Below are 72089 nucleotides of genomic sequence, written 5' to 3' on the forward strand. Positions count from 1 at the left end.
CTACTATAATCTAGACCTTGTCATATAAAGTTGAGTTTTAAAGGCCCACAAAAATATTTATAGAAAATTAATGCTATTTATATCAGTAAAAAGTCATAATTTCTTTTCAGGTCAAATTATCTGTCAAAAACCTGTATCAAATAGAAAACAATTCATAAACAAAATATATTTCTTGTCAAGTCAATTAAAGTGTGTACCAGGTTGGGCATGGTGGCTCATGCCTGTGATCTCAGCACTGTGTGAGGCCAAGGCAGGAGGATCACTTGAGCTCAGGAGTTCAAGACTAGCCTAGCCAATAAAGTGAGGCCCCATCTCTACAACTAATAATAATAAAAAAAATAGTTGGGCATGGTGGTGTATACCCATAGTCCCAGATCATTGAGAGATGGAGGTAGGAGAATCACTTAAGCCTGGGAGGAGGAGGCTACAGTGAGCTGTGATTCAGCCACTGTAGTCCAGCCTGGACAACCCAGAGCAAGACTCTGTCAATAAATAAATAAATAAATATTTCAGTTTACCTCTTCATTTCTTTCCTTCCTTCCTTCCTTCCTCCTTCCTTCCTTCTTCCTTCCTTCCTTCCTCCCTTCTCCCTTCTTCCTTCCTTCCTTCCTCCCTTCTCCCTTCTTCCTTCCTCCCTTCTCCCTTCCTTCCATCCTTCCTTCCTCCTTCCTTCCTTCCTTCTTCCTTCCTTCCTCCCTTCTCCCTTCTTCCTTCCTTCCTTCCTCCCTTCTCCCTTCTTCCTTCCTCCCTTCTCCCTTCCTTCTCTCTCTTTCTTTTCTCTCTTTCTTTCTGTTTCTTTCTTTCTTCTTTGTTTCTTTCTTTCTTCTTCCTTTCTTTCTTTCATTTCCAAAGTGGTCTCACTCTGTCACCCACACTGGAGTGCAGTGGTGCGATCATGGCACACTGCAGCTTCAATCTCCCCTGGGCTCGGGTGATCTTCCTATCTCACCTCAGATCCTTGAGTAGCTGAGACTACACGCACTCACCACCACACCCGGCTAATTTTTATATTTTTTGTAGAGACACCATGTTGCCCAGGCTGGTCTTAAACTCAAATTCCTGGGCTCAAGTGATCTCTGTTAGTTTTCTTAATCATATTGATTTGTTTGTTGAGAACTTAATTTCCCTTGTCTTCCTGAATTCTTATTTTGCACTTTTGTGTGGGTGATCTTGACATAATCCTTTTCTCTCTCTGCTTGGTTAGCTTATATTAAAACAGAATTAGTGCTATGAGCACTGAAACAACAGGGCAGCTGTGACCAGCAGTTCTTTATTTTGTTTCTGGCAAACAGACATGTTTCTTCAGGTGCAACTGTTATAGGGGTAGCTACTGAGAGCATATTTTGCAAGGAAATAGAGAAAAGTTTAAGGAATAAGAATTAAAACTCTGAATTACTTTATCAATTCAAAGCGTATCATTTGTTTACTTGACTTGGGAATTCCATTTTCATTTAAGTCTGTATCTTAAACGCTGCAAGTTCAATGTGAGTGAACGCACCAACTATTGCATTAGCAGGTCAGTTTTACAACCAACTGGATGCTATCAATTTAAAGAAGCTTTAAATATTTTAGAATAAAATGTCAATGAAGTTTCTAACAGAAAAACCGAACCTTAGCCTTTAGATGTAGCAAGCTTGCCATCTACTGATCAGTAGGATTTTTTTAATGTAAAAGAAAGTTTTGAATATGAATGTGGCTACATCTAAAATAGTGATATTAATATTTTAAAGCAAAACTGCTTAATAAGTAGCTTCCTGGTGTAAAGCCCTAGGCTGAGCCTTGGGGAAGATACAACAGGCATATGAAGCTGTAGTGGGCTTCAAAATAATTAGTTTGTTAGGGCATGTGAGATACATGCACAAGTTCGCTGAGGAAAAATACAAGGTGTCTGGGGCAAACAGACCTGTGACGTATTCTTCACCATCTCCGGGGCCTTCGGCAGCAGCTTCCCACACCCGCAGCCTTTGCATTCTGTCTCTCCTGCCAAATCTACATAGCCTCCCCAAAGCCCTCTTTCTAGAAGCACTTGTCTTCAGGCGATATTTAAGTAACTAAATGTTTATTATTAGTATTTTGGAAGAAGAGCAAACAAGGTACTAAGAAAGGACAATTCTCACACCTAAAAAGAGGTGCAAGCAAAACACTAAGGTGAGTCACAGCATAACAGAACTCATTGGGTCCATGATCAATTCCAGCTGCATTAACCTGCAAACCAAGAGTGGAGCCCGGGGGGGTCCCTCCTGCAGGTGGACCCTGCAAATTGCTGATGTAAATGAATGAACATGACCTAGATGTGACTCCAACCCCTACAGTCTAAAAGGTAAAAGTTTAGATTAATGAAAATAGTATGGCTACTATCAAACTCTAATGTATTACATATTGAAAACAAATATGGCATTGTTGATTCATTTAATAACTCTTCTCCAGATACCAAAATAAAGATCATCATAGCTAACTGCCAGACATCAGGACAGATATGATTGGCCCATCTTCTAAGTGCAAAAATTGAATCTGTAAAAATTAAAGTGAATGACCAAGGTCAGGAGAAGCCATAACTCTCCTCATGTCTTCCAATCAAGCCAAGGCTTTTGCAACAGCTTTTTGCATGGTGGCATGCAGTTCCATATGCCATAGACAAACATGGTGTATCAGGTGTGTAATAATAGTCTGTGGACAGTGGCATCCATTTAAAAACTTTGAAAAACTAAAGGGAAAATGTATACGGAATTCATCATGGGTTAAGTGATTATTTGAAAATTAATTCAACAAGTTTGTTTTCCAAGAGTAAAATCTCAAGCTCTTTCATGTATGCAGAAACTATAGGAATCCCAATCCCTTAGGGAAATAGAAAGCATTTTATTTTAGAATAAAGTTCTAAATTAGCAAGTACCAGTTTAAGGAAAAAAAGGTGTTTTTTTTTCTTTGTGAGTAATTACATTTAATGTGCAAGTCTTACTTATGATGATTCTAAAACTATTTTATCTCAATCTAAGAGTATTTCTAAGAAGAAAGCATAGGATTAGAAAAAAAATTAGATCTAACATGTAGAAGACTATCTGTATAAAATGTCTATTGTTGATGTCTTTCATTGATTTTGTCTCCATTTTTTCTTCTCTTGTCCATTGAACTTGTTTTATTTTTGTTTTTATTTTATTTATTTCTTTTTTGAGACAAAGTTTCACCCTGTCATCCAGGCTGGAGTGCAGTGGTATGATCACAGCTCAGTGCAACCTCAACCTCCCAGGCTCAAGAGATCCTCCTGTCTCAGCTTCCAAGTAGCTGGAACTACAGGCACTTGCCACTACACTTGGCTAATTTTTTAAAAATTGTTTTGTGGCAATGAAATGCCTCATCTCAATCTGTAGCAAGCTGGTCTTGAAGTCCTGAACTCAAGTGACCCTCCTGCCCCCACAAAGTGCCTGCATTATAGACATATGCCACTGTGCCTGGTCCACTGAACTGTTTTTTAAAATATTAAACAGTTTTTTAAACCTTTACTCTCAATTATTAGGCTAAAAGAAGAGCTATAGAAAGCGCTCAATCATTCCTGCAAAGGGGTTTGAGGGAATAAACACACACTGGGAATAAAAAGTGTGTGTCTATGTGGGCAAAGTGTGCTGTTGATGCCTTGGTTGTGAGTGTAGCCATGGGATATTTTATGTAGTCAGCCTTATTTTCTGATAAAGTATCAGGTTTCACTTTTTTAGTTTATGTGTACCAGTTTCTGGAGTCAGAACGCCTTGTTTAGAGGCTGAGGTGGGAAAATCACCAGAGCCCAGGTGGTCAAGGCTGCAGTGAGCTGAGACCGCACCACTGCACTCCAGCCTGGGCGACGGAGTGAGACCTTGTCTCAAACAAGAAACAAACAAACAACAACCACAAAAACCCTTGCTGTACCGTAAACTAAATATGTGTCCTTAAACAGTGTATAAACTCTGTGTGCCTTGATGGTCTCACCTGTGAAATGAGAATAACACGTGCACCTGCCCCACATGGTTGGTGAAAGGGTTGGTTGTAAACACAGGAAGGCACCAAGAACGAGTTCAAGACACAAATTAAGGGACTTATTATTACTCTGTTCATTATGATTATTATTACTTTGGTGGTTCAATTTTCTTCTCTTTTTAACTCTTAATTTCATAGGATTAAAATAATTTGATTATCTATCCTTATCATTAATTTTTTGATGACCTGTTAAAATCCCAAACACTATGAAATATATTTCACATGATATGAGATATAGGAATCACTCAAGTAAATAAAAATCAGAAGAGGATAGAAGCGATCAGGCTGAGGCTTCACCGTGTTACTGGCAGGACTTTTTTCTAGGCCGTTCAGGCTGTTATCGCAGAATACCAGGCTATAGGGGACTTATAAACAGCAGGCATTCATTTCTCACAGTTCTGGAATCTGGAAATCCAAGACCAAGGCACCCAGAGAGTAAATGTCAGGTGAGGACTGGCTTCCTGGTCCATGATGGAGGCTTCCTTTTTTATAACTGCCCTAATCCCCATTCACGAGGCCTTCACTCTGTTGACCTGAACACCCACCAAAGCTCCTCCTTTTAATACTATCATATTAAGGGTTTATAATTTCAAAATATGAATCTGGGGGCAGGGAGGCCATGGAGGTGTCCAGTGCAAAGGAATCTTCCCTGTATCTCAGCTGCCATCAAAGACTCTCCTCACTGCCTTGGCACCCCACCTCCAATTAGTCTTCACAAAATTTCCTTTGATCTCACTGAGTCTTTTGTTGCAGGACCCAAGTCTGACATCAGGGTCGTTCTCCTGTGATCCCATCAAAGCTTTAGCTCCTCCTCAGCTCTGAATTATTTTCTTTGGATTTCTACACTTCCTAGTGTGTAGACGCTGCAGTATTTGGTGACCTTTTCTTTTTCTTTCTTTTTTTTTTATTTTATCATAAGAACGCTTAACATGAGATCCACCCTCTTTGCAAATGTTTAAGTACACAATACAGTACCATTGACTATGGGCCAATGCTGAACAGTGACCTTTAGAACTTGCTTGACGAAAACTTTGTAATTTGTAACTCCCCCTTTCTCCTCCCTCCAGAAACTAGCTTCCACCCTGATTCTTTGAGTTTCACTCTTTAAGATCTCTTCACATAAGGGGAATAATGCAGTCTTTGTGACTGGCTTATTTCACTTAATATAATGTCCTCAAGGTTCATCCATGTTGTCTCATGTTGCAGAGTTTTCTTAGTTCTTAAGGCTCAAAAGCATTCCATTGTATGTGTATGCCACAATTTAAAAAATATATTCATCTGTACCCAACATTTAGAATGTTTTTGTGTCTTGGCTATTATGGATAACACTGCCATAAACGTGGGGGGTGCTGATATCTCTTTAAGATCCTGATATCCTTTTGGTTAGACAAATACTCAGAAGCAGGATTGGTGGATCTTATGTTAGTTCTGTTTTTATTTTTTAGAGGTATCTCCATAGTGTTTTTCATACTAGCTGTACCATTTTTCAATCCCAGGTGAAGACAATTGAATCACAGTGGTGGTTTCCCTCATGCTGTTCTTGTGGTAGTAAGTCTCCTGAGATCTGACGATTTTATAAAAGTGAGTTCCCTTGCACAAGTGCTCTTCCCTGCTTCCATGCAAGACTTGACATTGCTCCTTATTCACCTTCAGCCATGATTGTGAGGCCTCCCCAGACATGTGGAACTGTGAGTCCATTAAACCTCTTTCTTTCACAAATTACCCAGTCTTGGGTATGCCTTTATCAGCAGCATGAGTACAGACTAATACAAATGTGAGAAATGTCTATTGAAATCTTTGGCCCATTTTTAATTGGGTTATTAGTGTTTGTGCTATTGAGTTGTAGGAATTCCATATGTATTTTGGAAATTAATGCCTTATCTTAGTTATGGCTTACGAATATCTTCTCCCATTCCGTACGTTCTGTGAGTTGCCTTTTCACTCTGTTGTGGTTTCCTTTGCTGTGCAGAAGCTGTTCAGTTTGATCTAGACCTATTGTTTATTTCTGCTTTTGTTGCTCGTGCTTTTATTACCTATCATATCTAAGAAATCATCGACATGACCAATGTCATGAAGCTTTTTCTTAATGCTTTCTTTTAGTAGTTTTATTGTTTCAGGTCTTACACCTAAGTGTTTAAATGATTTTAAGTTAATTTTTGTATATGGTGCAAAATCAGAGCCCAATGTCATTCTTCTGCAGGTGAATATACAGTTATTTTCCCAGCACTGTTTTTGAAGAGATGTCTTTTCCCCATTGGGTATTCTCGGCCTCCTTGAGGAAGGACAGTTGATCCTGTATGTGTGCGTTTACTTCTTGGCTCTCTATTCTGCGAGGAACATGAGAAATGCAATTAGGATGACACTGTATTTCAGAATTTCACAAATCTCAATAACAAATTTCATTTTTTTAACAAAAATATATTGAACTATTTCTATGGGGAGGCATTTGAATATTGATACATAAAAGTAGAAGAGATAGTTCTGGCTTCAAGGAGTTATAAATCATAAAAGAAAAGCAAATGTCTGATCCAATCTTCTCCTTATCATAGTTAACCCCAAAGAGAAACATGGCAACAGTTTACGCACAAAGTAAAGCCAAGGTCAGCATCCTCTTAAGTGTGAACATCAGCAAAGATCAAGCCTGAATAATGGCATATCTCTCCTTATTTAAGTTTATACACAAATACTTCATTTTGGGGAAAAAAAGGTAAAAATAGCTAATCAGTTTAATTATTAATTTATTTCCCCAGGGAAAACAAACTCACATTGAATAAAATAAAAACACAAAATAAAACCACAGGAAGGTTCATGGAAAATGGGAACTAAAAATACTTTTTAGCATTTTCCTTCACATCAAGCTCTTTAAGATTTTGAAAGCCTGCAAATGTATTAATACATAATAATATGATTTAACTTTATGTAGCATTATCTATTTGCCAAATTTTCTCTTGTTTTACGTATGTCAACATATTTAATCATCACAGCACCATTTTGAGTTGATTACTACTAATATGCACATTTTATAGAAGAGGAAACTAAGACCCAGTAGGTTAATGACTTTTCTCGAGACCCCAAAGCTGGCAGGTAGCAGAGTCAGAGATACCCCTAGGAAGCTGGCCTTCAAACAGTGCACTCTGCTTTTTGATAGCAGCCATGCAGCACTACTATTTTCTCCCTGGATTTCAGTAGACAGAAAATAAAAGGTAATTGCATTGCCAAATACATTCATTCAGCATTTACCAGGCATCTCCTGTGTGTCATACATTCTCCTGGAGTCAGAGCACAGAACGAATGAATCCTATATGGTCTATGATAGGATTCACACATAGTTATTAAGGAAACAGCACAAATCTTTATCTTTCTAAAATGCAATGCATTCCTTTAGTTCACTACCTCTGGGCGTCTAAACAGTATAAGAAATGCTCCACACTGATAGAATCCTGTAAGATTTTAAATGCAAAATTATATTGGAAGAAAAAATGGAAAGCTATTTACATAAAGTAAAATCTAACTTGGCAGCTAGCACTATTTAGTTAGAAAGAGAAAATTAATATGCATAAGCATCAGATGTGTCCATGGTTCAGACGCTTCTCAACCATAACTGCATGTAACAAAGGTTCAGATTGGAACAGGTTCAGATTGCAAAACATTCTCCAAATAGAAAATTGTAAGAGAGACAGACAATTCACAGGATTACACTTCAAGTGAAGCAAAAGAGTGGGAATGTGTATTCGCCCATTCTTACACTGCTATTAAGAAATACGTGAAACTGGATAATTTACAAAGGAAAGATATTTAATCGACTCACAGTTCCGCATGGCTGGGGAGCCCTCAGGAAAGTTAAATCATTTGGCGGATGACAAAGGAGAAGCAGGCATCTTCTTTATAGGGCAGCAGGATGGGCTGAGTGTAAGCAGAGGAAATGCCAGAGGCTTGTAAAACCATCGGGTCTCGTGAGACTCAGTATCATGAGAACAGCATGGGGGAGACTACCCCCATGACCCAATCACTTCCTCTTGGTTCCACCTTTGACATGTGGGGATTATGGGGATTACAATTCAAGATGAGATTTTGTGTGGAGGCACAGAGCCTAACCAAATGAGAAAGGATGTTTGTACTGAGTGGATTAAAATAGATCAGCTGATACAAGGAAGGAGGAGAGTTTCATCTCACAGCAAAGTGATTCAAAGGCACTGATCCCCAGCAAATTCTCAGGAACTCAGCAATACAAGACTATGGGCAGCAGACAAGGGCCTGGTCATCATGGAGGTGTTGGTGAGATCACGTCCTTCGCAGGGATGTGATAGAGTGGGAGGCCATTATCCTTAGCAAACTAATGCAAGAACTGAAAATCAAATACCAAATGTTCTCACTTATAAGTGGGAGCTAAATAATGAAAACACATGGACACACAGAAGGGAACAACACAACTGGGGCCTTTTGGAGGGTGGAAAGTGGGAGGAGGGAGGGGATTAGGAAAAATATTAAACAACTAATGGGTATTAGACTTAATACGAGGGTGATGAAATAATCTGTACAGCAAACCCCCATGAAACACTTCTATCTACATAACAAACCTACACTTGTTCCCCTGAACTTAAAACAAAAGTTAAAAAAATTCAAAATAAAAGGTATTATAAATCAGTGTTTTTCAAATGGTGTACCATTACCCATAAATGAGTTTTGAAATCACTATAGTGATTCAAAACCATCATTTCTTTTTGTGACAGAATAAAATAGATCAAAGTACAGAGTGCTTTAAATAATATAGCTTGTGGTGGTTTGGTTAAAATTTTTCAATTATATAAGCCCTTTTGTGTTTATGTACATGTTTATGTGATTATGTGCTTATAATTTACATATTTATATGCATATATATAAGTACTTGAGATCACAATGAAAAATACATTTTATGCTGAGGATCAAGATTAATTAAAGTATAAAACATTACTTTAGATTTTTTTTTAATTTTTTGTTTTTTGAGACAGAGTCTTGCTCTGTCACCCAGGCTGGAGTGCACTGGCACGATCTCGGCTCACTGCAGCCTCTGCTTCTCAGGTACAAGTGATTCTCATGTTTCAGCCTCCTAAGTAGCTGGGTCTACAGGCATGCCCCATGACATCCAGCTAATTTCTGTATTTTTAGTAAAGACGGGGTTTCACCATGTTAGCCAGGCTGGTCTTGAACTCCTGACCTCAAGTGATCCATCCCCTACCAAAGTGCTGGGATTACAGGCCTAAGCCACTGAGTCTGGCCTGCTTTAGAGGTTTTTTTTTTCTTTTTTTTTTCCTTCATAGTCTAAAGATACAGAGTATGGTGAGCGCATTCTAGGTACTGCAAGTAAAATTCAATGCATTTCAGAAAGAATACTATGTAAATGATTATCTGGATTACTGCTCTATGATAAAATAAACACACCATCGATACACATTGACAAAGATCATATCCAAATCTTATGCTGAGTAATAGAAGTTAGGCATGAAGTAAAACATACTGGATGATTCTGTTTGTATGGAAATCCTAGAAAAGACAAACAGCTAAAGTACAGTACCAGAAAACTTATCAGTAGTTGCTCAGGAGCTGGGAGAAGGGGCATAGATACATTATGGAGTTATGGAACTGTTTTATTTCTTGACTGACATGGTGGTTATATGGATAGGAATATACATTAAAAAGTTATCTCACACTACATTTAGTATAGGTGCATTTAATTATAAAATATGACTCTATGAAGCTAAACAAATGGTTATTACAAAAAGTTCTGGAGCTGAAATAAACCTATTGACGAATTGGAAGTTCCTTTTTTTCTTTTCTTTTTTTTTTTTTTAAAAGCAACTCCTTAACTATGCCAAAAAACTGAAACCCTCCTGAATACGGTAAAATGCTTAATGGTAGTTTGAAAGCGTTCAAGGCAATCAGATCCGATACTCTATTTTGGTTGAAAGCTGCCTTTACAAGTCTCATGCTAGTTCTCTCACTGTGAATGATTTCTGTCTACAGAGTCATTCCAGGCTCCTTATGTCCCATCCTGCAGGCCACCTACTCACTGAGGCTGAGCCTGGGTGCATCTGCCCAAGGTCAAGACCACTCAGGATGGCCCCTCTGCCCACCATCACTACTGCTTGTTCAACATAGAGAAAATATTTTGGACTCTCCGCTGCAGATTAATGTTTGTCTCATAACCATAGCCACAGGAGCTCTGTTTGCATTTGGTGATATTGTTGTGGCTCATTTAATATATCGATTTCTCCTTTCCCTCTGCTAAATGAGGAAGAAGTCACTGATTCTTATTGATTTAGCTAATCACATGAATAAAGCTCTGATGACAGCCCAAGAAGCCACTGTAAGTCTTCATGCCCTCTCCGAGCACTGGCATCGGCTGCCAGGGTGCCCCTTCCTGTCCTTTTCTGCACATGCCCAGATTCATTCAGCCAGAGCCACCCCCCTTGTCTTCCTCTTTCCTGCCCCACTGGTGCAGCTGTTCCATGAATGCTGGTGACTTGTGCATGGAATACCTGACAACCCTCTCTCCTCTTCATGCATTTTCATTTCCATCCCAATCCTGACTTTTTCTTTGATCAACTCAAGTGTGGAAACACTTTCTACTTTACATTTTCCTCTTAGTAACTTTTTAAAAATTTTTGAAATTTCCTTTTATTCTTCTGTTTTCCATGTGCCAAGAAAGAGCACAAAGAATGCAAACAAATAATGGGAAAACAGAAACCACCCAATTTTCAGGAACACACATCCTATTTTATGGAATGAAATGTTGACCAATTCCAGAAAAAAAAGAAATCCAGTAATCCCGTAGTCATTCTTAGTTGGATGGCAGCAAGGGCTTATGTGTGTGTATTTATAAATAATCTTCTTGAAATAGCTATATAATGTGATTAAATTTAGCCATGCCTCATGTAAATAAAAGTGTTAATTTTTATTATGGTAGAATTAAATACATAGAATTCTATTGAATTAGATTCAGTAGAATAGATTATATAATTATATAATTATATTGAATTAGATTCAATAGACCCATAGATTATAATGGGTCACAAAGGGGTTATGCCTGAAACTTACTGTGCTCCTTGAAAAGCTTTGAGAGACATTGTTAAAATGAATGGCCCTAAAATAGATAAGAAATCTCAGTCTTATCTCTGACTTCTGACCCTGTTGCTATGGTTGATATTGAGAAATCCTGATGCTGGTCACTGACACAAGGTAGATAATATGTCCCATAACAGTGTTTAAGAGAGAGGAGTGCAAATGGCTCTTCTGTGGAGTCTGTTTAGTTTCTTTAGCAAATACATGCAGCCTCAATAGCACACCCCATTGTTCCATCTGTCAGGCCCTGCTGTAACTGGAGTGGGGCCACACTCAGCCTAATGTGCTTCCCAAGACTAACCGAATGGGCAAGCACCATCATTGCTCCTGTTTTATAGTGGAAGCAGCTGAGGTGCGACCAGACTGAACAGCTTGGCGAAGGGTCCACAGCTGGTGAATGGCTGCACAAGGACCCAGATTCTCCAGGTGAAGTGAACCTCTCAGTGTCTGTCCTCCAGGAGCCTCTGTGGCAGACAGCATCAGATGAACCAGGCCCTTCCCAAACTGTGCCACCTTGAAACATAGGATGAAGTCTGAGATGTCTGTCTTTCTGATTGCAGGGCAGAAAGCAGCTCAGTGATGTACTTGGAAGCTTCCCTTCCATGCTGCTTTGGGACTCACTGACCTCTCCATGGCACATTACATGGCTGTCCTTTTAGCTGGAGGCGTCTTTGTTGAGCCCTGGAGATCGGATGTCCTCCCACTCACATGGGCCAGGTGGCAATCCAGCCTGCACTAGCACCTGCCCTGCCTGCAATGTCTATTTTCAAACAGCACAGGAACAGCATGTAGTAGCGGTGTTATTCTTCAAATTTGTTTTAAAATGATACCAATAGTAAAATTTAAAGTCATTATTGTTTTTTACAGATTATTATTTTTCCAGAAATAAAAAGATGCAGCACAGTGTTCATATATTTTGATGTTCCTTTCTTGCAATGCTTCCCCTGGTCTGTCATTACCCTTGAATAGGCATATTTGTCATGATGTGTTCTTATTACAGAACTTACAGTCATTTTTGCTTATGAGACTAGGAAAAATCTTCTCTCTGGAAACTCCATGGTTCAGCCTGTGTTTTGATGCTTGAAACAGGCACATCTTAGTCACTGGGGGGTGGCACTACTTAAAACAATATGAATTTAATGGTCATATTTTCCATCTATGTAGGGGGAAAGTTGTAGAATCTAATTTGCCTATTTTAATGCACAACTTCAGTGAAAAATGGGAGTAATTTACAGCTCCTGTAGAATTATTCATGTTATTTTCTGCAGAGTTAAAACTCCTTTCATTCTCTTCAAAGTCATACTTTTTAAAGTTTTGAGGCATTCCACCTTGATAGTAAATTATACTTTTGATACATGCATATAAACTTTATAATCTCCATGGTGCAATTTTAGTAATAAGAATCTACTCAGGAAACTCTCTCTGATTCCACTTGAGAATGTACTTTTCTTTAGATTTTTTAAAAAAGTGCATATAATATACACATTCCTAATCTACAACAAATTAATGTGTGAAAGACCAAGAACTGGCATATCAACAGAAAAGCGCTCTGTTACATTTTTTAATGAAAAGAGCTGCTTGAGCCACAGACGTCCCAAGTTCAGTCTTTGGAAGTTGAGAAAGCTGCTGAGACCTATGATCAAGTGCAAGGACGTGGTCTCCCTAGAGCTGCAGTCCGTGTATGACATTGTTGGTGTGGGTGCTGCCATGTATGCTGCCAACTTGCCTGTAGAAAACATTACCAAATTCTTTGGTTAATAATGAACCTCAAATTCTCACATTACAATGTGAAGAAGTAGGAGTGGAAAAGCCAATATTTCCTCCATCCCCTGATCAATTTCTAGACTTTCAATTTTGAACTCTAAACAAACTCAAAGAATAATATTTAAAAACATTACGATGCAGTCTAGGAAATTAAAATGGCATAATTATTCACTGTCTTTCATGAAGTACAAGTTTAAAATATCTTATGTTTTTTTAATTTTCGTTTATAGAGGGGGGGGTTTCTCCATGTGCCCAGGCTGGTCTCAAAATCCTGAACTCAAGTGATCCGCCTGCTTCAGCCTCCCAAATTGCTGGAATTACAGGCATAAGCCACTGTGCAGGGCCTAGTTTAAAATATCTTTGAAAAGAATGAATATGCTGGCAAGTGTTTCTGAATGGAATATTTATGCAAAGTATATCAGCAAAAGGAAGCCGCAGTCTTAGCCACATTGGACCTCATTGTTAATGAAGAGTCATCAGTGTCTTATACAAATGGCAAAAATAACTTAACATTTTTTGAATGTCAAATTAATTGTAACTTATATAAAGCAGATTAATTACAATGTTATGTTACAATATTTTAGGTGATCAAACATTCATCTTTTGTTAAATTACATATGTGTGCCCCTATGCCTGGTGTTAGGCAATATTCACTTCACAGTTACAGTAGATGAAATTACAGAAAACAGGTTCCTAAATAACTCTATATAAACATCAGAGAGACTATGACACCAAACCAATCAATTCGCCAAAAGCATTCTTCCAAATAAGGGAGTATTCAAATCTATAGGGCCATACAAAGTAGTCACAAACAGTGATTCAGATAACGATGATAAAAAGGTATTTTTCCCACTCAAAATCTGTAGACCCTGTATATCAAAAGCAAATCAAAAATTTAATAAAGGTAGACTGTAACACACTCACTTTATATGAACTATTAGACATTGTAAACATCACTTTAAATTTTCTACATTTGAAGTAGGATTGTGGCTGGGCACGGTGGCTCACAACTGTAATCCTAGCACTTTGGAAAACCGAGGCAGGTAGGTCACCTGAGGTCAGGAGTTCCAGACCAGCCTGGTTAACATGGAGAAACCTGCTCTCTATTAAAAATACAAAAAATTAGCCAGATGTGGTGGCACTTGCCTGTAATCCCAGCTACTCAAGAGCTGAGGCAGGAGAATCGCTTGAACCTGAGGAGTGGGGAGGTTGTAGTGAGCAGAGATCTTGCCATTGCACTCCAGTCTGAGTAACAAGAGTAAAATTCTGTCTCAAAATAATAATAGTAAGAAATAAAATAGGAATGTGAAACATAACTATTCGTTATTGAATATGAATACTTTGATACTAGTTGATTGACTTCTGACCATTTATTTATTCAAAACAATTTTATCCTGTGCTAATAAGAGCCAGAAAGTGAGCTAGCCATAAAAATAAGTAAACCAAAAAGCTTCTTAATTTTGCTATTTGTGTGCATTTGAATTATCACTGAAAATATGAATCTACATTGATCTTCCTACCAAAAAGTCCATGCAGTGCACTGATTCACCTCACAGCCAGCATTGCCCATGTCTCCTCCCTGGGAATTCAGATCTCTTCCCTCACGTGGAAGACTCTTAATTGCAGCATCTCCTCCCAGCATCATCCTTCAGACCCCCAGGCTGACCTCGTCGTGAACACAGAGGCATCTTGGAGCCACAGCTCAGCTCCCTTTTCCTCTTACTCTGTACCCTGAGTCCTTATGATGAGAGTTTTTCAGCATTTATAGTCTGAATATATACAAACTTTGGAACTGCCTATTCTCCAAAAAGGAAGAATTTTATAACCAACAGGAGTTGGATATAATCAAAGTCATTTTTTAAAGAGCCATATAGTCAATAATTTGGTTTTGTTGTCTGCGTATTAACTCTCACATTAAATAAATAGATAGGGCCGGGCGCGGTGGCTCACACCTGTAATCACAGCACTTTGGGAGGCCAAGGCAAGCAGATGACGAGGTCAAGAGATCAAGGCCATCCTGGCCAACATGGCAAAACCCTGTCTCTACTAAAAATACAAAAAAAAAAAAAAAATTGGCCGTGTGTGGTGGCTGAGGTAGGAGAATTGCTCGAAACCAGAAAACAGAAGTTGCGGTGAGCCGGGACCACACCACTGCACTCCAGCCTGGCTATAGAGCAAGACTTCATCTCAAAAAATAAAAAATAAAACAACAACAAAAAATGAAAGAATTAAAAAATAATAATAAACAAAATAAATAAATAGATTGGACTTAACAATGTTAAAAAATTATTAGCCCAAGGACTGTACAACAACAGCCTACAGATGGGACCATCCTTGTGGGACATACTATGCCAGACCCTATCTAAATCCACATTTAAAAATGTACATGAAGCCATAAAAGTTCAAAGATATAGGTAATGTTAGACTTCTCGCCGAGTTCAATGAGGAAACAGAGACCAGAGTGAGGAAATTAAAAGCCAATTTATTCGGCTCCCGGGCGAGGTTCTATGGTCCGGGAAGGGGCCAGAGAAGTCGCGCTTCTCTTCTTGGGGCGTGGGGTTTTATAGGGAGTAGAAGTGGCTGATTGACTACGGGGGAAACAAAGACAAGGTAGTTCTATTGGGTATTAAAAGACTGGGGATGGGCGAGGTGAACAAAGCGGGGCATTTCCATTGGGTATGAAGGGAGTGAGCACGGACGAGGGGCTGGCCGAGGATGTACGGAGGAGCTACCATAGGGCAGGTTCTTGGCAGGCCTTTTCAAAATTTATGGCGGGTGCAGGGCTGAGACTGGAATGCGGAAATGGGAAAGGGGAGCCTGCGTGGAGAGGGCAAATGCTGAGCAATGTGCTCAGTATGATGACGTAGTTTTTAGGCACGGAGAGAGAAGGGCATGTCCATTCAGCTCCCAAGGAGGCACCGGCCTTACAGGTAATGTCCCCCAGCTGTCTATCAGCAGAACCAAAACCAGACCCATGTCTTCTATCACAGTCCCCACCCACCTTTGGTTCCAATGATAACCACATAAAACAATAGTTCCTTCTTTCCCTGGTTTAAGAATGACTCAGGGGCTGGGCACTGTGGCTCATGCCTGTAATCCCAGCACTTTGGGAGGTCGAGGCTGATGGATCAAAAGGTCAGGAGTTCAAGACCAGCCTGGCCAAGATGGTGAAACCTCATCTCTACTAAAAATACAAAAATTAGCCAGGCATGGTGGTGGGTGCCTGTAATCCCAGCTACTGGGGAGGCTGAGGCAGAGAATTGCTTGAACCCAGGAGGTGCAGGTTGCAGTGAGACGAGGTTGTACAAACATTACTGGCGAGATTGTATCTGCTGATGAAGAAGCTGCTGCCACATTTCCAATAGAGTTGAAGAAGTTGACTCGAAAGAAAGAATACCATCCAAAGCAAGACTTCAACTGTGCTGCAACTGGGGCTCCTCTGGAAGGAGACACCCAATAGGACCTATATTTTTGAAGTGCAAAGGAGCACCAGGGCATCAAACACAGGACACACTCGCCTTGAACCTGGGCAGCAACACTGCGAGGCAGGTGGCGAACTGGATGTAGGAACAGAGCGAAGACCCTATGCTCTCACAAACAAAACCAAGGATTCTCTGCCCATGTTCTGGCAACACACTCAGAAAGTGTGGATGACAGCCACCTTGTTTATGGAATCATCACACCAATGTTGCACCCCAGAAGTAAAAAAAAAAAATACTTGAAAAAGAAAGAGTTGAAATATAAAATCTATTAATAATAGATAATGCACCTGGCCATCCAAATATGTTGCCTATGAAAATAAAAATGTCAAAGTTGCATTTTTACTTTCAAATCCTGCCTCATCACTTCATCCCCTTGACCAAGACATCATGCAGTTTTTCAAGGCCACCTTCACCCACCTGGTCTTTGATCACATGTGACCAGCGATTGATGAAGACCGTAATGTGGATATAATGCAGCACTGAAAGTCATTCACTATTGCTGATTCAGTAACATTCATCAAAGCTGCAATGGATGAATTAAAAACAGAAACTGTAAATGCCTGCTGGAAGAACTTATGCATTGAAATTGTTAATCATTTTAAAGACTTCAAGTGAAGAAGTTAGGAAAATCATTCATGCAGCAAAACAAGTTGATGAAGGATTTGCCAACGTACTTGAAGAAGTGAAAGGACATATTGAAGGCCATGAAGAAGTGCTAATGAATGAGGAATTGGAAGAAATTTTGAGTAATCTACAGAGAAAGAGGAACAGGAAGAAGAAATGGAAGCAGAACCAGCCATGTGGAAATTACCAAAATTTGCCAAAGTGCTTCAAATTGCACACATTAAACGGCAAAATTATGAAATACAATCTTAGGATGAAACACAGTATTAATATCACATGTATGATCAGCAAAATGTTACAACCAGCAAAATAACAGTTTGATGAGTTAAAAAGAAATATACCCCAGAACTTAAAGTATAATTAAAAAGAGAGAAATGACAACTTCTGACCACAATGGTCTTCCAAAAGTTTTCAGGGAACAATCCTTCAACTCTTGAGGACCCTCCAATCATCAACATTGTCTGCTTCTGGCATCTAAAAAATTGACAATATCATGGTTCCGTGGATTCCGGGTCATTGAAGGCAGATTGTATTAGTCAAGGATCCCTAGAAGGACAGAACTAATAGGATACATATATAAAGGAGAGTTCAATTAAGTATTAACTTACATGACCACAAGGTCCCACAATAGGCTATCTGCAAGTTTGAGGAGCAAAGAGAGCCAGTTCAGCTCTCAAAACTGAAAACCTTGGAGTCTGGTGTTTGAGGCAGGAAGCATCCAGCATGAGAGAAAGATGTAGGCTGGAAGACTAGGCCACTCTCTCCTTTTCACATTTTCCTGCCTGCTTTATATTTGCTGGCAGTTGATGAGATGGTGCCCACCAGTTTAAGGGTGGGTCTGCCTTTCCCAGCCCACTGACTCAAATGTTGATCTTCTTTGGCAACACCCTCACAGACACACCAGGATCAATACTTTGCATCCTTCAATCCAATCGAGTTGACACTCAGTGTTAACCATCACACAGATGTTTCATCAGAAGGGCAATGCTAGCTTAACTGGCACATCACAGTGTCTGCATCATTCACCTCAATCCATCTCATCATGTAGGCATCATATGGTCTCACATCAGCACCAGAAGGAGTGTGAGTACAGCACAATAAGATATTTTGAGAGACATCACATTCTGCATAGCTTTTATTACTGCATATTGTTATAATTGTTCCACTGTATTATTAGTCACTGTTGTTAATCTCCTACTGTGCCTAATTTATAAACTTTATCTTAGGTCTGTATGGATAAAAACAAATATAGCATATATCGGGTTTGTTAGTACCTGCAATTTCAGCACCCACTGGGAGTCTTGGACTACATCCTTCATAGATAAATGGGGACTGCTGTAATATTAGCTTTCTTCTTATACAAGTTAGTAATGAAGGAAAAAGGGTGACCATCTGTCCTTCAACTATAGTGTTGTTCAGCGCTTATTTAGCAATACTCATTTATATATTTTACATATATATATTTACATATACATATTATATGTGTATATTTGTGTATGTATATATACACAAACAACACTTATTTATGTAGTTCAAAATGATTTTAAATGCTGTAACACAATCATAAAAGTGGAAGCTCAGACAAGGATTTTAGTGTCACGGGCTTTGCTAAAATGTGCACCTATAGAAATAAAATAAAGCATTTATTGTGTTAACATGATGTTTGGCACGTCTACACTTATTTCAGACCCAGAGACATTTGGTTGGTGACACATTTGTTGTAAAGAATTCAATTCGTTCTTCCTTACACAAGATAGTGATTTAAGTACCTTCTCTGTCAATAAAATTTAGGTAGATAAATTGGAGAAGACAGTACCAAATTTTCAATAGTGTGATCATTTATGATGTTGCCCCATCAATATTTAAAAACAATTCTAAACATAGACACCAAGAGCACTCATTGTAGTATTTGACTATAGTTTTAATCATAAAGAGGCCCAGCGACTGTAAGAACATAGTCCTGATGTTAGTAAGTATAATGTCTAAAGTTTTATCTTTTAATACAGATTTCTTTCTTATTATTCTTTGTCAGCATTTTATATGTATATTTCATATGTATATTCATAAGCATAACCCAATCTGAAGAGGCTCTTCTTATCATGTTAAATAATCATTGCTTTATTTTTTGACAATTCCTTTAAAATATTAATTAAATGCTAGAGAATACTGGTGTTTACTATTGGCATAATGACATTTATTAATAATTCCATTAAAACTTCCATCTTTCATTTTGCCTGAACATTGGATTGATGTGAATGCTGTATTGGTATTTAGCAGTTCCTTTTACTGGAAACTAACTGGCATTAGAAATTTGCCAATGAAATGTTTAAAAATCAAGTTGAAATTTTTAAAATTTTTGAAAATGTAAGTATTTTTAAATATCATAACAGCTCTAGAAGATTTGAGAGCATTTACTATAATATTTCATATCAATGTACTGACGGGAGCCACCAACAACCACTAAACATATATCAGTGCACATACATACATACATGTATTTTGTAAATATATTTTGTTTGAGAATGTCAAGTCAGTTCCAGAGTCAGTAGACTCAGGAACGTCTTAGCTCTATCAGAGTCATAAGCGTGACACCTCTGAAGAGGGCTTAAACCCATCTGATGGGGCAATGGGACATTTCCAAGTTGGTGAGTGGATTCAGCTAAAATATCTGGTATTTGTCAGCATTCTGTAAATGTCACCTCTGTTCTCCTTTCCCAACTCCCATCTCATAACACACATCTGCCCACGTGCCTTCCAGTCACAGCCGGTTGCTCTACCAGGTAAATGCACATTAACATGGAACCTAAGTCATTAGAAAGAGTCCTGGAGAAGCAGCCCCCATCCCAACAGAAGAAATCAGGAAGGAGTTAAGAGGCGTAGAGGAGTTCAAAGCCTGTGCTGTTCTGCTGTGGCTGTGAGAGCAACAAACGAAAGGCCCATCAAACTTCCTAAATAGATTAATTAAAACTGCCACACTGAAGGCCTGGCAAAAGAACAGATGAATCTGTTACAGATGTAAAAACAACTATCCCCTATTTCTACAGGACTAGACAAGATGCTCAGCTTTTTTTTTTAAAAAAAAAAAGAAGAAAATTATGGTTATGCAGCATGCCAAAAGGAAAGTGAAATGGCAGAGCTGTAGACAGAAATCACCAAAATCAGATTCAAATATGACAGACGGTGAAACTCTAAGAAAGAATTTAATGCAATCAAATAGGATTTCAAAGGCTTTAATAAACAAGGTAGACAATATGCAAGATTAGGTGCAGAAGTGTGGCAGTGAGATGGAAACTATCAAAATAACTAAATGGAACCCCAGAAATTAAAAAAAAAAACAAATATGCACTGCAACAGAGATAGAGAATGCTTTGGAGAGCCTCACCAGTAAACGTCACTGTGAGGAAATACATCTCTAAAGTTCTCAGTGCTCCAGTAAAAAGTCTCATCTCCCTGAGAACACTTTCCTTTTTATTTTTCACATACCATGAAAATCTGTAGATATTTCCTTAGTTAATTGCCTGGATCTAACAGCATAATAACCCTTCTTCTATCTCCCCAAGAAGCAAATAGTTACAACTTCAGTTAAGCACCTAGGTTAAGCTCCCAAGGAGGCAGGAAGACCAGTGCACTCTCTCTCTCATCTCTTACACTCAGAATGGACAAAGCCTTGGCCCTTAAAGCCATTTCCAAGTCATAAAGCCAGAGACAGATGGGCTTAGCTGGATCCTGGAGAGACTTGCATACCAACAGGCTGGATAAATGTTTTTCCCATTACACCATGAAGAAAATACTCTCAGAAGAGATTAGAAGAATGGACTCTTTGAGCTTAGTAAGTGGAGAAATCCTATTTTTATCTGTCCCTTTTAGTCTATAAACTGAAACCCACTGATCATGTAAAAATTTCTCCATCTGGTTCTCGTTGTGTAGGTCTCTGTGGGTTTGCTGGGTCTTGCAAAGTAATGATACAATGCTACTTAATAATATAATAATATAATGCTATTAATAATACACTGGTATTAATATACTACTATTAATAATAATAATACAATGCTATTAATCTCCTTGTTTCAATAAAGAACTCTTATCACTGACCCTTGGTTTTTTTTTTTGTTTGTTTGTTTTTGAGACAGAAGTTTCGCTCTTGTTGTCTGGGCTGGGGTGCAATGGCGCGATCTCAGCTCACCACAACCTCTGCGTCCCAGTTCAAGCAATTCTCCTGTCTTAGCCTCCCTAGTAGTTGGGATTACAGGTATGTACCACCATGCCCGGCTAATTTTGTATTTTTAGTAGAGACGGGGTTTCTCATGTTGGTCAGGCTGGTCTCTAACTCTCAGCCTCCCAAAGTGCTGGGCTACAGGCTTGAGCCACCGCTCCCGGCCGAGGCTTGCATTTTTGCAATATCTATCTAGCTATCCATCCATCCATCTATCTTATTACCTATCTGCTTGTCAATCATCTCTCTGTAATCTCTCTACCTATCATCTCTAATACAAAACTATTCCAGTGGGATAACATCTCAGATTTTTCACTATTTTAGACAGTGTGATAATGCAGATAAAGAAAGAACTAGTGAACTTTGTCAACAACTATGAAAGGTCTAATATTGTACATTATTTGGTAGCTAGTAAGTTGCCTGCCACATCATGAATATTTGCAGAAAACATACAGTTCTGGGATCAAAGGCAGTTTCTCACTAGTGGGGCAGCACACAGCACACACCTGTGTCCATGCCAGTTCCCCTGCCCCTCCCCTGCAAGTCCCACAGAGTGAGGCATGACAAACCAATGGGATGCTGCACACGCAGGGCTTAGCCTCACGGTAGGAGTGCCCAGAGTAGCAGACCCAGGGATGTTAAACAGGCTGCAGGGCACCTTTTGAACTTTCCCTGGGAGGAAGACATTGTCTTTATGCTCACAGCAAGCAAACCTGCTCTTGGCTCTGAATGACACTGTGTCCATCCCCCAGAACTGTTCCCTCTAGAAACATCCTTCGAAAGTCATTTCAGAGCAAAAGTCGCTGGCGTAACGGCCACTAAGAGGAGGGAAAATGTGAGAGGCTCTCAGGGGATGTCTCTCAACAAACTCGAAGACAGCTTTAGAAACATTATCCAAACTGGATCACAAACAGTAAAAGAAAATAAAGAAAAAAGAAAGAGAAAGAGAGGGCATCCAAGTGCAGTGAGACAATCTTGGGCTAGGATACGGGTAACTGGAATCTCAAGAAGTGAATGGAAGAGAGTGAAGTATAACGAATTCTTGGAGAATCGACGGCCACGAGTTGTGAGAAAGTTAATATTAGACACAAAAATATAGATCAAAGGAGCTCTGAAAACATCAAAATGGGGAAACACAGATTAATAAATAAAACAAGAATCAAAAAAATTCCACATAGGCCTACTTTATTCAAATTGCTGAAACAAAAGGCAAAGAGAAAATCCTAAAGGTGTGTGGAGGATTAACAGCAACAACAACAAAATTCGTATAAAAAGACAAAGATAAGAATTACAACAGACTCCTCAGAAACCTCTCAAGCCAGAAGAGCATGGAAGATTTCTTTAAAGTTCATACTGTGACCTAAGGAATTTAACTCCATGAAAATAATCCTTCAAAAAGCGAAAGAGAAAAAAATACCTTTAAAGAAAAAAGAAAGAGAGGGAGAATGCATGGCGTAGCAGGCCTACACTGAAGTAGTGTTGGAAGAAAGTGTTTAAGACAGGAGAGAGAGGGTGACAGAAACTTGGATCAGCCCATAGAAATGATGAGAGGTAGAAACAGAATTACAGATGGCAACATAAAATGTAGTGTTTTTTTCATTTTTAATTTATTTAAATGATAACAGTGTCTAAAGCAAATATAGCTATGATTTATAGCAGTGGGAATGTACTTACAAGTTTCTTACTGTAGATGTGAAGTTAAAAGGTAGACTCTGATTATTAAAAGTGTATATTTTAGGCCGGGCATGGTGGCTCATGCCAGTAATCCCAGCACTTTAAGAGGCTGAGGTGGATGGATCACAAGATCAAGAGATCAAGACCATCCCGGCCAACATGGTGAAACTCCATCTCTACTAAAAATACAAAAATTAGCCAGGCATGGTGGCAGGAACCTGTAGCCCCAGCTACTTGGAAGGCTGAGGCAGGAGAATCTCTTGAACCCAGGAGGCGGAGGTTGCAGTCACCAGAGAATGCACCACTGCACTCCAGCCTGGTGACAGAGAGAGAATCTGTCTAAAAAAAAATGCGTATTTTATTGTATTTTCTGATTTCAACATTTCTTTTTGATTCCAGAGGTACACGTGCAGGTTTATCACAGTGTCTATTGTGTGATGTTGAGGTTTGGGCTTCTACTGATCCTATCACCCAGCTAGTGAGCATGGGACCCAGTAGGAAGTTTTTCAGCCCTTGCCCCACTCCCTTCTTCATCCAGTGGTCCCAGTGTCTCTTCATCCCTCTGGTGGTCCCCAGTGTCATTTGCTCCCATCGTCATGTCCATGAGTACCCAATGCTTAGCTCCCATTTATAAGTGAGAACATGTGATATTTGGTTTTCTGTTCCTGTGTTAATTCTCTTAGGATAATGACCTCCAGCTGCCTTTATGTTGCTACAAAGGACTGATATCTTTCTCTTCTGTGTCTGAGTCGCATTCTATGGTGTATATGCAACACATTTTCTTTATCCAGTATGTCATGGATGAGCACCAGGGATGATTCCATTTCTTTGCTATTTTGTAAAGTACTGTGATGAACACATGAGTGCATATGTCTTTTTGGTAGAATGATTATATTCCTTTGGGTATATACCCAGTAATGGGAATGCTGGGTCAAGTGGTTAGTTTTTTCAGAAATCACCAATCTGCTTTCTGAAAGTGTATATTAAATATTGAAAAGAAATCACTAATGTTTTGAACAATAAATAGTAATTGTACAGTAGAGATAAAATTAAATCATTAGAGGAGAGAGAACATAGCAAAGGAAAGGAAAAATAGATCATAAATGAGAATAATAGAAAAAACATGAAATATAGTAGATCCTTACACAAACATATCAAGGATTACATGGAATGTGAACTTTTCAAAGACCCAGAATTTGTCAGATTGGATAGAAAAGAAGACTGTGGTGTCTACAAAACAACCACTGTAAATATAAAAACATAAGTTAAAGATAAATTGATAAAATATGGAAAACAATATAACAGGTAAAATTAACCAAATGAAATCTGGAGTAGCTGCATTAATATCAAATATAAGCTGTAACAGAATATTATGAGGAATAAAGATGGATACTGCATGATGGATAAAGAGGTTAGGGCGATTCCTCAAAAGAAAAATAACAGTCCTAAATGTGTGTGCAGCTAACAAAAGGTACAAAATAAGAGGCAGAAACTAATATAACTGAAAGGGAAAATGAAGACATTAAAATTATTTTGGGAGGATGCTAGCAGTCTCCTCACAGTAATTAATAAAATTACTAGGTAGAAAATCAGTAATTCCTTTTTTAAAAAAACCTGGTATAAACTATTCGACAATAGGTTTCACTTACCATTTTTGAGCACTCTACTAAAAAACTATACGAAAACTAATATTTCTACACACGGACCATTTCTATAGACAGACTATATTCTTGCCACAACAACAGAAACAACAAAAAAATGTGTCAAAGAATAGAAACCTTAAAAAGAGTAGGGACATGGATGAACCTGGAAACCATCATTCTCAGCAAACTGACACAAGAACACAAAACCAAACACCACATGTTCTCACTCATAGGAGGGTGTTGAACAAGGAGAACACATGGACACAGGGAGGGGAGCACTGTACACGGGGGTCTGTTGCGGGGGAGTGGGGGGGACAGCGGGGAGGGGAGTTGGGGAGGGATAGCATGGGGAGAAATGCCAGATATGGGTGAGGGGGAGGGAGGCAGCAAATCACACTGCCATGAATGCACCTATGCAACAACTTTGCATGTTTTTCACATGTACCCCAAAACCTAAAATGCAATTAAAAAAAAAAATAAATAAAATAAAAATAAAAATAAAAAAAAAAGAGTATTCTCAGATAATAATGTAATTAAGATAGAAATTAATAAAAGAAGATGTCAGAAAAACTTTTGCTCAAATACGGACAAATTTTTAAATACTGGGAAATTAACCCATTATATTTACAAAAAGAATAATAAATGTTTTAAACTAAATGAAAATAAAAATATATCAAATGTTATGGGATGCTGTTAAAGCAGCACAATAGAGGAAATTGCACAGCATAAAATGCTTACATTTTATGAAAAGAGCAATCTCCAATGAGCAACAGGAGCTTCCACTTATACAGCTTAGCAAATTAAATTCAAAGCAAGTACAAGGAAGCAAACAATAATATCAGAGCACAAACAGCAGGAAATAAAAAGGCAAAATAAAATTAAAAGTTTTATTTTTAACAATAAAAATGATAAACCTCTGACCAGACAGAGATTGAAAGAAATATTTGCCAAGAACATACATGATAAAGGTCTTATATTTAGGAAATTCAAAAGCAAAATAAAAAAAAAAAAAAAACAAGTAAACCCCAATTCTATTATGAAATGAGTCAAAAATCTGAACATACACTTCATCAAACAAGACACACAAATAATAAATTAACATTTGAAATGATACTCACCATTATTAATTATTAGAAAAGGGCTTCTCAAAGCAACAATAATATGGCACCACACACCTATAAGAAGACAAAACAGGCCAGGCATGGTGGCTCACACCCGTAATCCCAGCACTTTGGGAAGCTGAGGTGGGCAGATCACCTGACGTCAGGAGTTTGAAACCAGCCTGGCCAATATGGTGAAACCCCGTCTCCACTAAAAACACAAAAATTAGCTAGATGTGGTGGTACATGCATGTAATCCCAGCTACTTTGGAGGCTGAGGCAGGAGAATTGCTTGAACCAAGGAGACAGAGATTGCAGTGAGCCAAGATCACACTATCATACAGAATATTCAACCTCCGTCCCCAGGTCTCGGTGCTGAAATCAAGCCCGCTTGGGCTGCTACTGGATTTTTGCTGTTCAGTAGGCAGGGTTAACCCTTTCTCACACAGCAGGACCGGTAGATTAAGGTGGAGACACGAATTGAGGGAAGATGAGTTTCAACTCTTAAGAAAGCAAACACCAAGCATGGTATAATTCAATTTGGAGAATAATGAGACCTAACTGTAAATATATGATAATTGAAACCAGGAAATGCACTTTCAAAACCAGGAGTGTCAGGATTTAAGAGACTTGAGAGAAAGGAAACAGTCCTTGCACACTTATACTAACTCAAGGGGACAGGGGGGACATATGTAAGCCTTTATGCCTGAGAGAGAAAATGAGAATATCAAGTTAATACGAATAAAATGAAGAAGCCAGGAATAGAAATGTTCAGAGCAAAAAAGAGAAATTAAGCATTGTGTCCATTTAAACATAGAACTAAGACTAAACAACTGAGATTTAGAATTACAGTTAAGAAGATAATTCTGTTCACTTTAACAAAGTTGGTAAGTAGAAAATTGATTCATTAATTGAGAAGACCCTTTGCTGCCTTATTGTTACAGAAGGTGGTCTTTCACCTCCATATTTTTGTAATAAGCTCAGTGATTTTTTTAATATTTTATCAGTGTGCTACTTATAATAATGACAAAAATGTCTAATATCAGTATTTCCCTTCTCTCTCTTATTTATCTTGTTATAAACTCAAGCAAATTAAATTTGATCCTAGAGGCACTCTGAGTAGAGTGTGATCTCTTGTTTACAAGATGTGTCTATTTACCTGTCTATTTTTCTACTATCGTAGCCATGTGCAGCTGACTACATGCTTACAGAAATTCTAAAATATTTTTCTAAATGGTGAAGACTTTGGGTAAAGTTTTGCCCTTATCTTCATATTTTTATACATTGCTCAAATGTTTTTATAATGCTGATGCTGATCTTTTTCATAAAAGTGTAGTGATAGATATTCATTCATTTCCACATTAGAAAGGGTGCCCAAGGAAAGAGTGTGGGTGGGAGATATACTCAAAACTTTTCACTTCCAAATGCATCTGATAAGTCAGTCCACGCTTTCGTGTTATGAGTTTTTCCATTGGCCCAACCTCCGTTAAATAACTCATCAGTCAATACCACTTTATGGAATGATACTGTCAGCAGAATTTGCAGCAAGTCACAAAGTGCTGCTTTAGCATAACCTTTTGCATATCAGATTCCATTATGCCTTTTTAATGATAAATGCGTCTCAAAGTAATTTTATTCATTGCAGGCACAAATTCTATTTCTTAAGTTACTTGTAGTGCCCAATGAAATTTTCAAGTATATAGAGATGCAACATCATTTCCAAGCCTCCCGTGGAGTAAAAAAACATGAACAGTAACAGAATGATTTAAATATAATTTTGTTTTATAATCACATTTGTATTGAAGATATACTGAAAATAAAATATTCCAGGTGGAAGAGCTTTATCAGTTCCAGTGCTTACCTCAAGTCTAGATGGGTTTTTCCCTAATCAGCAGGGTGTGTAATGAAAATTCTAGATACCTGTGTTTATGATCAGATTTCCTCACCATCACTCTTAGTGATGTATTATTGCAATGTATTATTACATTATTATAATACAATGTATTATTGCAACACATTGTGTATATTTTATTTATTATCTCTACATTGTTCACATTTTCTAAAAACATAAAATTGTAATCTATATTTTTTATGTTTATAAATTAATTAAAAGTCATAGTTAAACTCTTTTGAGCATTGTATAGCATTTTCTTCAAGGTACCATCTTTCTTTTTTCAGTGTCATCATTTTATAGTATAAAAGGTTGGCATAAAATACCAAACAGCTAGGTTGAAACTAAAAATAATTTATCCCAAAACAGAGAGTATGATTTTGCTAATCCCTGGAAACAAAATTCCTAACACCAACTGGATCTCTGTCCATGTGGCTTTTACATCGTAATTAAAAATAAAATAGGGCCAGGCACAGTGGCTCATGCCTGTAATCCCAGCACTTTTGGAGGCTAAGGCGGGTAGATCACGGCGTTAGGAGATCGAGACAATCCTGACTAATAGGATTAAAGCCTGTCTCTACCAAAAATACGAAAAATTAGCCAGGCATGATGGCTCACACCTGTAGTATCAGCCACTCACTCAGGAGGCTGAGGCAGGAGAATCACTTGATCCCGGGAGGTGAAAGTTGCAGTGAGCCAAGGTCGTACCACTACACTCCAGCCTGGGAGATGGAATGAGACTCTGTCTCAATAAAATGAGATAAAATAAAATAAAATAAGGCATGAAAAATCGTCACTCACAGGAGTTACACCTGCTTCCATCACTGACTGCCTTCTTCATTAACTTCCAGTTTTCTCACTCAGCAGGTACGGGTCTCCTGGGGATAGGAAGGTGTACATTCATTTAGGCTGGATATTTACCTTCTTATCTGGTCTTTAGAAAAGAGCAAAAGGATTTGCCAACACAATACCTTATAGCAATGATGCTTCTTAAGAACTATTTTATTGGGAAATAACCTAATCTTACTCTTAGGATACAGACCTTGGCCATCAGCCCTATGGTTTATCCACCCAAGATCTGGGTTACTGCCTCATACAATAGTGGAAAGAGTCTATTATCACCTAATTAGAAAAAAAACACTTATTGTTCCTTTTTACTGCAGTTTTATTCAATGACTCCTGGGTGTATTTCTCTTTCTCTTTCAAAAAAAAAGTCAGTTTAGGCTTGGTCAGCATGACTATAATATGACTAAAATACATTTCATTATTTTATATTGTGAGCATGAAATCAGGTTTTCAATACCCAAGAGACGACTAAGCAAATCAATTGAGATACATAACACCGGTCACATCAGACCTCATTAAATCAGGCCATCCATAACACTGGCCAAATCAGACCTCTTGGACTATATAAGAATAGACATGTGCAGTTCTTACTGATACCAGTTACGTGGTGCCTTTAAGTGTGCTTGCAATTTCAGGATTAGCTCAATGAACGAAGCCTTTCTTATGGAGTACACAAGGACCCATGGCCAGATAGCAAACAGGCAGCCCTGAGACAGCCTTCAAAATGGAAACCTCTGCAGAAGGCTGAGGTGCAATTTCCTTGGGTTCCTTACTCTCTGGGGAGCTCTGACCAGTAGGGCAGACTTCAGCACCTGAGGTGTTGGGCTTTGAAGTACATGTGCCTGAAGAAGTCCAAGCCCCTCTCTGGTATCATCAGGACACAACCTTTCCAATATTGTCATTGCAGTTTGATGAAATGGCAGACCAGCACTCAATCCATCATCCCCACAGTCTGCAAAGATTGATCATCCTAAGGTCTGCGCTGTAAGTTCAATTCTAAAGGGTTCTTGTGACTGTTACAGGAAGGACACCTGCTCAGAACTTCGCATGTTGTGAAATATTTTAGGAATACAAGGAAGGTAATTGCTATTATAACCAATACCCACTTATCTAATTCCAATGCCTTGGAAAATATTTTTGTTTTAACATATATACTTTAGATTTTAAAACAAATGTAAAAGATATGTCTGCGTTTCTCTCCCACATCCTCTTCTGTTTTCTTCCTATCTTGAACTAAAGGTATTATTTTCATGAATTTTTAAAAATGATTTACTTAAGCATGCAGCCATCAGACAGATTCTTCTCTCAGATACAGTGAGTTTCTCTAGCCTGTTATTTTCAAAAGTGGGTTGATATTATAGGTCCTTTTTTTTTTTCTCCATAAACTTAAGAATAAACTCAGATCTACATAATCTCTCTTTGGTTCCTCATTTTAATTGAATTTAACCTATAAATCAATTTTAGAATTATTGTCACATTTATAAAATGGAATCTTTTTATACATACATGTAGTACACATCTTCATTGGGTTAACGCTGCTGTTTTTCAGTGTTGTTGTATAATCATATAAATCTTGTGCATTGCTCTTGTCATATTTGTTTATAGTTATTAGATTTTTTCATTGTAAATGCTATCATTTTTACTATTTACTACTATTTATGGTTACAAATTCTAACTCCTGATAATATTTAGAAATTCCCATTTATATTTATAAAGGTTATGTATCAAAAAATATGCTAAACAACTTAATTTTTCTGAGTTTGCCTATTGACTCTATTAGGTATTCTACATACACAATTATTCCCTTGTGAAAAGATGATTTAGTTATTTCTTTTTCAATCCTCATGTATATATTCTATTTATATTTATTTCTTATATTACTATTCCCTGATCATTTCTATTAGTTGTCTTTTTTCTGCATTGAAAATTAGTGGCATAATGTGGTTTTCATTTATTACCCCAGTTTCTGCAGCTCAGGAATGACTTGGTTGGACAGTTTTGTCTTAGGGATTTTCATGAGGTTGTATCCAAGATGTCAGCAAGGCTGAAGTCATCTGAAGTCTTGACTAAGATGGCTCTTAATCTTTTTGCAAGCAATAAGAATACACAGGATATGCATATTCCAAGAACCGTCTTCAGTTTTAATGACCCTAATTTTCATTTTTTAATTGTATTTATTTCTGCTTTGTTTTAATTTTTTACTTTCTTCTGTTTTCTTTGCTCTTACTCTGTTACTTACCATGACATTTTTAGAATGAGAGGTATTTTCTTTTTCTTTGGGGAAATCACTCTGGGGAAGTTGGGTTTGAGTTTGTAATCACTGGTCCCCAGGAAGGAGGCTAGATTTTTGTAAAGATGCTTACAACCAAGTTATTCTAGAGGCCAAGGAAAAGATCTCAGAGCCCAGAGAAAAAAAACAAATACTTCATTGGTTCATGCAACATTTTTTATGGGTATCTGGAGCCTATATCCTCTCCCCACCCCATACACCAAGAAAGGACTGACACTGACACTTGGGTGTCTGATGATACCAAGATTTGTTGCCTTTTATGGTATCGAATTTTAGATTTAAAAACAAATGTAAAAGCTGTGTCTGCATTTGCCATAAAAGGCATCAAATCTCGATGAACTCCGTCAGCTTTGAGCTTGGCATCCGCCAACATAGTTCCCCATGCAGGTTCTCCATAGTTCCCCATGCAGGAATAGAACACTCATTCTCAGTGAGCTCACAGTATGGATCATGATGGATGTAAGGGGTATGCACGTCTCTGTTTCCTGGATGGAAGTGGGCTACAACTCCAAACTTCCCTGCAGTCCTGTGCCTGGAGGATCCCCTCCCTTGGAGGCTGTGTTTAACGTCTCCACCCGCACAGGGCTTCAGAGCTGAATTTATTGAATTAGAAAAGCAAATGTGCTTTAGACAGGCAGGACTCACTGAGTGACAGCAGAAGACACTCTTGGTGTTTCCCCAAGAGCCTCCTCAGACCCACTGTAAAGCTAGCACATTCCTTGCCTCTTGACAAGATCTCAGGAAGTTTCCCTAATCTTAAGCAAAAAATGCTCCCAGGGAAACTTCAAAAGAATTAGTCCATGTTTACAATTTAAGCATCCCCCCTCAACATCATGTGCTGCCCTGAGCTTCTCCCCCATCCCCAGGCACAGTCTGCCCGGATTCCCCCTTAATCAGCCCCCTGGTGGCTGGAGGTGGTGCTGAGTTCTGCAGCCATTTTCATTCGAAGGTGTCTCTGCAGAGTCCTTTTGTTTACTCCTAGAAAGCCACCATTGGGGATATTTGAGTCCCCTTCCTGAGACGCAAGGGGTGCATTTTTCTACAGTCGCGGGCTTCCATTTGTCCCTTGCTGGCCAGGGTGGATGGAGGCCCAGATCCCTGATAGGGCCCTGCCACCCTTCCGTGCTGTCTCCTTGGCCGGGCTCTACAATGGTGCCAGAGGGTTTCTCTCCTCCGTGGGTCAGCATAGACCTCGGTGAGCAATGTACCTGTCACACTCTGCACTCAGGGGAGTCATTACAGACCAGCCTGTGAGCGGGTCAGATTTGGATGCAGCCTCAATCTTTGTGTCCCCTAAAAGCTTCATGCAAACCTGGTTACACCCTCAAAGTGGTCCCAATGAGGTCAGCTTCTCTGGAGTCAAGCTGCAGTGATTGCATCTTTTTTTTTTTTAAGATGGAGTCTCACTCTGTCACCCAGGCTGGAGTGCAGTGGCGCTATCTTGGCTCACTGCAACTGCCGCCTCCCAGGTTCAAGTGATTCTCCTGCCTCAGTCTCCTGAGTAGCTGGGATTACAGGTGCATGCCACCACACCTGGCTAATTGTTTGTATTTTTAGTAGAGACAGGGTTTTGCCATGTTGGCCAGGCTGATCTCGAACTCCTGACCTCAGGTGATCCACATGCCCTGGCCTCCGGAAGTGCTGGGAATACAGACGTGAGCCACTGCACCCGGCCCTATTGCCTATTTCACCTTATTTTAAAGACCTGTCTCCAGTGTGCATAGTTTGCCCTCAATTTACATTTATTGAACAGCTAAATGAGCATGTAGCACGATTTGTATATGCTGATGATATGTATGGGGGCATATTGCTTTTAAAAGACAGTATTGTATTTTATAGCAATATATAATGTTTCCAAATTTAATTTTTAAATCTCTGGATACAGACATTTGTCCCAGCTTTCAATTCATTTACATTTCAATACTTGGGAGTAGGCGGTATGATTTTAGGAAATGACACAAGAATTCCTTTTCTTAGCAACACTCTTCTGAAATATTTTGAATTATTTATTCAAATTGATTTTGTTCAAGTCTCTACTGGAAAAGAATCCTAACAAAAGTGTTCAAGCAATAATATTGTGTATAGATGAAGTAATTAGGAACCAGAAAGCATCTTGGGAAGAGACAAGCCCAGGCAGTAACCCAAGACATTGGGTTTCCCAAAGAGAGATCAGAGAATGAGGACGTGGAGACATCCAGAGATGGCAGTGGCCGGAGAGCAGCTCAGACACTGCCCAGTGTGTTCTGGTCACACGCCTGACCCTCCCACCCATGCCTGAAGGTGTCAGTCATCCAGAGCCTTGATCCCGTCTCTTTCCGTAAAGTCACGTCGACCGTGCCTATCCTGATGGTCCAGCAAGTATAAGATTTCAAGTCATGCAAGCACCAGACAGCTAAATAGTTTTCATCCATATTAAAACTACGGAGAATTCTTTCCTAATGTTCTTTTGTCTGTATATATTGACTATTATGCATGAGTTGGTAACAAAAATTCAACCACATGTTTTATTTGCTTGTTGTTTTTCTAGTTGTTTAAATCACAACTGTTAGAGGTAAAATCCAAGACTTTTTGAAGTGCCTTTTTTGATGGTTTCACTTTCAAGCACGTATTCCAAAAGTGAATGTACATAGCAGTATAAGTTATTGTTATCTGACTCAAATGTCTATTTCTAAAAGTAATCTTGTGTTTAACATTTTTTTCTCAGAAAATTGCAGTAGAATAAAGGGGTACATGAATATTTAGAAACTGAAAGTGATATAGAACCTGTAGTACAGTAATTCCTTCACTTATTAAAATGGATTCAATGGAGAATATTATTGTTCCTAAATGTCAAAGATATATACTTCCACTGAGTGTTATGTAACTTAATCAATTACAAATTTTTCAACTGAGGCATTAAAAATAAATTCTCCTCTGGCTACAGATATTGCTCAAATCGCTTTATATATAGATAGACACCTGGTTTACATTTTCATATGCCATTCCTTTCATACAACTATCAGTATAAAATGGCAAATTTAGCAAACAGCTGTTTTAAAATTTCTTTTTAGGTTACACCATGACTTATGAAGTCTTTTACACGCTTGGCTTGATATTTTTGGATTACTGCATTTATGAAAATTCAATTTGTTAAATTTATAACAAACAGATGAGGCACAAATAATTTAGCAATTCAAGCAAGTGTATGTTAAGGAGCAAGATATGAGGCAAAGTAAAAGTGCTTAATAATAGATGGTTTCTCTCTCTTCATTTTATTGACTTTGGTTTGCATATAAGGGCATTGTTAAGCTAATCGTGGAAAAGTTTCTCTGCATTTGCTGCATCGGTCAAATGAAGAATGGAGCAAAAATGGTTATGAAATGTAGAATTATTTTCCTCTGAAGTTATGCTAATCTTCTAACTCAGCTTACAGTATTCTTTTGTTCCTGAATATACTTGGCAGATTTTGTAATGAATAGATAAGAATTTACATTAATTTATTAGTTTCATCTAAATATATACTTACAGAATACTTGAGTTTATTTGAAAGTTACATTTAATCAAAACATTTCACCACATAAATCTCAAATGCAATCATATTATAAAATTGAGTTTCTGACAGGGGCAGCAGGTGAGAGTATTACAGAAGCTGAAAAACTGAGCATTTTATAAACTGAAACTTTTTGGATAAATGAGACCCACAACATTTAAACAGAATCCATCTGTTTCTCTGATGGTTTCTGTCTCTGTGTTTCTTCATTTTGGATGTTATCAACAGTCAACATGTTGTACCTCTAGCTGCTCATTCATGGTTACTTGTAAAACTGCCATTCTCATAATAATGTAAAAGTAAGAGTAATGAAAAGAGGCCACTCATGGCAGGAGAACTGCAGCATGGAACAGAGTGGAATGTTTTATTTCCTTTAGGCATTTGTAATTATTGTTTGCTTACCTTAGTGGCCCCATCTGTGCTTAAGACAACTACATTGAAAATGGCTCAGTTTCCCATAACCAGCAATCCCAACAGATAAAATGAACACAGAAGGTTGGGGACAGAAAGGAGGAGAAACGTAGCTATCAGTCATTCCCTACCATCAGGCTGAGGGCGGAAGCCTGGTTGTTTCCCACGGTGAGACAACACATACCTGTTTGCAATGTAGACCTGTAGGAGGATGCTTGGATAGTCTCAGACTCTGAATGTAGGTCTTCAAGATGTTTACAAAGCACTCTCTTGCCAGGGTATGGAAAGGTTGCATAAATGTTCTTCTTGTGAATAGAGACTGTAGGCCACACAAACATTATTGAATGTGGTTTCATCAATTGCTAGCCACAATTAAGGAAAAATTATTATAGTGGTAGTACGATATGCCTGATACTTATTCATATATCCTATACTGTGCTTGAATACTTAAAGCACCCTGTGCGTGTGGTAGGAATTTTTGTCACCAATGTAGAACCAAGGAGACTGGAGCAGGTAAAGCTCATGTAATGAGGGATCCAAGGTCCATCACATACAAAGATCCAAACTCCATCAATTTCACCTGAGAGCCTCAAATCTTAGTCCCTCTGCTAGCCTGTGCTTCATTAAATATAATCAAGTATTAAGTGGCATCTTCTGAATGATATCTCAAATAACAATCAGAGATAAGGCCAACTTACCGTCAACTCACTGCAAGGCTTAGGTGTCCGAAATAGTTTTATTTATAAATAAGATGAGCTCACATCTTTAGATTACAAATAAAATGCAATCTGTTTTGTATCTGCTTATTTGTATTTGTAACTTGTTTCTTTGCTTTGATTTTGAGGTCAAGAAAATATCTCAATTACCATTCAAGAAAATATATTATTCCTTGGTAATATATTCAACTGGAGGAAATCAGTTTCTGTATATGCAAAATCCAAGCTGGTCTTTCTCATAAAGATGTAAGAATTATCTCTATGGCATAGACAATTTTTCCAAATAACATTATTAGGTATGCTACAATCGAAGTTGTCAGCATTTTCCTGCCATGGAAGCATCTTTTAATTAACTATATAACTCTTTTTTGCAACACCTAAATTACTGTTAAATGTTCTTTCTACACTATCTCTCTGGAAAACATTGTGACTTGAATCAATGTGAATAAAGGTGTTATTACTCAGAAAAATGCTTCCTGCAAATGAATGTAAGAAATCAGAAATCGCTGTTATGCAAAATAAAGCCTCCGGAGCTATCGGGTATCCCACACGGTGTGGGAATCTCTATTAACCTCTCACAATTTCCAACTAAATGAAAACTAGAAACAATAATTAGTTTCTGAGTACTGCCATCTTGGTTGAAGTATATAGCTGGATATAATTTACCAGAAGTTGTGAAATAAAGAACAGTGTCTTTTTGTGTGAAATTATTTCAGACACAGACTGTCTGCTTTCTGCTTTTACCGGATCTCCAATACATAAATTTCATCCAGTTCAGTATATAATTTAATGCAGTATTTTTTTTAACTTTGCCAAATGTACAAGCCATTTCTTATAATGAGTGTGTCCTTGGGTCTTGAGTAGCACCAGATCACAATACCTTTCATATATAAGGTGCTCAGGCAGGCAGAATAACTGCTCTTCACACTGCTTCTGACTAGCCTGAGCAGTAGAGAGACTGGAGTTTTCCTCCCACATAGAAAAACAAAACAGGCTGGGATGGGAAATGCAGAAGAAAGGGCAGAGAACCATGTTGACAGTTGAATCACATCATCAAAAGCTATTTTGTTGGAAACCGCTTGCTATCTAAGGAGGACTGCACAGAATCCTGTCTTAGAAATCCCACCTCCCTACAGTTTTTATTGTCCTGTGCACCAAACAGTATAATCAACGTGAGGTGAAGTAGTAATGCATTATTGATCTTGAAAAATCACAGTGGTATAAAAAAAGCATAATGGAAATGAAGAAATTATTAAAGAAATTAAGACACTTGACCAATGCATTGACTGCTATTTTCTATATAATATTACCTCAAAACAACTTAACTTCCTTCTCTTCATTCTTTATTACTATTTTTTGCCTTTTTTTAAACACATTTTTATTTGGAAGTAACTAGAGACTCTCAAGACGTTGCAAAGAAATGCACAGCATGGTCCTGTGTACCCTCTACGCCATCTCCATCAATGTTCACATCTCACATAAATAAGAACAAACCAGGAAATTGACCTTGAAACACACTGATTTGGATTTCACTAGTTACACTCATGTTGTGTGTGTCTGTGTGTCTGTGTGTGTGTCTCTCTGTTTGTAGCTCTACATGGCACAAAAGTGATGAGTAAAGACATCATTGCCTTATTCTTAATTACAGAGGAAAAGTATTTGGGCTTTCACCATCAAATATGATGCTAGTTGTAGGTTTTTTATAGACGTTCCTTATTAAGTTGAGAAGGTCTCTATATCTATTGCTCGAGAGTTTTTATTACAAATGAGTGTTGAATTTTCACTTTTTGACAAAATTTGCTTCCACTGATATAATCACAGGACTTTTTATTGTAGACAGTTGATGTGGTGAATTATATAGATTTTCAAATACCGAAGTGACTTGCATTTCTGGAATAAATTTCTCATTATTGCGGTTCGTTATTATTCTTGTATATTGTTGAATTCCATTTGGTAAAATGTGTGGAGAGATTTTCCATCTTAACCTCATGAGAGCAATTGAGCTATAGTTTTTGTCGTTGCTGTTCTTGGAATGATCTTCGGATTTGGTCTAAGAGTAACACTGGCCACATAAGATGAGTTCATCCACCCCTGTACTCTTTATAGAATAAATTACATACAATTATCATCAATTCTTACTCAAATGTTTTGTAATATTCGCCAGTGTAATCATCTTAGCCTGGACATTTCTTTATCAGGAGATTTTAACTTACATATATAATTTTTTAATACTTACAAGACTATTCATGTTCTCTGTTTCATCTTAGTTAAGCTTTGTTTGCGTTTTTGAGAAATTTATCAATTTCTTCTAAATTGTCAAATATATTATCATGAAGTTTTTGGTAGTATTTAATTATGACCCTTTTGATGGCTGCTGAATCTGTTTGGATAGCCCTTTTTCATCCTGATATTGGTGGTTTGTTTCTTCTCTCTTTTTACTTTATCATTCATTCTATGGGGTAATCAATTTTTTTATTTGAATCACTAACATTGTTTTATCAATTTTATGAATTATATTTCCCTTTTAAATTTTATTAATTTCTGCTCTTTATTTTTCCTTTTTTCTAGTGGCTTGAGGAAGGGCATTAGATAGCTGATTTGAGATTGTTTTTCTATTCTAATGTAGGCATTCAGCTGTAAATCTATTCTAATGTAAGCATTCAGCTGTAAATTTCTCTCTTACTACTGCTTTAACTGTATCACACTAATTTTCTGTTTCCATTTTCATCAATTTATATGGTTAATAATACGTGCACACACACACATTTTTTTAACAGATAACTTATTTGGACATGTGGTCTTTTCTTTCTAATTGCATTAAGATTTTCCTGTTGCTTTGTATATGATATTTAGTTTCATTCCATTGTGTTTGGAGAACACATTCTATAATTTCATTTTTATACATTTGATAAAAGAATTCTTACACATTGAATAAGGTTTCTTTTATCATCCAGGATATGGTCTGTATTGATGAACATTTCTGGGTACTTGAAAATAAGTATATGCTTTTATTTTGGTAAACTGTTCTATCAATGTTAATTAGATCCAGTTGATGGATTGTTTTGTGTAGTTCTGTATTGTTGATGATTGTCTAGTGATTCTATCAGTTGCCGAATGTGAGTGAAGTAACATACCATAGTAAAGACTTTTAAAATTTTATTTCAATTCCATCCATTTTGGTTTCATGCCTTTTGCATCCCTGTTGTTTGATGTATACACATGTCAGACTGCTATACCTTGGTGGGCAGATGCTTTTATTGTTATGTCACACTCCTTTGTCCTCTACGATAGTACACTTTACTCTCAAGTCTCCTTTATCTGATGTTAATATAGTCAAATCAGTGTTTTGTTAATATTTTTATGACATGTAATTTCCATCTTTACCTATGTTTCCAGTGAGTTTATGGTAGACGGCATATAATTGGGTTTTGCTATTCTATCCACTCTAACATCTCTTTCTTTTGATTGGCGTACTTATAGCACATACATTTGAAGCACTTATTAGTATTTTAGAACTTGTTTCCATCGTTTTTATTTCTTTTTGTTTGTTTATTTTTGGTCCCCTTTTCCTTTTCTCTTGCCACTTAAGGTAGATTTTCTCCTGTGCTAGTTTCTGGAAATTTTGTAATTTTGCACTTTACATTTATGTCTATGATCCATTTTTAATTACTTTTTGTGAAAGATAAAAGGCATCTAGATTCATTTCACTTTTACATGTCGATGTCCAGTTTTTCCAGCACCATGTGTTGAAGAGACTACACTTGGTTATTGATTGCTTTTTCTCCTTTGTCAAAACATAGTTGACTAAGTTTGTGTCAATAGGGATGTCTATTCTATGTCAGATATCTCTTGTGTATTTTTTTTTTTTTTTTGGCCAATATCACAGTCTTAATTGCTGTAGGTTTGTAGTAAGTCTTGAAGTCTGGTAGTGTTGGTCCCAGACTTCCTTCTTCTTCTTTGTCTATCTTGTGTTGACTATCATGGGTTTCTTGCCTCTCCATATGTACTTTAGAATCAGTTTATTGATTCCCACAATATAACTTGCTGGGATTTGATTGTGATTGTGATGAGTCTATTGACCAAGTTGGGAATAACTGATATCTTGATGCTACTGAGACGTTCTATCCTTGAACATTAAATATCTCTTCATTTTGTTAGATCTTCTTTCCTCTCTTTTGTGGGTTTTTGTTCCAATAACACTGTTGTTTTAGTTTTCTGAGACCTTGCATTGTTTCCTGGTGTGCTTCATTCTTCTGGTACTGCTACAGCACCCACTCAATTCCTGCTGGCCTGGTCTACTTAGGAATAAATGCTTCCTTGGAATACATGCTTCCTTGGAATACCTGCTATGCATGGATGACATTCTGTCAAGGAAGAGAAGCCACTGGACCTGGGTTTTCTTATGCCATTGGGTCCAGAAGATGGAGGCACATAGGCCACCTGCCTGTCCTCTAAGACATGGGGCTGGGGTCAGGGAAGGCATACTGTGTCTTACCTCCCACAGGCTAGATTGTGTAGGAATGACTAGTCAGCTGGGCTTTGTGTATTTCCCTGGATTGTACAACACTAGGCCTTGATTTCAGGGTGAGATTTGGGGATACACTCTAGGTCTCTGTTGGGATCTCCTTCTTCCTATCCTTTCGCAAGGGAGACCAAGTTTTCTTGGATTGTTTGTTTGGTCTCAGTGATTCTGGTTCTAGGTTACAGGACCCTCTGGTGTCCAGTCGAGAGATATAAAGGAGATAACAAAAATAATTTACTGTGGGCAAAGGTGATCCATTCATGTCAAGCATTGAATATAAATACAGTAAAATATTGGGATTTTTTTCTAAAAATAAAGCTTTGAGATTATTTTTTAAAAGAAATATATAGATTGAGATTTGATCCATGTAACGAACATTCACTAAAGACACGACTCTCTAGCTAAAGAATGCAAAACTGTTAGATTGTTAAAATTCAGCAAACAAACCTTTGTGCTTTAGAGGTATCTCTTAAATGGGAAAATAGAAGTAAAATTCATAAAATCTTAAAAATTTTGAAAAAGTGAATCATGTATTTGGCAATTATGTAAAGGATAGAATATAAGATTAGAGCTAATGTCAAGTACTACTTACGACAGAAGTTTAGTTTCATTAAAAAGGTTATTTTTAAAAAGCTACTTAATTATTTTTACTTCATACAAATTTGTTTTTCATTTTAATAGCAAAAATATTATTTGAACAGGTAACAACTGTCTTTTATGTAGCAGGGCTTGATTCTTTAATTATGAACTTTGGAAGTACAAGAAAAGAATTTATGTAGTCTAAAAAACTCATTCTAATTGAGTGATAGATATTTTACATGTATATAATTTCACTTTATTAAATATATTATTTGCATTGTAAAAACAAATGCCTGAAGGCTTCTAAACCTTTCTGTCATCCCTTCAAGTCTTCTGAAGAGAAATAGGTGAACATTTATGCCTTTGGACAACTCACAGGAAAATATCAGTGAGGATAAGATTCAAAAGAGGCTGCAATTTTGGGACGCTTTTAGAAGAAATGATCATACTCTGTTCTCTTATTGGTTGTTGAAAGGGGCTGGGCAAGATATATAGAAGGGTTACATGGAGGATTTTATCCATTAAAAACAATTAAACCCATTCAATTACAATTAACAATGACTGTTGCAAGAAGTTGATGGAAAATTAAAATTCCACTTACCAAAACTTAAGCTATAGAAGTAATTTTATCTGATTCCTTTTCTTCGTTCTGTATTTATGTGTATTCCACAATTACTGTCTTTTTTGCTTCAAAGTTTGATTTTTTATCCCTTTTAACATATATTTTCAAGAAAATCACGACTTCGCTCTCTTAGTGACTGACTTATAACTTTACTCCAGGCCTCCAGCCCTGCATTTATCAGTCCACAAAGGTCACTGGAGATGCCTCACTATGCACTGTGAGTATTGTGGTACCTGTCCTTTCAAAGGCCTGGGGGGATTTAAGCAGAAGAACCTGAAATAAAAAACATAAACTTAGAAAAGGCAATCAATGATTTATTATTATTTTCACATTAGTTTTCTCCAGAACAATAAGTTCCCAACTAGAGCAGAAGTCTATGTGATCTAATCTGTACTCTAGGAAGACATATTCACAGTATTTCTTTGTGGTAAAATATTATACCATGAACCTGTTCAGAGGCATTGAAGGATCAGAAATATGTTCATGAGATTTGGCTGTGTAATGCTTACCTTGTGAAGGTTAGAGAAATTAAAGGTCAACAGAAATAAATGTAGTAACACTGGATTCTGATTACAGGATAAATTCCAGAGGATGAAGAATATAGCAAATAACACTTTTTAAAATATCAGTATCAATTAGAGTTCCCTTTTAAAATCTCTGTATTATGATAACATTTAGTTAACTTTTATTTACAGTTTTTAGAATGGATTCTATGACTTAGGCTAAGTTTTAAAATTTTTTTTTGTATAGTCCTTTATAAGTTCTGATTTTTATTTAAGTTTTATGACCTTGCTCTTTGATTTGGCACTTTCCATAACATTATAATCACTAAAATCCTTGGCAAATGTATTGAAGCACAATCTGTAAAATAACTAACTTTATTTCCCACTGTTAAAAGAGATACCCAAAAACAGTTTCTAAAAACTGACATTTTGGGTGATGAGGTTGACCTTAATTTTGCATGAGGTCTCTTTGACAACTGTTCTAATGTCACTAATTATAGAGTCCATCCTTGCTCTGCCCAGAAGGAAAATGTAGCAATGCAGCAATATGTCATCATCTCTCACCTTTGCCTAATGAAATGCCACCTCATCGTTTCCTCTCTGGGAAATATAGCAGAAGCCTCGTCAGCAGCCAAATCTAATAAGTGTCATTTGTATCTGTTGGATGCACATGTGCTGCATAAATTCCTTTTACATTACAAACAATGTGGATTCCAGAAGAAAGGAGGCTGATGAAGTGCTATCCGCCACAGGAAGAACAGGAAAGTCTCATTAAGGCAGCGCTTTCCTTCAGAAGCACAGATGGACAGGGTGTACCTTGTGACCTGGGTGCTGTTGTAGGGTTTGCCTGCTGGGCACCCAGCAGTCCAAGAGCTGCATGTGTGTCCTGAAATCTGCTACCATAGGCTGGGCACTTTTAACAGAACCAACCCTAAGTTTGCTCGTCCTGCTGAGCAGGTGCCTGGCCAAGGGTCACTAACACAGGGACATTGCGGTGTCACGGTGGTCCACAGGCACTGTCACAGACACCGAGAACCCAGATCCTCCATGTATTTATCCTTAGTCACTATGTAGATTTATTTTCTTCAAAGATGCGGGACTTTAATGATGAGCTTCACGACGTGCAATTTCAGGAAATGCTGACTTTATAATGTGAAATATTTTGGTAGATTATAAAACACAGAACCGCTGTGAAAATATCATTGAACGTACTCTGATTATGTAGGGAAACCAAATCACATGCAATTAGCCAGCAAATGCAATATCGATGCCATACCTACTATTTAATTAAATAACAAATTATTAAATATTGCAATGTTGGCCCTGTAAGCAACTCTACTGGGCTGTTGCTAGGGTAATATTTCTATGTTTCCATATCGTATCACTGATTCCTATCTCTTTCAAGTCACAGGAATAAACTCAGAGGAATTCTATGTTATACATTATTTGAAACATTTGTATAAATCTACACACCTAGGCTTTCCTTTAATCTATATCTAGTCTTTTAATGAAACAAATTATCTGCAGTGTTATATGTAATTTCTTCTGATTTTAGCTAAAAGCAGCATCAGCTGGTGACATAAACAAGAACAGCCACACTGTGCTCCTATCTCACAGCCTGAACTGTGGCCTGATATTGCATCTCTTGGCTCAGACAATTTATTACGAGAATCAAAGGAAAAGCACAGATACCTCTCATCTCATGAAGGGACAGAACTGCTGACAGGCTCACCTCTCCAGATGCCTGTGTCACTCTAGAAGGAAAAGGGCAGTTGTAAAAAAATCTGTCCTCAGAACTTACAAGCACATGTGATCTCAGAAAGACCACAGAACCCATACAGTGCTCTGTATGCAGGCCACGTAAAGGAAGGATATCAGTCACGTGGTTCCTGACCCTACACTAATCTATATCCATCTAACACAAATTCCTCTGAAAACCACTTCCTTAACTGCATTTTAAAATAAATAAAGAAGAGAGAGTCCTCCCTGAGTAGAAATTGCATTTACATACTCAAAAAATCATTATTAAATTGTTCCTCATTGTTTCTCTTGTCACTGTAACCAACACAATTCTCTTCATCAGCTAATAACTCAATATGACTTCAAATCTAAACTTCATATTTACCTCCAGTCTTTGACAGGTTTACAACAATGCTATTAAGTTCAAGAGAAAAACAATATGACAGAAGGAATGTCTTCATGTGTGTATATATATATATACAATATATGTGTGTGTGTATATATACATATATGTGTGTGTATCTGTGTGTATATATGTGCATCTGAGTGTGTGTTTGTATGTGTGTGTGTATATATATATATACTGCCTTTTCTCTAAAATAATAAAACTTACTAAGAGATGTATTTGTTTTCAGCTTTGCCTCTGTAATGAGAGATGTTACACTATGAAAAGCTCAATGGTAATTACATTTCTCAACTGTTAATAGAATGTCAAGAAGAAAGAACAAGAATACATTTTTTTTAAGAAAAAGAATATGGTCTGATGAATATACATTTACACTTTCAAAAAATCTTTGACTCTATCGCTGAAGGAAAAGGTGGTCTTTATTGCAATCAAAGCAGAAGATTAGGTTATGGGTAATATCATTAAGGATGTACAGCAAGTGGAAAGTGACCAGAGAGAGGAAGAATAATAATGAACACATTCCAGGGAGAGAAAGGAAAAGACAGAAGAGGCTTACTTTAATGATATGTAGGTGAAGTCTATTTTGGAAAGGAATACTAATGTCAAGTTCAGCCCATTAAGAAAGACACACTCCGTAGAATAAAAAGAATTTCAGCTTCTGTCGATATGCATTCAGTGACCCTCATACAAGTGGTTTTGCTTTCTGAGGCTTCAGCTACCTGTGGTCAACTTCTGGCCAAAAATAGGTGGATATAGTACAACAAGATATTTTGAGAGAGGAAGAGGACACAGTCACATTACTTCTATTACACCATATTGTTATAATTGTTCTGTGCTATCTTTAGTTACTATTGTTAATCTCTTATTGTGCCTGAAATATCAATCTTTATTCTAGGCACAGTATGAATACATAAGAAAAATCATACACAGGGTATATACAGGGTCTGGTATTACTGTGGTTTCAGGCTTCTAGGGGGGTCTTGAAACAGCTCTCTCAAGGATTGGGGGACCTAACATTTTGGGTGTTCTGCATAACCACCGACTGATACAAGGAATGGGCTGGATAATATTGATTGATCAATTGATTGCTTGAGAACGTGTTACTGAGCCATAAAAGGGCCTCAACGTGCAAGCAGGGGGGGCTCAGGTCAGCTTCCATGGGGGGTGCCTTGGAATCCGGGGCTATGCATTTTGCCCACATGACAGACGGCAGGGTGTGCAGAAGACAGGACCTGCACCAAGGTCTCTGAACTTTACGACGTCCAGTCAGGAATACCAGCGTTTCTGAAGGCGGATTTATTGAGATTCCGAAGAACAATTTGCCTGAGATTCTGTTACAAAGCTGATCCTTTTGCAGACTTTCAGCTGAAATTCATGGCTTCACATATGGGCTAAATGCAAACACATATGACAATTGAAAGTGGTTTGTGAGGGAGAATTAAAAACAATGCGCCGCCCCAGTGTTTGTGACCTCGGCTGGCGGAGATGAAGACCACATCCTCCCCGGGAACACTCAGCTTCAACCCAGACCTCAAAGAATTCGCATAGGTTATGTTATAAAGAAGATAAGCAGCTCACAATTAAAAATTCCAACGACAGAAAGCACAGCATGTAAGAAACAACAGAACACTCAGATCTCAGAAACAGACCACAACAATTTCACCTACAGGAATTATCCAAGACTCAGATTATAAAATAATTCTACTTCTCATTTTAAGGAAACAAGTAGAAGGTTGTAAATATATAAACATGGCACAAAAGACAAAAGCATAGTTTTGGGAAAGAGCCAAATAGAACCTATAGAATTGAGATACATGATACCTTTAAAATTAAATGTTAATGAGTCTGCACTTAATGAGATAGTAAAACACCTCAAAAACACACAGAAATACAAAGATTGATAAATCTATTGTTTTAACAGGAAAGGTTTTACCCACAGATCTCAGTAATTTGTAAACAGAAGCAATTTTTAAGATCAATAAGAATACAGCATTGATGATTTTATAAACATATTCACACATACACATAGAGCAACTTGAATCCAACAATTACAAAATTATACTACAGGGTTAAACATGGCTGTATGTTCACTCTCAAAAACTTCAAGAGAGTATTATTATTATTTAGAGTAGATTCTCCCATCAAAACACAAATAATGTAGAAATAAAAAATAAAAATATAACCATTAACATTTTTGTACTTGGAAATGTAAAGATTAAACTTGTAACCAACTATAGGTCAAAATAATTGTAACGGAAAGCAAAACTTCTTTAATAATTTACCTTACTAAGGAAGAAAAGTTCAAAATAAGTGAGTTAAACATCCCAATTCAAGATTTTTAGGCCAGATACAGTAATTCATACCCGTAATCTCAGCACTTTGGGAAGCCAAGGTGGGACAATTGCTTGTGCCCAGGAGTTTGAGAACAGCCTGAGCAACATAGCAAGGTCCTGTCTTTACGAAAAATGAAAATAAAAATTAACCAGATGCGGTGGTGCATGCCTGTAGTCCCAGGCTGCTTGGGAGGGTGAGATTATAGGATTGCTTGAGCCCAGGAGTTTGAGACTACGGTGAGCTATGATTGTGCCACTGCACTTCAGCCTGGATGACAAAGTGAGACCCTGCCTCTATAAAAGAAAAAAGAAAAGATCATCTTAAATGTATGAAAAAAAAAAACCCAGAAAACATACAAAAGGAAATAAATTGAAAGCAAGAAGTAACAAGATAGAAAACAAAAGTATAGTAAGAATAGATCAACAAATGGTAAGCTGGCTATTTGGAAAAAAATAAAACTCAAGAGATTTATTTAAAATGCAAATAATAGCTACAGATATCAAAAAGAAAAATCATTTTCTGATGTCAAAACGTATTACAAAACCACAGTAATCAAAACAGCTTGCTACTGACATAAAGACAGGCATATAGACCAACAAAATAAAATGAAGAACCCAGACATAGACACTTACATATATGGTCAAATGATTTTAGACAAAGGTAGCAAGACTATTTGATGGGAATAGGACAATCTTTTTAACAAATCGTTTTGGGGAGATTGGGTATCTGTGGTTCATTTTACAAAGCCAGCATTGCCTTGAGACCAAATCCCAAAAAAGATACTGCAAGAAAAGAAAGATATAGATCAATATCTCTGATGAACATAGATGTAAAAAAAATCTCAACAGCCTTAAAGACTCTACTGAAAAACTGTTGGAACTTATTAGCAAAGTTAGTAAAGTTGCATGATATAAAATCTATACACAAAATTTAGGAGTGTTTTTATACATTAATAACAAATTACCTCTGCCCCAAAATTGAGAAGAAAACTCCATTTACAATAACTGCAAAACCATGGGAATAAATTTAACCAAGGAGGTGAAAGACCTCTACATTGAAAATTATAAAACATTGATGAAACAAATTGAGAGTACACAAATAAATGGAAACCCATCTATTATAATTCCAGCAATATTTTTCACAGAAATAGAAAAAACAATCTTAAAATGTATATGGCATCAAAGAAGACACTAAATAGTCAAAGCAATCTTGAGTAAGAAAGAAAAAAACTAGAGACATCACACTTCCTGATTTCAAATTATACTACAAAGCTATAGTAATCAAAGCAGCTGGTACTGGCATGAAAGCAGACATGTAGACCAATGGAACAGACTAGAAAGCCACTAGGATTGGTGCACAAAATTAAATTACAGGGGTAGTCTGTCTTTTTCTGACTTTATTCTTGATTTTCTGTGTTTAGAGGTACATAATACTGTATATAGATCTAACACACACATTAGACTCCAACACAAGACAAGGACAGCTAGTATTAGTCAATTATGCAAATATTTTATGTTTTGAAAATTTTATGATATTTTTAACATTTCTTTAAAATTGTGCTATGCTTGTCATTGAAGTCAAGGTTCTCCTTTATTAAACTGTCTTGCTACTTGTTTCTACTCTTAGAATTTTACTTCTTCTGAATTAGATAGCAGGAAAATACCAAAGAAAAAATGAAAAAGAAAAAATAGCAGTATAGAACGTACTTTCTCCAAATTTTCTGTAACCTCTGCCTTGAATCTGTCCCTTTCCACTAAAATACATCATAAGTGATATTCTCCCAGTTTTCCACAGCAGGAACTCAATTCCAGACGACAGTAAGTCACATTTACATAACGTTGCATCCCTTGCTGGCCATGTAAAGAATAAGGAGTTTTTTCTCATCCCTCCTAGATAACAGTAATACTGCATACTCTACAGCAAGCCTACGCTGACCTTTCTAGTCCTGCTTCAATAATACCAGGTTGGTGCAAAGTAATTTCTGCTTTCTCTATTGCTTTTAATGGTGAAAACTGCAATTACTTTTGTACCAATTTAATATATATCCTGTGGTTGAGATTTCCAATCACAGCAATCTCTCTTCTCCATTCCCAATAAGTCCACTCATGCCTGCACTAACTGCTTGCTACAGAGAATAAATCTTGCTCAAGGATTTCCGTTTATGTGATTCTCAGATGGAGATTGACAAGATCTCCAAAACACTTTTTTCCCCAACTCTAGCATTTTATCAATCTGCTTTACAATTCCAAAGTCTCTGCAGTCACACTTTTTTTAAAAGAGTTACATCTTTAAATGACCTGTGGTTTGTGATTATTTCTGGTTAGGGATACAGGTTTGTTTTGTTTTTTAGCTCACATTATCTGATATGTCTGACCTTAACCATGAGAATGTATCTGGAAGCTCTACCGGGGCAGTGAAGCTACCCTCATACCATGAAGATAATACAGAGTTTCTATCAATATGAAAAGACTTTTTTTCTCTTCAGTCAGACCGATTGGTTTAAAAGAGGCATACTGGGAAGATGGCCGCTTAGGAGGAAGTCGGGATTGCAGCTCCGAGAGAAGGTGCAGGGGGTGAGTGGACGCCGCATTTCCAGATGGACTTTTACTGCCCACAGACCAGGAGATACACAGGAGGAAAAGCCCCATGGGTCGCCAGCACCGCTGGTTTGAGCGGAGTGGCCGCACAGCCTACGCCCTGGGGCGGGGGGCAGTGGTTTCTTATGCAGAGCGAGAGAGACAGAGTTCCCTCTGAGCCAGAAAGGGGAGCTGAAGCAGGGAGCCAAGCCAGGAGACCCCCGGGCAAGGGAGTGCCACGAATCTCAGAGCCGCTGCTTCGGCTGATGCAGCGGCACACAGGGCAGCAGATTTTAACTGCCCACAGACCAGGAGATTCACAGGTGGAGAAGCTCCACGGGTTCCCAGCACCGCTGGTTGGACTGGAGCAGCTGCTCGGCCTGCACCGGGGGCGGGGAGCAGCGGCTCCTTGAACAAAGTGAATGAGACTGCGCCCCCTCTGGGCCAGCAAGGGGAGCTGTGGCAAGGAGGCAAGCCAAGAGATTACCGGACAAAGAGGGCCCCTCTGGAAACACGGCTGAACTCGGGACGGTCCAGCTCTGTGGGGGAGGGGCGTCCTCCATCGGGAAACACCCTGCAGCTCCCGGGGAAATTTTCCGTAACCAAGACAACCCGCCACTACAGAGACTCCGTCACTACAGGGGCGGGCCAGCATAGCGGAAGCAGTTCTAGCTACACCCACAGGACTGCAGGGAAGCTCACACGGAAGCTGGGCGGAGCACACAGCAGCTCAGCGAAGCCTCTGCAGGCTGAGTGTGACTAGACTGCCACCTTGTGGGCAGGGAAAATGGTAGCAACACAGCCGAAAAGCATAAACTGCTAACCCCCTGGGCCAGAACACCTGGGGAGAAGAAAAGGGGGTTTATGAGTTCAGCTGCTGCAGACTTAAAATTACCAAAATCAGAAAGACAGCAACTACAAAATCAATAGGCGGATAAATCCACAAAGATGGGAAGAAACCAGCGCAAAAAGGATGAAAACACCCAAAACCAGAACACCTCTCCCCCTACAAGGCAGCATAACTCCTCACCAGCATGGGAACAAGACTGGACGGAGAATGAGTGTGATGAAATGACAGAATCAGCTTTCAGAAAATGGATAATAAGAAACTTCTGTGAGCTAAAAGAACATGTTCTAACCCAATGCAAAGAAACTAAGAACCTTGAAAATAGACTTGATGAAATGCTAACGAGAATGGACAACTTAGAGAGGAATATGAGTGAATTGATGGAGTTGAAAAACACAACACGAGAACTTCGCGAAGCATGCACAAGTTTCAACAGCAGAATTGACCAAGCAGAAGAAAGGATATCAGAAGTTGAAGATCAACTCAATGAAATAAAACGAGAAGGGAAGATTAGAGAAAACAAGGTAAAAAGGAATGAACAGAGTCAACAAGAAATATGGGACTACATGAAAAGACCTAATCTACGTTTGAAAGGTGTACCTGAATGTGACGAAGAGAATGCATCCAAGCTGGAAAATACTCTTCAGGATATTATCCAGGAAAACTTCCCCAACCTAGCAAGGCAGGCCAATATTCAAGTCCAGGAAATACAGAGAACACCACAAAGATATTCCTCTAGAAGAGCAACCCCAAGGCACATAATCATCAGATTCACCAGGGTTGAAATGAAGGAGAAAATACTAAGGGCAGCCAGAGAGAAAGGTCGGGTTACCCACAAAGGGAAACCCATCAGACTCACAGCAGATCTCTCAGCAGAAACCCTACAGGCCAGAAGAGAGTGGGGGCCGATATTTAACATCCTTAAAGAAAAGAACTTTCAACCCAGAATTTCATATCCAGCCAAACTAAGCTTCATAAGTGAAGGAAAAATAAAATCCTTTGTGAACAAGCAAGTACTCAGAGATTTCATCACCACCAGACCAGCTTTACAAGAGCTCCTGAAGAAGACACTACACATAGAAAAAAACAACCAGCACCAGCCACTCCAAAAACGCACGAAATGGTAAAGAGCATCAACACAATGAAGAATCTGCATCAACCAATGGGCAAAACAGCCAGCTAGCATCAAAATGACAGGACCAAACTCACACATAACAATATTAACCCTAAATGTAAATGGACTAAATGCCCCAAGCAAAAGACACAGACTGGCAAATTGGTTAAAAAGCCAAAACCCATCAGTGTGCTGTATCCAGGAAACCCACCTCACATGCAAGGATACACAAAGGCTCAAAATAAAGGGATGGAGGAAGATTTACCAAGCAAATGGAGAGCAAAAAAAAGCAGGAGTTGCAATTCTCATCTCTGATAAAATAGACTTTAAAGCAACAAAGATCAAAAGAGACAAAGAAGGACATTACATAATGGTAAAAGGATCAATACAACAAGAAGAGCTAACGATCCTAAATATATATGCACCTAATACAGGAGCACCCAGATACATAAGGCAAGTTCTTAAAGATTTGCAAAGAGACTTAGACTCCCACACATTAATAGTGGGAGACTTCAACACCCCATTGTCAATATTAGACAGATCAACGAGACAGAAAATTAATAAGGATATCCAGGACTTGAACTCAGACCTGGAACAAGCAAACCTAATAGACATTTACAGAACTCTTCAGCCCAAATCCACAGAATATACATTCTTCTCAGCACCACATCACACCTACTCTAAAATTGACCACATAATTGGAAGTAAATCACTCCTTAGCAAATGCAAAAGAACGGAGACCATAACAAACAGTCTCTCAGACCACAGTACAATCAAGTTAGAACTCAGAATTCAGAAGCCAACCCAGAACTGCACAGCCTCATGGAAATTGAACAACTTTCTCCTGAATGTTGACTGGATAAACAATGAAATGAAGGCAGAAATAAAGATGTTCTTCGAAACCAACGAGAACAAAGACACCACATACCAGAATCTCTGGGACACATTTAAAGCAGTCTCTAGAGGAAAATATATAGCAATAAGTGCCCACATGAGAAGAAAGGAGAGAACTAAAATTGACACCCTATCATCAAAATTGAAAGAGCTAGAGGAGCAAGATCAAAAAAACTCAAAACCTAGCAGAAGACAAGAAATAACTAAGATCAAAGCAGAAATGAAGGAGATAGAGACACGAAAAACCCTACAAAAAATCAATAAATCCAGAAGCTGGTTTTTTGAAAAGATCAACAAAATAGACAGACCACTAGCCAAACTAATAAAGAAGAAAAGAGAGAATAACCAAATAGATGCAATAAAAAATGATAAAGGAGATATCACCACAGATGCCACAGAAATTCAAACCATCATCAGAGATTATTACAAACAACTCTATGCACATAAATTAGAAAACCTGGAGGAAATGGATAAATTCCTGGATAGTAGCCTCCTCCCATGCCTAAACCAGGAAGAAGTCGAAACCCTGAATAGACCAATAACAAGGTCTGAAGTCGAGGCAGCAATTAAGAGCCTACCACCCAAAAAAAGCCCAGGCCCAGATGGTTTCACAGCCGAATTCTACCAGACATACAAAGAGGAACTGGTACCATTCCTACTGAAACTATTCCAAATAATGCAAAAAGAGGGAATCCTTCCCAAATCATTTTATGAGACCAACATCATCCTAATACCAAAACCCGGCAGAGACTCAACAAGAAAAGAAAACTACAGGCCAATATCCATGATGAACATAGATGCAAAAATCTTCAATAAAATACTGGCAAGCCAACTACAACAGCACATCAAAAAGCTTATCCACCATGATCAAGTAGGATTCATCCCGGGGATGCAAGGCTGGTTCAATATACGCAAGTCTATAAATGTAATTCACCACATAAACAGAACCAAAAACAAAAACCACATGATTATCTCAATTGATGCAGAGAAGGCCTTCGACAAAAATCAACAGCCCTTTATGCTAAAAACTCTCAATAAACTAGGTATCGACGGAACGTATCTCAAAATAATAAAAGCTATTTATGACAAACCGACAGCCAATATCATACTGAATGGGCAAAAACTGGAAGCATTCCCTTTGAAATCTGGCGCTAGACAAGGATGCCCTCTCTCACCACGCCTATTCAATATAGTACTGGAAGTTCTAGCCAGAGCAATCAGGCAAGAAAAAGAAATAAAGGGTATTTGATTAGGAAAGGAGGAAGTCAAATTGTCACTATTTGCAGACGACATGATTGTATATCTAGAAGACCCTATCACCTCAGCCCAAAATCTCCTGAAACTGATAAGCAACTTCAGCAAAGTCTCAGGATACAAAATCAATGTGCAAAAATCACAAGCATTCCTATACACCAATAACAGACTTAAAGAGAGCCAAATCAAGAACGAACGGCCATTCACAATTGCTACAAAGAGAATAAAATACCTAGGAATACAACTAACAAGGAACGTAAAGGACCTCTTCAAGGAGAACTACAAATCACTGCTCAACGAAATAAGAGAGGACACAAACAGATGGAGAAACATTCCATGTTCATGGTTAGGAAGAATTAATATCGTGAAAATGGCCATACTGCCCAAAGTAATTTACAGATTCAACGCTATCCCCATCAAGCTACCAATGACCTTCCTCACAGAACTGGAAAAAACCACCTTAAACTTCATATGGAACCAAAAGAGAGCCCGCATAGCCAAGTCAATTCTAAGCAAAAAGAACAAAGCAGAAGGCATCACACTACCGGACATCAAACTCTACTACAAGGCTACAGTAATCGAAACAGCATGGTACTGGTACCAAAACAGAGATATAGACCAATGGAACAGAACAGAGGCGTCGGAGGCGACACAACATATCTACAACCACCTGATCTTTGACAAACCTGAAAAAAACAATCAATGGGGAAAGGATTCCCTGTTCAATAAGTGGTGTTGGGAAAACTGGCTAGCCATATGCAGAAAGCAGAAACTGGACCCCTTCCTGACACCTTACACTAAAATTGACTCCAGATGAATTAAAGACTTAAACATAAGACGTAACACCATAAAAACACTAGAAGGAAACCTAGGCAAAACCATTCAGGACATAGGCGTAGGCAAGGACTTTATGACCAAAACACCAAAAGCATTGGCAACAAAAGCCAAAATAGACAAATGGGACCTCATCAAACTCCACAGCTTTTGCACGGCAAAAGAAACAGTCAATAGAGTGAATCGGCAACCAACAGAATGGGAAAAAATTTTGGCAGCTTACCCATCTGACAAAGGGCTGATATCCAGAATTTACAATGAACTAAAACAGATTTACAAGAAAAAAACAAACAAGCCCATTCAAAAATGGGCGAAGGATATGAACAGATGCTTTACAAAAGAAGACATACATGAGGCCAACAAGCATATGAAAAAATGCTCATCATCACTGGTCATTAGAGAAATGCAAATCAAAACTACATTGAGATACCATCTCACGCCAGTTAGAATGGCGATCATTAAAAAATCTGGAGAAAACAGATGCTGGAGAGGATGTGGAGAAATAGGAACACTTTTACACTGTTGGTGGGAGTGTAAATTAGTTCAACCACTGTGGAAAACAGTGTGGCGATTCCTCAAGGACCTAGAAATAGAAATTCCATTTGACCCAGCAATCCCATTACTGGGCATATATCCAAAGGATTATAAATCGTTCTACTATAAGGACACATGCACACGAATGTTCATTGCTGCACAATTTACAATAGCAAAGACCTGGAACCAGTCCAAATGCCCATCGATGATAGACTGGACTGGAAAAATGTGGCACATATACACCATGGAATATTTTGCAGCCATTAAAAAGGAGGAGTTCACATCCTTCGTAGGGACATGGATGAACCTGGAAACCATCATTCTCAGCAAACTGACACAAGAACACAAAATCAAACACCACATGTTCTCACTCATAGGCGGGTGTTGAACAAGGAGAACACATGGACACAGGGAGGGGAGCACTATACACTGGGGTCTGTTGGGGGGGAGGGGGGATAGTGGGGAGGTGGGGAGTTGGGGAGGGATAGCATGGGGAGAAATGCCAGATATAGGTGAAGGGGAGGGAGGCAGCAAATCATACTGCCACGTGTGCACCTATGCAACAACCTTGCATGTTATTCACATGTACCCCAAAATCTAAAATGCAATTAAAAAAATAAATAAATAAATAAATAAATAAATAAATAAATAAAAGAGGCATACTGGGAGAAATGACAGAGAGATGGGACCTTAAATCACCCAAATGGGTCAACTGTTTTAATAGCTGTATTTCCCACCTTCCATTTTAAATTTCATTAGTTGATTCATCTAATTCCTTCTGAACATAGACATGTCCATCGACTGCATTAGAAACAGGAGAAGGAGAAGAAAACAGAGTCCCTGTCCTCAAGGAATCCTGTTATGTCAGTCAAGTCTACATCTCCTCATGAAACCCAAGAATACCTGTAAATAGCGTCTAAGTTACACATATTTTCCTGGGCTTTGTTTCACACTTTCTAGTCTTTTGAAAGTTATATTCTAAATCAAGCTTGTCCTGCATGTGACCCAGGACAGCTTTGAATGCAGCCCAACGCAAATTTATAAGCTTTCTTAAAACATTATGAGATTGTGATTTTTTAAATTAATCAGCTATCGTTAGTGTTAGTGTGTTTTGTTGTGTGACTCAAGACAATTCATCTTCTTCCATTGTGGCCCAGGGAAGCCAAAAGATATGACACCCTGTTCTGTCTAAATGCTTAACAAGTGTCAATCATATCTGATATTTCTTAATGTTATTTTAAAAAATCTATTTTTGATGTTTATGGTGTGGGGGAAGTTGTATGGATGTTGCAAGCAGATAGAACCAACATCAGTTACTAGGACCTTTTACAGGGGTGAAATTCAGTCAAAGAAGAGAAAATAAGTGAAATGATACCACAATTATGTCTTCCCAACACCATATGAGAAAATGGGAATTATCCATTGATGGCTTTGCAATCACGCAATGAAGCAATGTGAGTGCATGGTCCTCAGCTGCACTCAGTCATGACTGCGCTAGCTCTGAGCACTGAGTTCAGAGGGCAGTAGTGGTTGAATGCTAAGGAACAGCTATAGAGAAGCAGTCTCTTAGCCAAAGCTGTTTCAATAGACATTCTTTTGTAGTGCTATTAATTTAATGTTGTTTACAGTATTCATAAACATTTTTTTTTCCCTGAAAAGCACTTGACAGGTTTCATCAACTGCCACAGGGGTCTGTGGCATACAAATCTTACTTGCCTTGGTTAAATTATCTCATATTCCTGTGCTTATCTTGAAATAATTATAGTAATGTCTATCTCATTAAATTTGTTATGAGGATTATAAGAATCAATACACACATGGTGCGCAGAGCAGCTTGTGACTCACACTGTGAATTTAATGTGCTCACTAATTGCTGTAACTTCCTGCATTAGACTCTCCTGGGCACAAATCTGAACTCCATAATAAACCATTGCATGATGTTAGCTCATCATGGACTCTTCTGGGTGTTAATGCCTCACCCACAAGAACTCAGAACTGTCAGGAATCCTGACAGAGGCAAACAGAAGTTCTGAGAAGAAGAAACATGAATGCACTTTTTAAGTGCTAAATAACTATATGTTTTATACCATAATATTCATTGTTTGTACTGAATAATAAAATGCAGAGATAATCTCAAAGTCATTTCAATGATTTTAAATATCTACTAAATCTAAGGGACCCAAGACAGACACTAGCTTTAAGTCACCTGAAAAGGAAGAAAAAAAGGTCTTTGAGATAAACTTTAGCCATTTACTATTCACATACACACACACACACACACACACACACACACACACACACATAATTGAGCTATCATAAGTGCTTCTGTTCAGTAACCGACTTCAAAAATCTTAGTTTTTGCTTCTCATTCTCAGTGTGTTGTGCAAAACTTGCAGGACAGGTAATCACAGATAGATGAGTTGAAATTCTATATTTAAACTTAGGTACAATTAAAAATGTAGCTAAAAATTTACAATGTTAAGAAGTAATATATTTAAACTTAGCTGCAATTAAAAATGTTAAGAAGTAATATGTTCAGTTTCCATCTACAAATGGAAGCAAGCACATCCTCCCTGTTGTTAACTCTACCTGCTATTGAGTAAGAAACAAACACAGAAAAATGCCCCAAATCCATTCCTTTATAGCCAGGCACTGCTATTCCTCAACTCATTGCTTGATGTTTGAATTTTATGGTAAGATTTACGTGAACTTTTTTTTTATTGTTTGTTTTTTTGAGATGGAGTCTCGCTCTGTCACCAGGTTGGAGTGCTATGGTGTGATGTCAGCTCACCGCAACCTCTGACTCCCCGGTTCAAGTGATTCTCTTGCCGAAACCTCCCGCGTGTAATTTTATTTTAAGTAGCATTTCATTATTTTTTTCACACTGGATGCATAAATACTAATTGTTTATTATTTCTAGACTTAACACAGAAGGCCTATTTTTTTCCAATGTCTATATTTGGAATATATAAATTGAGATCATTTTTGCCCTATTTATACTTTATATGATGGATTGAATAGCAATTTTTCTACGAAACATCTTCAATTTTAGAGTGATTTTTAAATCTTTGTCCCAAAACAATACGAGATCAGACCAGCTATGCCTGGTTCATCTGAGGAGAGGTGAGAGGGATAAAAATGTGTACAGCTCCCAGGTCTCATACCGTATAAGCATGATATTTAAGATATTTAGTGGGGTCCAGAAATATGTATTTTTAAGATATTTCAAAGGAAATTCTTATACACCTGCAAGGTTCATGGCAATTCCTTTCCTTCTGTTAGAAGGAACACTGCACTCAAGATTTCAGTATGCATAGGCTTATGAGGCAAGAAAGGGTTAAACCAATGACACCACTTATCCCAATGCAGTAAGTTGCTTTCTTCCGAGATACCAAACACACACAAGCACACACACACACACAAGCATGCACAAACACAAACACACACACGCACCCTGAAAATGGTTTGTGAGTTGCTTCTTATATCTCTACATTGTTAAACTATATTTATTAAACAGAATATTTTAAAATCAAGCCAGATGACACACCTGTTTATATGATAGGGTTGTGGTATAACATGGCGAGGATGAGATCAGGATTTCTAATGTTTGATGAGAAATGCTCAAAAGCATTATTTTTAACCTTCAAAATAGAGAAGATTGTATACCCCACAATATATAGTTGTATTATAACAATATGTCCTAAGGTAATGCATTTTTTTTTCAATGAGCACGTTTTGTTCATGTTGTTGGTTCTCACAGACACCTGTTTGCTTAGTGAATGATGAAGATGTACCCTGCATATAATGGTAACCTGTGGTAATGAGGCACCTGCCTCCAGGACACTTGCCTGTGAATTTGTCCTCAATTTGGTCATAGACAAACCGCAGCCTCTGTCAGTGTTAGCAGGTCAACACGCACACACCAACCCACACACACACAACACTCTCCCACACCTCTGGTACTTTAGCTTTAAGCTTCACGATCACATTTCAGGTATAGTCTGATGCATAATAATTTGACCTTGAGGCGATTGCTTTAAAACATTGTTTTGAGTTCTGTGCTTCCATCAGAGGAGAGAGCATTAATCACACTCTTCAGCGATTAGGAGGAGTGCATTTGTTTGGCATCAGCATGGATGAGAAAGTGGGAAGAGAGCAGTTAAAGGTGATAAATCATCATTATACGTGATTGTGGTGAAAATAACTAGTGCCAGATATTTAAATTATCCTTTCTAATACTTGGAACAATTTCAGAACATAGATGTATTTTTTTCTGCTTCTGAGGAGCTTAGAACTGAATGAGGGAGACAGTGCTAATTCAAATAGCAATAAATGCAAATGATAGAAAAACCTGTAAGCAATGCCAACGGCAGCTTCCCAGGGCCCATGTTAGACCCTCCGGGGTGAGAGCTCTAAATTAGACCCTCGGGGCTTCTCGGAAGTGAGAGCCCTAAATCACACCTCAATCCATGCAAGCTCCCTGTTGTGTATTTGCTTTATTCCTTGGCAGACAAAAGAAGGAGTGAAATTAAAAGTAACACCCACTCTTGGATTCAATAAGGCAAGAAAAAGTCTGAGTCAACTCAGCACCCACTCTTCCTCGGATTCTGCATCCCAGACTGCATGCCTTGTCTTCTCCTCACATTTTGGAGTTTTCTGATAGTTTTCAGAGGGCAAAGAGAAAACTTCCTCTCTACCCTCTGAAGCTTCACCGAAAATCACCGCCAAGGGGCAGGTTAACTGGAGAAGAGAAATGGGGATTTATGAATGAGTATATGTAAACCTTCAGAATGAAGACCAAAGATCCAGGGGACAGTGATGGGCATTTAAAATAACACACAATTAGGGCCAAGTGTGGTGGCTCATGCCTGTAGTCCCAGCACTTTGGAAAACTAAGGAGAGTGAATCATTTGAGCCCAGGAGTTCAAGACCAGACTGGCCATCATGGTGAAACCCCTGTCTCTCCAAAAACTACAGAAATTGGCCAGGCATGGTGGTGTGCGCCTGTAATCCCAGCAACGTGAGGCTGGGAATCACTTCAGCCCTGAAGGCTGATCGATGTTGGACTGAGCCAGCATTGCTCCACCACACTCCAGCCTAGGCGACAGACAGAGGTAGACTCTTGTCTAAAACACACACACATACACACATGCACGCTTACAATGAAAACATTTATTGTACCTGATATGTGGATGCTATTTGAAGAGAGAACACAGAGACATTTATGGAACTATATTTTAATGAGACACTGAAGTAGAAGTGTTAGCTTCGGTTAAAGAAATAAATTGACTCTTACGTAGTCACGAATGTAATTTTGTCCTGGAGAGGTTGTGAATCATTTGGGTCTCATGCTTTCCATTTTCCCTGGCACTTAGGAAGCTTGAAGAGAATCCACAGAATGAATTGTGGTGACAACTTGCTTTGGTTTTGCTAATGTTTTCTTTTATTCTCACTTTGCTCATTTAATCTCCATTATTTTTATTTGTTTGTGCTATGTGTATTTTGCAAGCCATCTTGAATAATTGTTGGAACAAAAATGTATGTAATTAATTCAATAATTAATTAATTGGGAAAATGATATAATTTTGTGCTCAACAAATATATATATATTATTAAGTGTATATATTAATTTAACTCACATTTAGCTTTTACTTACCATGTGCCAAGTGATAATTTATTTTAAAACTTAAAAAACATAAAACTCTAGGTCTAAGCTGATATTCAAATGATTTCTGAAGTAATTGAGCCACTAGTTGTTTAAGCTATCAGTAAATTGGAGAAATGTCTTGGATTTCATTATTTTGCAAAATTATGAACATACTTTACAAAAGAAATAATATATATTCCATCATTTATACTGACTGTTTTACCACCTGCCCTATATATGGATTGAATATCTATAATTCAAAAATCAAAAATGTTCCAAAATCTGAAACTTCTTGAGTGCCAACATGAGGTCACAAGTGAAAAATTCCACACCTTACATCTTTGCCTTCTGATGGTTCAATGCATACAAACTTTGTTTCATGCACAAAGTTGTTTAAATATTTTATAAAATTACCTTTAGGCTATATATACACAGTGAATATGAAACATAAATGAATTTCATGTGTCATGAGGCTGAGACAAGAGAATTGTTTTAACCTGGAAGGTGGAGTTTGCAGTGAGCCAAGATTGAGCCACTGCACTCTAGCCTGGATGACAAAGGGACACTTCATCTCAAAAAAAAAAAAGGAAAAGGAAACAGCACATTTACATGTATTGAACCCATTCTAGCCCCAGATTCTGGTTTGATTCTTAAAGCTGACAGAACAGTAGTATATATTGGCATCCCCAAACTTCATGTGTCATCACCAAGTTATCTCGTCGTGTATGCATACACCAGTATTCTAAAATCCAAAAACATCCAAAATCTGAAACATGTCTGGTCTCAAGAATTTTGCCTAAGGGACACTCAACCTGTATTTTCATGTATAACATTTAACCTTTATATGTTACATATGCTGTGTAATATGTTATATAATAGTTCATTTTTGTAACATCCACTATGTATATACTGTCATATCATAAATAATATAAAACACACATAATATATATTCTGTTAATTTATATTTATATTTATACATATTGTATACTTATTTTATTTATAATGAATAGTTATTGATAATAGTTTAGTTCCATACAATTATAAATATTTGACTGTTTTCACCAGTAAAATTATTTAATATGGTTCAGCTTAGTGTTTTAGGGGAAGTTATTTAAGTACTGTAATAAGAAGTGACATTAAGATTCAATGTGAACACATTATATGATAAATAAGATAGATCATTAGCTACAGACATAGGCATGAGAGGTCCCTGCCATGGGAGACTTGGGAATTAAGAATGGATTGGTTTACTTTTGGGAAATGTATTTACAGAAGGCACATCTAGGAGAGGGGATTAAATTTTCTCCTTAGGAAAACATGCAAGACTTAAATAGTGAACAATACTCAGGAAAAGCAATTTCAGTAGAACTGCATGCTAGGAGAAGAGAATAATGCAGTTTTGGAAATTAGCTGAGCTTGAGCTTTAGGTGGGTGACTTACGGGAATCAGAGACAAAAGTGAGAGGCTTTCCTTCCCATGTTAGAATATTTAACATGAACTTGCAATGCTTCTTACAATTGTTTATATTTAACTAGTGTCTCTTGTTTACTTCTCATAAAAGGCTATATGAGACTAATTATATTCCTTATAATAGATTATATCTTAGAATTATGCTAATTCTGTGCCTTAATGTTGACTATGGATAATCTTGTCAAGACAGTGTAAGTACATAAATACCATCTACATACTTTTAATTATCAACTGTTTTTAACTACAAAGCAAAATGAACCAGACAATAAAGCTCATTCTAGATATGTAAATGAAATAAATACTGCCTCCATACAAAAGGAAAAGGAGGCTGGGTGCGGTAGCTCACACTTTAGGAGGCCAGGGCAGGTGGATCACCTGAAGTCAGGAGTTTGAGACCAGCCTTACCAACAAGGAGAAACCCTGTCTCTACTGAAAATACAAAAATTAGCTGGGTGTGGTGGTAGGCACCTATAGTCCCAGCCACTTGGGAGGCTGAGACAAGAGAATTGTTTTAACCTGGAAGGTGGAGTTTGCAGTGAGTCAAGATTGAGCCACTGCACTCTAGCCTGGATGACAAAGGGACACTTCATCTCAAAAAAAAAAAAGGAAAAGGAAACAGCACATTTACATGTATTGAACCCATTCTAGCCCCAGATTCTGGTTTGATTCTTAAAGCTGACAGAACAGTAGTATATATTGGCATCCCCAAACTTCTCTTTTACAAGAAAAGTATCATCAGGTAGGAAGATGAGAATGAGCTGTGTTGGCCATTAGCCATCATTGGCACTGACCTGGAATGCAAGTTCATTGAGAAACTACAAAAGAGACATGCTTCCACAGGTAGGCGTTGTAGCAAAATATTCACCTGCAATTCCCAGCACATGCTGGTCACCCACAGCCCTGCACTCTGGCCTGACGATCACTTCTGCTCAAGCACGTTTTTGCTTTGAAAACTTATATTTAATGGAATTATGCTTTCCATAGTCTGAAATGGTTTTTGCAATGTTTTTAACTTAAAACTTGGCAAATGTGGGGAAAAATATATTCTACAGGCTTTAAATTAAATGCTTTATAAGCTTTTAAGTAATATTCAAAACAACAACAATAATTAAGAACCTTTTTAGGTAGCTCGAATTTCCAAAACTGCATTTTTTCACAGGATTAGAATTAACACTTACTGTATGTAGATTTAACAATCACTAAGGATTTTTCATGGGCCATCTTCTAAGTTCTGGAGAATGTGGTTTACAGGTTGTTTCCTGCTGTCTTCTTAAGAAACTAATTGTAAGGATTTTGCTCCTAAAGTATGTGATTTGACGGGACCAACTCAAATTTTCATTACAGATCTCATTTTAATTCATAACTAAGTTACTGAATAATAAAAGTTGCTCCAGTGAGATAGTCAGCTTTATTCTTTATTCATAAACCTTTTAATTCAACAATATATGATTTTATCTACTAACTTATTAAAATTAAATGGGATTTCTAGACATGAAGTGTGCATATATTTGCATAGCTAAATTGGCTCTTAGCAAAATATTACCATGGACATAAATAATGGTAAGTAAAGTCAATTGATTAATTTTTTTGAGTTTTTTAATTCCTAAAAATAAATAATGGCTGTTATTCAAACCTAAAGAGTAGTATGTAAATTAGAGAGCGCTAAAATATTAAACAGTCAAAATGATCCTTTAGTAAATGTAGACACAGAAAGCATACAGTTGGAATAAAATTAAGACAGGACTATTGTGAGTGTGTTATATATGTGCATACATATATTCATAATATGTGTTCTGAAATAAAAACATTAGTGATGTGATGTATTTGTGAATTTTTAACTTCTTTATAATAAGACTAGCAATTACAGAATTCTCCAAATATTAAGCAAGTTGAAATCAACCCAGTAGCCTTGACACCATGTTTCTGCCGTTTAGCAGTATGTGGCTGGCAGAAGGGTTCCCTGAATGAACAGGGACCCTTGGGGCCACTGAGGGAAGCTGTAGCCATGACCTGGGTCTCTGAGCAGCCCCTGTTGGTGTGAGCCCCTACCCCAGAGGTCAGTGAGACTCAGTGTCCCAGAGGAGCATGTTGATTTGGCAAAGTATGACTTGGTCAGTTCTAAGAAACGGGTGATTCCAAGTCCTCTAAGATAACCTGGGTACTTTCTTGACCATTATCCAAGGCTTCCCATCTAAGGCACCTCCTGGCCTTTGTCTAAATGGACAAGAGGTGTTCTCAGGGCCTCTCTACAGTGGCCCACACATAGCTTGCAGGGCATAGCAGGACCCTGGGTACATGGAAAACGGAAACATGCTCCCTTACAGCCATAGGCGAGTTTACAGGACCTTAACATCCTGAAGCCATGTTATCATATCACCCTCATATTTTAAATCAGCTCTGCCTATTTCCACCTCTCAGTTTGCCTGTCTGAACATTTCTGTTGTCTTTTTTTTCTAAATGTCTTTCTTAACGTGTTGGTTTAATACTAACAATTACATCTCCTGGGCACCCATGATGCCCCAGACAATATGAGAGATATACACATAAAATGCATACTATGCTACATATGTCTTATTATACATATTAAATTTTATGTACAGCAGGCCTTCAATAACAAGAAGACTGTATATATTTATTTTCATTTGCTATATATTCTGCTATGTATTATACACTTACATAAAATATTCACTTATATAATATGTTATAGTAATTGTGTGTAACATCTTGATTGTAAGGCTTTGAAGAGGGAGCACTGTTTCGCCTGTTTCTTAGGAGCAGAGGGATGCAGAAGGTACTGGCTTGAATCCAGCTTTGCTGTTCAATGCAGTGCCCTCTACAACTGTCCATGAAGTGGAGCAGAAGGACTTCAGCGTTTCAGATCAAGCCTCCTCAGATATGTTGGTTTGCAATTCCTTGCCTCTATGTGTGTCATAATACGTTGAAAGCAAAGCTAGCATTTCAAAAATTAGGACCAAGTATTTTAGTTAGCTGGGACCAAGAACATAAAGTTCTAGTGAATGAAATTAACATAAGGACAGAGCCGTTCGATAAAGAAAAAGAGAAGGTTAGTAATATTTTAAAATTTGTATATCTTTCAAAAAACATTCTTATTTTTTTGACAAAGAAACCACAGGTGCCTGTGCTTAACTATTTAACTAGTAAAAATAGAGTTTGATGGTTTGTGGTGGCAGCACTGGTGGCCAGCAGGATGCCTGATTTAAAAGGCTGGTGTTCACTGCCCATCATGCCCCTGCCTGGGCTATGCAGAGGGTGCCTTGCAGACAGCCATGCCCTGAGAGTAACCTTTGACTGGTATGTAGTGTGGGTTTGTCTTCTTTGAAAGGCCGTGGAGAGCCCTCGTTGGAGGATGCAGTAACCCTGGGACACCACAGTAAAGAGGTGTGCTGAAATGAAGACAGATCCAGGTTCAAATTGTGGCTCCACACATCATGGGAATAATTGAATAATTACCTTTGTGCTTTAAACCTGTGCTTTCTTGTCAGTATTTGGGTGTAGGAGATTCCAAGTAAATAACTCCTAGGCTGGTGGATATGATGGTTACAAGGTGCCTGTCACACGGCTGGCGCCTGGTCAGCCCTGAAGGGTGCTCATGAGTATGTGTGCAATTGCATGCTTGGGGTGGGTCTGACTATGACAAGCGTGTTGGAGACACTCGGAAGTGAAATCTCTAGACTTAGCACAATCTGTCATAGCACAGAAGCTGATCATTCACAACCTTTGAAAGTCCAATTAAGCATTTCTCCCATTCAATTGTACAAGCATGAACAGAAACAAGCTCACAGGAGCACCTGCTAGACAGGGGTTTCCATCTTACTCTGTGCCTTAGAACCTGCATGTTAGAATCTCCCATCATAAGAATCATCTTCTGGCCCCAAGTAATCTTAGGAAAGTCATTTAAGCTCCTGCGCCCCAGTATCCTATATGAAACAGGTACAGTTGCATTGCAGCCCCACAGGCTGGGGGAACTCAAGGATTCAGAGCTTGCAAAGGATCTGAGATTTGTCAGCTCATTCACGTTAGACATTAGGATGCATAATATTGACACAGGTAGTATGGCCCAGTCACCCAACTAAAAAACGTAGAGACCAAGAATTGGGGAGTATACATTCTTCAAAGATACAAGGCAGTGTGGAAGCAAATAAAAGATTCTTGTAATGACGGGCCCCTATACTCCCTGTCCACACACACGTTCCCTGAACCTCTTCTCTTTCCTGCTCATGTGTCACGATACCCTACTGAGTGGGACATGTGCACCTGGGCCCAGAAGGGTTGTTGGAGGCAGTTCTTTGGTTTTCATAACAAAAGAACCATCTGTACTATGCACTGAACAATTGTGCAGGCTGCACATACCCCTGGAAAAGCTTCCCAGGTAGACAGGCGCTCCTGGGCAGCAGAAACTCATTTATGACTTAGCAGGGGTCTCTTCTACTAACAGCAAGTGGGGATTTTGTTTCTAACACATTTGAAGATGCTTAAGAAGTATTTGCAAGTACAGGCATGGCCTCAAGGAATTTAGTTCCCAGCAGAGGTCCCTGGAGAATGACAGCTGAGATAGGGCTGTCGGAGAAAAGAAAGAGGAAGGATTTTCTTTCCCTGACCTACAGTTGAGCTCTTCTGCAAGCGTGACCCTTCAAGGGAGACAGAGAGAGTGTGAATTAGCAGTCAATTTTCAGCCTGAAGAGTGAGACAGACCCTTAGGAACAGAGTGTGCACCCAAGGCATGAGACACCCTCGGGGTGAAATACAAAGACACAGCTCCCTGTGTGACCGAGCATACATCTCCAAGGTCATGTGATAGAAAAGGTAAATTCCCACTATATTCAGGGAGAAACTATTTAACCTATTATTCTTATTTTTTAATTTAATATCTTACTTTGATATGTATCCTGACAGCTATAAAACAGGATGATTTCATTACTTTTCATTCTACCCTTAATCTGTGCCACTGGCAAAAGTTCTAATACTGTAATAAGCTGAGGAAGAGGAAGACCAGCTTAAGCAGATTTAGTGGGAGCTTGCTCTTGGAGAATTTGCTAACTTAGAGAATTAGCAGGAGGATGTGAGCTTTTCACATCTAGGTCACCGTTAGGAATAAGCTCCGTCTTTCTAATAAGGAACTGCGGATTAGTCATAAACAGTCTGTGAGAAGGAATGTGGAGTTTTCAGCCCATTGCATAACAGGAAGAGTGTCCAAGTCTTGGAAATCAGCAATTAGCACTTCACATAGTTGACTCAGCTGACTTGCCAAGAAGCCAGCATGCCCAGTAGTGAAATAGCCTTATTTTCAGACCGGCTCCCGAGGGACCCTATGGATATTACACTGTAAAAATGGTCCCTATTTATAAGGCACTTTTCTGCCAACAACATAATGTAAGTGCCAGCAGGTAATTCTTTATTAAATGACCTATACATCTCTGGGAAACACGTACCACACAGGAGATGGTTTATATGAGATGCAGTTTAGGTTTTGAGACTCCTCATGGTAAAACGTCTCAATGGACATTAGGAGTCCTGGCAGCACTACCTGTAATACAAAAACACACTCATTTCCTTCACCCTTCTTCTGAGATCCCCATCGGTGGCCTGACAGCTATTTCCTTCAGGCAGCAAGGCTGCTATTCCAGCCAAGTGATCAGGCATTGGAAAAGGCATTTTGTAAGTGAATTCTGTGTCATATTTAAAGGGTGGATGTGTTTAAAAGGAGACAGATAAAGGCATTTAAAGCAATGTAGGCAATATGATAAAAAATACTTTTATAACTATTTCTGTTAGTAAAGAAAATAAAAATATTCACAGAATTTCACAGAATGTCTGTAGTGTAGGTCTCCCAAATGATGCTTTGGTGTAACTTTACAGAAAAATATGTAAGGAGATATTTTTTATATATTTTTTCAGGATGTAGTGTTAATCTCTGGATTAAATAATGATTTGCCCAAAGTTTTCTAGCTTAAAGTAGAATTTAGTTGAGCACAAAGATTTCTACTAAGTTTCAGTTGCATTGCAAATTTAACATACTTTAATTCATTCATTTCTCAGATGCTCTTAAAGGAGGTATTTATATTACATTTGCTGAAATCTTTCATCAAATAGGAAGGCTACATGTAGCTACTCAGGCAGGCATTGGCAGAAAGTATAATTGCTTATTTTTATGGATATGAATATGTGGTTATGAATATATCAGTAGAAAAGATAGCCTGGGAATTCATAATTAAATGTAAGAAAATTCTACCCAGAGGCTAACACTGAAATTATTAAAATATCTTTCAAATTTTCCTTTTAATAGAAAAGTCCTTTCTGAGAAGACTGGTTTAAATATTTAACAGTCTTAACAATCTTAACTTCAGCCAAAACTTATTAAACTTTTAAAGACAACAATGTATTTCCACCTCTCTCCAAGAGCCCCACTCTCTGCTTCAGATCATATGAAGAATATGTAAGACCTGTCTGCAATCAAGGGTGATTGGTTATAAATCTGGCTGGGAAGAGTTTGGGTGAGTCTACCTTTGAAGAATGCTTCATATTTAGTGAGTGCCTGGTGTTGTATTTTACAAATTTGCTACTTAAATCCAACCTGTTAAATAGGCCAAGGATAACAAAGAGAAATAGGAACAGGGTAAGCCATAGTTTCAGCTCTGCTGGGTACAGCCTTGGCCAGGCAGAATCATCATATGAAAACGTGAGTCTGTGTCCTAAGATTCTCAATTAATTGGTCTCTGTTGGACCTCAGATATCAGGACTTTTTCAGACTTTCTACAGCATTCTAATGTGCAGCCTGGGTTGAGACTACTTTCCGAGAATAAGACGGCACCTGGTCCCGCTTCTCCAGAAGTTTGGAATCATGTAATGAAGAGACTACATTTTAGAATTTCATGATTTAACTCTAGGCTGGAGTTCTCTTTTCATGTTCTTCCCCACAACTTTCTAACAATATTAACATATGTATATATCACTTCCTGGTTTACAAAATGCTTTCACAAGCTTTATCTCATGTAATCCTCTGACAAATTGATGCTGTATCAATTACACATAGAAGATACCTGAGATAAACTTAACCAGACAATCTATCATTCACAATTCAAGCTTATTTGGTAGATGTGGTCAGTGGTTGAAAATGTTAAGTAATCTGCCTGAGATAATAAATCTACAAAACATAGAAGCTAGGTCATCTCAACTCAAGTATGTTCTTATTTCTCTCCTAACCTAAACAACTTTTGCAAAACCACACTGCTCTTCTGACTTGGAGGACAGTGGCACGATCAAGTAACCCAGCTCCACACAGGAAGGACTAGCAGAGGAACTGGGTTGGACAGGTTTGAATTAAAGTCCCTCAATCATTCTGTATTACAAGAAGCACTGTGGCCCCTATCCACAGTATAGATAACTCAGCAGTGCTCACACACACCCTGAGGATTCCACTGTAACATCTCAATCACCTTCCCAGTCTAGAAAAGTGGCAATTGTGCAAATGCAAAAGTGTGGGTTACAGTGTATAGGATCATTAACCAAGCAGAACCTTGTCAACGTGGAGGAATAATAAGGGAAATTTTCAAAAATGAGATCAATGATTAAGGAGAGCCTTAAAAGTTATTGTCCAGGAAACAACTCAAAGATCTATCAACAAATAAGTCGATTAAAATGTCATAACATGTTCATACACTAGATACTGTTTAAAAATAAAATGGAGAAAATTACTGCAATGCCACAAATAAATCCCGAAGTAGATAGAGTCTTAGACGCAAAAGAGAACCTTGCTGTATGACTGCATTTGTATAAGATTTAGAAAATGCAAATGCATCTTTAGTGATGAAAATAAGATTGTGGTTGGAGGGGAAGGAAGACGGATATGAGAAAATAATTTTGGGGGTTATTTGGGTGTGTTAATTTTCTGGATTTATGGTGAATAAGTATGTAGAAACTCATAAAGTATATGCTTTACGTTTGTGCCATTCCTGCAAATCGATGAAACTTATAAAGGCAAAAAAGTAATACCCAGAGAAATTGCAGCAAAAGTAGTAGAATTATATCTTTGAAAGCAAAGAAGAAGAAATGTTCAAGAAAAGAAGCTTCAGAAAGTCGTATGCTCCAACAAGATTGTATGCAAAGAACATCGAATGCCTTCCATTGGATTTTGTATTAAGAAGTCTTGGGAGTATTCATTAGGAAATACAATTCCTGTGTTAAAGTGAACAAACGATTTCTATGTGTTGATACATCAGGGGATGTTGAGGAATAGAGACAGACAATAGCTATTGGCTCTTATTTAAAGAAATCTGGATTTTAAAAGTGAGAAATAAAGTGCTGACTAGAAAGAATGTTGCATGACTAAAAAAGATGAAAGTGATTTTGTTGCTTCTGTACTGTTAGGGTGGGGCGCCTGAACACACCTATAAACCGTGGGCTGAATCCAGCAGACTCGGATGAAAGGACAGGGCATGGAACACAGAGATATATGACTTCAGACAGATGTTAATAATATAGGACACTATGAGGCAGACATACAGAGACATGATTGTCCTTCTGGAAACTGAAATGAAAGGAAGATGAAGGGCTGTGTCTTTTTTTTTTTTAATTTTTTCAAAATCTCAGCCCTAATTTCTATTTACAGAAAAACTTCCGTGTGCCTATTGGATAAATGTGGTTTATAGGAAAAGATGATTGTGTACATGGAAACCATTACAAAGAAACTCATTGATTTAAGAACAACATATGTGTGTTTATCTACCAACATTTAAATAATGTATTTCATTTTAGCCCAAGATGTAGATGGAGAAAGGCAGTAGCTTAAAAGCAAAGGGCAGCTTGAAAGAGAAAAGTGGAATCCCATGATCCGACCAAGCAGGGGCCTCCAGCACTGAACAGATGCACATGGGGCTGATCCCACAGGAACAAAGCACCCCCACAACCCAGCTCAATGACTGGCCTGGCATCAATCCCACCACCGAACTATTCTCAATCAACATCACCAGAGATCTCCAACAAAAACTCTAAAATGTGAGAGCTTTTTTTTCTTTCTTTTTCTTTTCTTTTTTCTTTTTTTTTTTTTTTTTTTTTTTTGAGACAGTCTCGCTCTGTCTCCCAGGCTGGAGTACAGTGGCAAGCTCTTGGCTCACTGCAACCTCTGCCTCCCAGGTTCAAGCAATTCTCCTGCCTCAGCCTCCAGAGTAGTTGGGATTACAGGCCAGCGACACCACAACCGGCTAATTCTTGTATTTTTAGAAGAGACAGGGTTTCACCGTGTGGGTCAGGCTGGTCTTAAACTCCTGACCTTGTGATCCATTCGCCTTGGCCTCCCAGAGTGCTGGGATTACAGCTATAAGACGTCGTGCCCAGCCATATGAGAGCTTTTTGAACCAAAGTCTTAAATCTGTTAGCCAGCATTTTCCTCCATTCTTGTAGAATTCGTTTCTGGAGAACCTTGCCTGCTGTTCATGCCAGAGCAGACCTGGCGGGGACCTTGCACCTGCCACAGCATTTGCAGGTATCTTCTGCACACCAGAGGTGGCCTCAGCACAGACCAAAAGGCTTGGGGGCTTTCCTGTCTTTCATTTGCCCTAGCTCTCAGGAGAGATTACAGTGAGGGAGATCAGGGAGAAAGACAGAGGAGAGAAAAAGAGGAAGAGAAGAATTATTTTGTTACTGGTGCCTAACCAGCTTTTGGGGGAAAAATAGTTGCTATATAAGGCATAATAAGATATAGCTCTGATAGTCATTTCCCATTTCATAAGCTAAGTGAAAAATGAGTAAATATTCTGAAGAGCTAAAAGAAAAAAAGAACAAAAACAAGCAACATTCTTAAAAAGAGAAAAGTAAACAAAGCTACTGTCAAAACACACCACTGTTTACAATCACTAATCCTAAATGTTAATAGCTCTATATCCATTTCCAGTACCATCATATGTCTGTGAGATTGTGTTCCATTTTACACATATATTTTATATTTTATTATAATGACTGAACATTAAATGTTTCACTTACTTTGCAAAAATTATCATACACTTTAGGAAATGCTTTTAAAGATAAATGTCACCCACAATTACTCTAGGTCTTCTTGGGGCCCTAAGAATTACTGCCTAAAATCTCATCAAAAACAGTGATTTGCTCTGCATTTGTTGGCACTTTTTCCAAACGCAGCTGCAGAAGTTACCACCTTTTGATGGTATGAGATGAATGTGAGGGCTGGAAAATGAAATCAACATTTTTCAATGAGGATCTGCTAGGGAGTCAGGTCTGTAATTGAACAGGTAGTGCACATTTCACCAAGCCTCATAGCCCATAATATCTTCAAAGCTTTGAATATCTTGAGAGAGAATTTCTGTGGAGCTCATTGATCTCTAAGTAAACATATTTAAAAATGATTCAAAGTTAGAAATACATTAACTATTTTCCTGATCCCACTCTTATTTTGTAATTTTGCAAGGTATTTAAAGTTATAAATATTGAAAACAATCTTGGTGTTTGAAATATAAATTATTTCTATTAAAATAGTTTTCATACCTTAAAGGAGATTTAAAATACTGGATAATAAACTTTTTTTTTAAATTTCAAAAGTCATTCCAAAAACATGAACATATCCATCCCAACCTTAAATAACTTTAGAATCACGTAATGATTAATAGTGTTGCTTTGCTCTCAACATCCTCCAGGAATTCAGAATTCCTCAGTCATGTTTCTTTCTGCCTGGTAGTTGTTGACAGGCAACAAAGTTAAATCACAATACTGTGTAGTGTTTTCCCACCATTCAGTACTTCTTTTAAATCACCTAATGTAACTTTGAGTAGCCGGAAGCTGTATTAACAATGAAAGGTTACATGGAAGCATTATTTATTTATTGTTGCAGTCCAGGAGATTAAAGATACAATTCAGGTGAACTGTTACAAGGTAATTCCATGTCAATAGCTTAACTCCA

General features: G+C 38.0%; 1 long non-coding RNA gene across 1 annotated transcript; it reads right to left on the reverse strand.

Moving 5' to 3' along the window:
• Positions 1-3429: 3429 nt before the first annotated feature.
• On the reverse strand, positions 3430-43259 carry LOC105721580 (uncharacterized). The gene is made up of 5 exons (XR_001108368.2): positions 43205-43259; positions 40989-41282; positions 34755-34889; positions 28296-28372; positions 3430-6332 (listed from the first exon to the last, which is right to left on the reverse strand). It is a non-coding gene; the product is annotated as an uncharacterized LOC105721580 (long non-coding RNA).
• Positions 43260-72089: the final 28830 nt, after the last annotated feature.

The sequence above is a fragment of the Aotus nancymaae genome, unplaced genomic scaffold (assembly GCF_030222135.1).
Source record: "Aotus nancymaae isolate 86718 unplaced genomic scaffold, 86718_ANA_hifiasm-v0.15.2.pri h1tg000090l, whole genome shotgun sequence".
NCBI lineage: Eukaryota > Metazoa > Chordata > Mammalia > Primates > Aotidae > Aotus > Aotus nancymaae.